At 37.5% G+C, this 72,089-nt stretch overlaps 1 protein-coding gene across 1 annotated transcript; it reads right to left on the bottom strand.

The window, feature by feature from the left end:
* Positions 1 to 15,518: 15,518 nt before the first annotated feature.
* On the bottom strand, positions 15,519 to 68,879 carry cdh7a (cadherin 7a). Its single transcript, XM_043223600.1, has 12 exons — positions 68,084 to 68,879; positions 61,122 to 61,583; positions 48,208 to 48,502; positions 44,195 to 44,314; positions 43,045 to 43,212; positions 42,368 to 42,555; positions 39,669 to 39,922; positions 38,538 to 38,674; positions 34,427 to 34,548; positions 28,274 to 28,391; positions 27,883 to 28,134; positions 15,519 to 17,341 (listed from the first exon to the last, which is right to left on the bottom strand). Exons 2-12 carry the CDS (start codon positions 61,362 to 61,364, stop codon positions 16,833 to 16,835), a joined length of 2,406 nt encoding a protein of 801 aa, XP_043079535.1. The 5' UTR covers positions 61,365 to 61,583; positions 68,084 to 68,879; the 3' UTR covers positions 15,519 to 16,832.
* Positions 68,880 to 72,089: the final 3,210 nt, after the last annotated feature.

Below are 72,089 nucleotides of genomic sequence, written 5' to 3'. Positions count from 1 at the left end.
CTAAAATGTAAGTTGTTCAAAAACGATATTAATTTAGTGAAGTAAATGCTTCTTGAAGCTACATAAAAAAATATATATATATATATATATATATATATATATATATATATATATATATATATATATATATATATATAAAAAAGTGACAAAATAATGTGATGCTCAATACAATGCTGGAGGAGTTCAAACCACAGGGCAAAATGTGGCATTTGTGTATTTCCTCAGAGTTCTTCTTTTTTGCTCTGTGAGTATTTCAACCTCTTGTCCTTGAACAAGAAACTCATCTGCCTCACAGGAACGGAGCGGTTATTGTGAATTCTTCCTTCATGCTAGCTGTTTAAGGCCACGCATCTTCACTGTTGTGCAGCATGTTTCGCTTTTGTTTTCTCTTCTAACCTTGAAGGTCCTTTCTTTGTGATCAAGCTCCAGCATCAACATGTCACTCATCTTTTAGCAACCATGTGCTGCTGTAGCGCTTAAGGGGAACATGTGAATATCAACTATTTTTGGATAGATGCAAAGAGAAGTCATCCTTTGAAGTGATAGCAAATATTTGGATTTTAAAGAGGTTAAGATGATGCCAGCACATGGTTCTTAATTTAAGATAAATACCGATCCTCAAACTAGCTATTTATCTTCAGAGTTCTCGTAAAGGTAATTAATTTCGAAACAATAACAGTTGTCATTGAAATATTCCTTGTTTTAATTAATCAAACCACAAAATGAAACATTTTAAATCTGTGTCGTTCTATTCAAGTATTTGTCAGCTTTCGCTTTAACCCAGCAATCTCTACAAACTCGTGACGGCTCTCCAAGACAGCGTTCCAAAAATATCAAAGTTATGATGGCAATGTGTGATAGATACAACTCAGCTAATGCAAACACTGCTCTATATCAGTCAGAATAAGCATATGCTGATGGTATGCAGTCAGTAGTGCCTGTCAATCATTTCCTATTCACAGAGCTCAAAAATCCTTCAGATGTCACAGGCTGAGACTTCAGCACAGAACCATGCAAATACAATATGTATAATTTAATGGCAGTGACTTAAATCAGTATAAACAGGCTTCTTGATGTTTGGACCGGGTCAAAGAATCTCCCCCACTCTCAGTCAACCAGTGATGGTGTTCAAGAGAGACACCAAAGTCGTTTGATTTTTTTTGTAGAGATTTGTGTGTCTCTGTGTGTGTGTGTGTGTGTAAACAACACTACAGACTTTGATTTCACCTCAAAGCTGCTGTAAACACACACTCCTTTTACCCGCACAAACAGATGAAGACCATAACGTTTCTCCTCTTCAGCTCCCATGATGCTTTCCGGGTGGCATATTGACAGTTCAATTTGATGTTTCTCCGCTATAGTTAGTGCTGACACTTCCCACACCCCTCGCTGTCCTAAAACTGATAACAGACCACCTTTGCAAGCGGTTTGCCTTCAACAGACAGCCTTAAATAGAAACAGCAGAACAATGGCGTATGACATGATTCACTTAAACTAAAACAGTTATTGGATTTCATAAACTGCATTTTTGTTCCAACTTTATTTCCAATTGCTGCCACTGATGATGGCCAAACTAGTCGACAGGGCAGTCTGAAGAGTATTTAAACACTGGCGAGTTGTAATAAAGTCAGTCAATAAGAAATGCAGTATATCAACACCCTCCTAAGCTGACAGTAGAAGCATATGAAAATATATCAAAGATATACTGGACAAAAAAAGAACTTCCGCATTAATGAATATTAAATTGAGGAATTAACGGGTTGTCAAATTTGCTGAGTTTTTTAACATTCACACAAGTTACATCTAAACTTAAATGTAACACTACCCATACTAGTCCTCCCAAAAATATGTTTTTATTCATTTCTAAATATAATATGTTTCTATTTATTTTTTATTTGGAATAAAAAAGATATTGCAGCCCTTAAAAAAAAGAAAATACATTTATTTTGTGCTAAGTTTACTATAAATACCCTGCAACAACAATGCATCTGTACTTCTGGTATGCTGAACTGGTATAGCCTACATAAAGCCTGCCAAATTGAAACAACTAATTTTATGCTTAACAGTTTAATTGTGCAGAAGTAGTGCAACTAAAGATATATTTAAGTATATTTGATTGTTCTAAAGTGGAACTATTGCAAGTATACTTCAGGTACACTTTAAATATGTTGTATTTAAAGACATACAGACATATTTTGTGTTATAGAGAGATCATACCGTCCTTATATATCCTAATGATATTAAAATACATTTTAGGCTACATATTAATATTAAACATTGCATGATAAAGATTTACTCCAAATAAAGCTTAATTATAATTTTATATCAGTAAGTCTTAAGTAATATGTCAAAAAAAATGTTATACTAATTTTTAAATATAAATATTTATATTAAGTAATATTTATGTAGTTTTTATAACTGTTTTTTAAAATAGTTTTAATTTTATTATATTTAAAATTAAATATTACCTCCATAATTTTATTTATATTTGTTTATTCATTTTATTTATTATTAAATATAGTGTATGTAACACTAAAAGTGTTACAAAATATACAAAATATGTTCAGAAGCATCAGTTTTTAATTATTCCAGCATATTAATGTTGTTTTGAGGTCACAACATGATATTCTTCAAAGTAATTGTGTGACAGTTGGTCTTTATTAATCAAAACTATGTGAAAAGTGATAAAAGGTGTCTGTGTTTTACTGCCTCTATTGTTCCTTTCTTTTAGAAACTGCAGTAATATGAACTTTCTGGTGCACATTTCGTGTCTTGCTAAAAAGTGCACCAAGGTGTGTTTATGCCATGAGACCAGGTAGGTAAAACCATAAAACACTGATTTAGAATACTAATAACGAAACACAACAGAGATAAGAAGTTTCAATAATTTTCCACAGCACAACTGAATAATAGGCAAGGATCTGGTGAGAGCCATACTCTTTCCATACAGAAACACCGCCTCTGGTTACAACTCCTGGTAGTGGGACTGATTGTGGCATAAACAGTCTGTTTATGCACAGTTATTGAAACATTATATCAAAGACACATAGCACACACCCAAAAAAAGTTACAGATTTCAAAATGCGTTACAAAACTGTTTGAATAATGCAACAATATCAAACCCATTCTCCCTCATGCGGCTGCAAAACTAACCTTTCCCTCACCCCACAGAGTCTCAGTGTTTAACCATACTTACCTCAGCCCACTTAGAGCTAACTGTGTGGTGCGCCCCAGGATGCAGAGATCCAGCCTTAGGCACCCCAACCCCCTCACCGCCTGCCACAGGGAAAGATGTACCTGCATGAATGCTTCCCGGGGTAGAGCGGCTGGCATGGTCCACTGCAGCCCCAGCCTGTCAATCTCAATTGGGACAGGATACTCTGCACAGATCATCTGCATGTTTGCTGGCTCCCGACGGCAAGCCTGGAACACCACAGGATGTGACTCAACTGCCAGGAGGCAGAGAGGAGTAGGTAAACAAGTCAGACACAGAGAGAAGCAGCTAATGAGAGGTGATGTACTGTATGCACTTGCACTGTAGCTGCTATGCATGTGACAGAGAGATTGCACTGAATAATGTGAGGCTTTGGAGTTTGACAAACTGTTAAAAGCTGGTTTGAAAAAAGAACTACAATGGCGGGAGGAAATCTCGCAACTGTTGTTTAAATATTCATGGCTTCAAAGTAAATACTTTTTTTCCCTCGCATTTTCTGATGTATTTAAATATCCCTACAATTCAGACCATTTCAGACTATTCAGGGAATATTCTGGGTTCACTATGAAGTGTGACGCATTTATCCCTAACAAAAGTAAAAAAGCTGGCTTAGGCACTTACAATGGAAGTGAATAGGGCCAATCAGTAAATTATAAAATTAATAGCAGCCACAGGATGTGAACAATAAGCATACTAGCATTATTTTAGTGTGATTTTTAAAAAATCTTTTTCTGTGTACATTTGTATCCCAATGTCAAAACTATGTCATTTTTTTGGTACTCAGCATGACTCCGCGTACGCAGTTAATTGATCTTAACTACAAACGGGCCAATAATATTCTTTTAATGCGAGGTGGCTTCCATTAAGTTCCATAATAAAGTACCCTGACAAGGCTTCAGTCTTTATAACTCATGTATAGTGAAGCTTTCTTGGTGAGAGCGACATAATTTAAGACATCTCATATCAGCTTCCTACATAGGTAATATATTTAGACTGCTCTAAATGGAGCACAAAATGTCAGTGTGCGTATCTATGTAAATTGTGAAGTAATTCCTCACTCTGAGACCCACCTGGCAAAATTTAAATAACTTCCCGCTGTTGAATATAACCTCAAGCTTCAAAAAAAAAAAAAAAAAAAAAAAAAAAGTGAAATTCTGCCATGGCTTTGTGTGACGCAAGAGGATCGCAGAAGGGATACAATATCACACCATATAGTGACTGGCCACTGTATAAATATTAATCCAGCTGTTTTTCTCAAGTCCAGTAGAGCCCGAACACGATCTGAATGCTTCTATTCACACCTGCACAAGGTGAGGGTGATGGGATCAGCTTGTGAGAGCCGGTTAGGTGTGAGATGTGTGAAGCCACAGGTACAGAGCAGGATGGCACTGAGATTGCAGCAGACGTTTCTCCAGAGAGCTCTCTGGCTGCGTATAAGCCTGAGCACTAAAGAGATTAAAATGCCAAGAGTCATGTGTTGTGACGGTCAGAGCCGCTATATATTTACTGACGTACGAAATGACCAATATCATGACTCAACTCACTGTGTCAGGTGTAACTACACAGGTTAAAAAACTATAATTCCCTGTCCACACCTTTAAAGCATGAATCTTTCAGCTCGCTGGTTTAAGCAAGCTCTCTGCCCCTAAAATTCCTTCTGTCAGCTTGCTTTGGATCCATTTGATAAAAGGAAAGATGCAACCTCAGTGTGATTTTGGACTCTGCCCAAGGAAAATCCACAGAGTACAGTGGAATTCACTTCCAAGGTTTACTTTTTATGTTTAGGTGCTCAGCCTTAGCTGATGCTCTCCTCTTATAAGCCCACAAGATCTATGAGGGATACATTGAAGTTTATTATGTAACAGCTCTGAAACTTCAGAGGGGTTTAAGCAGAAACTGTACGCTGACCCAACTCAGTCCCTCCTACTGTATGAGCAATTGCATTCATTGTTCTAATCGCCTTATTTTGTGTTTCATCTCCCCGAATGGTGTTTCACACAGGAAATGTCTGTTTGATTCAAGTTGAAATTCAGTTTATTCTATCAGATTTCTCCCTCCATTAGGACATACAAGTTTTTGTCTGATATTTAGAGTCGCCCAATAATTTTAGTTACTTCTAAGATTGGTCTCACCAGAAGCATACCTGATGTGTAATTTGTCAGTTTATTGTGTGTTAGTATCTTGAAGAGTTTAAAATGGACATAACTTCTCTCCCGTTGGGAAACAGCAGCATATATAGTAGTTAGATATCAACAGCAAAACAGCAATTACAATATCAGATTAAATAAATATAAAAAATAAATACAGTGTATACAACTGAAATAAAAAATATTTATATAGGGATAAAAAAATAACATGCAGCTTTATGTGTTCATTAAGGTCCATGGAACACTTATTGTATATCTAATGAAATCTTATATTTTATGATTAATACTGTTACTGATATTTTTCTTTTCTTTGATGGTAAAAAAAAGTAATATTTTGAAATATAACATTTTTTAGGAAAAACTGCATTTTGAGCATTTATTGCCCCAGGCTAAGAAACATTTCTTATTATCATCAATGTTGAAATCAGTTATGCTGCTTCATATTTTTGTGGAAACCATGGCAAATTCTGATGATTCTATTCAAATAGAAAGTTAGAATAGAAACTGAAATACAACACTTTTTCTTGTCCTCAGTCCCTATAATAATCATACACATACACACGATTGTTTGTTTGAATTGTGAGGACTTCTATTACTTTCATACTGACCAAACAATATTTTCTATCCGCTAACCCTAAACCTACTGGCAAAAAACTTAGGACAAAGCGGGCCATTTTTTTTGTAATTGAGCAAGTTCCATTGACTTATTTCTGATTTTTTTTGATAACTTCTCTTTACTGGTGAAATGATGGGGTTTTGTGATGTTGTTTCAGAGAGGCGTGTAGGGGATGTGTTTTAGTGAAGCACTGTCCAGCCCATTTAAAGCACTGCAAGCATTAGACCGACAGTGGAAAAGCAGCTAATTTAGCAAAATCAAGTACACACAAACACATACAGACTGAGTTGCTTTAAAGGAACTCAGATAATTAGATCCTTCAGGACCTCCACCAAACACACTCTGCACCTTTTGTTCATACCACTGAAACTGATATAGGATTCATTCACCATGTCAGCAAGATCTCCTTGTCCTACATCTAACGGCAACAATGTTCCATATGAATATCGATTGTGGCGCTGATGGCTCATTGAGTACACTGATGTGATGCAACGCTCCATACAGAGGACGGCTAATGTGGCAGAACTTATGTGGCTTGTGTCTGAACATGTTACCGCAGCTGTATTTCACCATGCACTGTCACACGCTCCTTAAGACCAGCTCCCCATGCGCAGATTAACCTGATTATGGCTATTCTACGTTCGTGATAATCCTGTATGGTGGGTTAGGAGGATATAACCGCTCTGGGATGATAAACAGAGCTGCAGTCGTTCTACAGCAGGAGCCCATTCGCAGACAATAGGGTGGTGATTGGTGCTACTCAGCATTAGCAGTGAGAAAGCCCTTGAGTATGACAGGCACTAAGAAGAGCTGAAAAAAACTGACAGTGTATATTAAAGTCAATATTCATTCTCACCGAGGGCTAATGAAGGGCCGTTTGCCTTTTTTTCAATAGCGATCCAATCAAAGTGACTTTGCGGAGGGTCTTTTTCTCTACAATGTCATTCGCACTGCAGATAGATGGTAAGATTTAGAAGGAGGCATAAATGGCATCACAGTCCAGAGGCTTCGATATTCTCACTTATGCATTTTATCCAACAAAAATAAGTAATAGTAACATCATGTTGTTATGCATCCAGTCTGCTGCCGCCTGCCTATTCTTAAATATTGTCATCCACCAGCTTTGCGGGTGATTAAACTCTGAGGGTTTTTGAATTCCTGTAGGAGGCTTCAGTCTGGCCGGCTAATCCATCAGACCAGCCTAGATGAGTTGTGTGGATCTGTGCCCTAATCAGAATGAATGATGCCGCAGTGATCAAGGATGCAGGTCAATCTCCTTCCAAACTTCATTTACATGAAATGTTCCAGCCTCCGGTACAGCATTCTAACACCTAGCTACAAGCACAGTTTACCAAATATCTTGCGCCCTTGAGATGTTGTCCCTGTAGATGAAGATGCAGAAGTCAGCAGAACGCCCCCTGGATCATTAAAATTTGGCATTTGATTATTGTACTACTCATTTGCTCATGGTTTCTAAATAGTAGAAACCACCCTATGGGCAAATTCAACCATATATTTGACACAAAACACAAATATATATATAGTGCAAACTTTAATATTTTTGATATTAATGATATTCTAGGGAATTGTTTGCTTCTAATTCTATAGCAACAGTTTGGAAAGGACCCTTTTTTATTCTAACATGACAATGCCTGTGTATAAGGCAAGGTTTTAAAAAGAAATGATTGATCCAGTCAGTGTGGAACAATTTGACTTGTCCGCAAATAGCAAAAAGTCATAATCCCATCTGAACACCTTTAGTGTTTAGACGTTAAATGCAGTACTTGTGCCAAAAACTCATCACCAAACACTAATGAACACCCCCTTCTGTATAACAGAAAAAAACATTTATAAAGCTAGATAGAAACATAATTCAAATGTTTACTAATTGTATTTCCATCTCTGTTGCAACATTTTTGGAAGTGTCTAAAATGACTCCTGGAATTAGGAGTTGACTTTATGCAGACTATTTAACACTAACTCAATCAATCATTTATTTTTAAACCTTGCCTTATACATAGAGGCATTGTCATGTTAGAAAAGAAAAAGGTCCTGTCCAAACTGTTGCTATAAAATTAGAAGCACACAATTCCCTAGAATATCATTACATGTGTCACGTTCGTGGTTTCTACGCAAGGAGCACAAGGCAAGTAATATAAACTTAAACAGATTTAATCTTCTTACGGGCAAAATAATAATAAATACAAAGGCAGGCAGAACATAAACCACGTAGGAACATCGGGTAAGGACATTGACGATCGGACAACGTGAACTCAAAACACAGAACTTAAATACACAACGTAATTGACTAAATTAACGAGACACGGCTGAAAGACAATTAACTAGAACTGAAAGTAGGGCACACTGAGCACATGACAACAACAAAGGGGTCCAAAGACGTGACAACATGTATAAATATTGGAAATTACTAAAGTAGTCAGATCTACTCCCTGGGCATGTGTGTGCGTGTGTGTGTGTGTGTGTCTTCAATCAATCAATCAATCAATCAATCAATCAATCATTTTTATTTATATAGCGCTTTTAACAACACAGGTTGCATCAAAGCACTCAATGATGTATGTGTGCACACTGGATGGGTTAAATGCAGAGAACAAATTCCAAGCATGGGTCACCATATCTGGCCAAAAGTCACTTCACTTCATTTCTATATTTACATCTGGAAAGAACATGACATGCACAAAACACTTGCGGTAATACAACAGATTTGCACATTCTAAATGACAGAAATCCAGAAAGAGATTAATTAAATGTATTCATTTACCATATATCAGTTATATTATAATCAATTATATTTAACATTTGGTTAATTATAATTGTTTAGTAAGAACCCATTAAGGATTTCTATTTCAAATAAATGCTGTTCTTTTGGACTTTTGTAAAATGGTTTCCATGAAAATACTGAATATTGTAAGCAGTTTTTAACAGTGAATAATGATAAAAATGTTTCTTCAAGACCAAATCAGCAAATTAGAATAATTTTTAAAGGATCATGTAACACTAAATACTGGAATAATGGCTGCTGAAAATTCAGGTTTGTATATAAATGAAATTGGAAAAATAAATGTTTATATCAGTGAGCCTCAGCTAAGCAATCACAGGATCACGGATAAAAGTCTCTTCACCAGCTGTGGATCAGTATGTGTTTTAATTGCAGGCGAAAGAATCAATAATAAGTCTACATAGGACTGAAGTGGCATATAACAATGTTCACATTCTCTTGTGAATTTACCGACAATATTCTTCACAAAAGAATGGTCCATTTTGTGGTACGGCACTTCACTTTTTTAACATCTCTTCTGAAGATGCAAGAAGATGTATCGTATAATGACATGCTTTTGATATGAAGTGGCAGCATTTAACAGAAGGAAAGCGAAGAGATCTGGCTGAAGAACGATGACAGAGTATCAAAGCAGATAGAGCACTTAAGACTCAACTCTAACTGAGAGCCTCTTACAGCTCTCATCAGATGAGCCATGATCTAGATATGACATTCCCGCCTGCTGCCCCTCATAAAAGTTTTCTGCCAGCCAACACAAAACTCTGCAACTGTGACACACAGCTTGGCGGCCTATCTCCAAAGATAATTGAAAGAGTTTACGAGATTCGAAAACTAGTCTTGCTCTGGCGGTGTAGGGAACTCATTTTCTGAGTGGCAATTTACAGTTGATTTGCGGACACTTAAGAAAGGCATAGAGGGTCTGTCTTATCCTAAAGTTGTGCAGCCTGAGGCCTGCCTGTCCTAATCTGCAGATTGAGGTTCTGATAGCTCTATGTGTGTCTGATTGCTCTCAGTTTCCCTGAGGGAAGCTGCCCTCCCCCAAGCTATGGCCCCCTGCTCCTGATTGGCTAGTTCTTTCCTCCATCGCCGTTCAAGCACCCTATTTTGATCATAACAATTTGTCGCCTTCGAATTATAAGGTTCTATCTGCATTCTGAGCTGTTTTGAGATATTGAGTTTTCCATAGACTCGCATAGGCAGAATCTTTTTTGTTTTCTAAAAATATGTACGCAGCTTACAAAAGAAACATCACATAATGTAAATAAAATGTCACATAATAAGAATATATGAATAACTCCATTTTGACAAAAATGTCAGATATAACCTTCTAATTCCAAGGCGACGATATTGACTGTGAGAAAAAAAAGTAAAAGGCAACCTTGTGCAAAAACCTGTAGCAGTTCCCTTTTTTCCTCAAGTAAACCTGTGAAATTTAGATGTGTGTGTTAATGATCTGCTATTTTTAAAGCAAACACAAGAACTTCTCCCATCTCTGCGCTGTACTAAGTTCTTATGAGATGTGAAATGTGCAAATGTAGCTGTAGCCTTAATAACAGGCGCTGAGAGCAGCTCTGGGACTGTTTTGGTTAGGTTCACACTATCAAATATATTTAATGTGAAAATAAATAAATAAAAACAGTCAATAACTTTAAAACATTTCCAGAGATGTATGATATCTTATTTATTCATCAAAAGCACGCAAATGTATGCAGCTGCACATTGAAAAACTGATAATTCTGCCAATAACAGCATATTGTCTCAGCTTTAGAGTGATGAAAAAATGTGACTATATATATACATACATATATAAAACGCTACTGAATATGATAAAGATCTACTTTTCAGGAGCAAATACTCCAGTCTTCACTGCCATAATATCCTTCAGAAATCATTTCAATATGCAGTATTGTTTTATGTTAGAAAACATGAAAAGGCCAACCACTGTGAATGATCTACCGAGTATGGAAGCTCTGAATAGAGTCAAGGTGCACCAGTCAATCATATAATGAGTTTTGCAGAACCCTGACCTGCATATAGGAAAGTGGCACAAAAGGCACCATTACAGGCACGTCTGAAGATTGTCAAAAAGCATAATAGAGACTCCACTGCAAAGTGTAAAAAAGATTTCATGGTTACATCACACCAAGATAGAGCTTTCCAGCCAAAATTCAAAGCCATGCATGTGGTGCTAATATAACACTGCCCACACCTCCAAAATCACCATACCTTCAGAGAAGTGTGCTGGTGGGGGTGCATCACGCTGTGAGACTGATTTTTATCAGCGGGACCGGGCATCTTGTTAAACTAAAGAGAACAATGGATGGTGCAAAATGCAGAAAAAACAGATACGTATTTCAGCCTGCTAAAATTCATGAAAGCATTTTTTCAACAGGACAAAAAAAAGGCTAAATTAACATTGGAGTGGCTAAAGAACAAAAAAATCCAATGTTGAAATGGACCAGTCAAAGCCCTGATCTCACTCCAATTGAGAATCTGTCACGCTACTTGAAAATTGCAGAGCACAAGCATCATCCAACCAATTTGAACAAGCAAATCTGGCTGTAAGAAAGGCTGAAATAGCACTTGAACTGTGCACACAGCTGCCAACTGCTGCAAAAGTATTTTTTAAATGTGCTTTTTATAAAATATTAAACAGCAAAGTTTCTTCAAAGTTGTAGTTTTTTTTCTTTTTTTTTTTTTTTTACAATAAACACTGTTGTAATTTATACTGTATATGCTGAAGACAAAGCACTGTATATACACAGAAAGAGAGCAAGAGAAATAGCAACACAAAGGAAAGGGTTTTTTTATGTATATGTGAAGGTTTTGACAGAATCAACACTTCAAAGCGGAGCATCACAGTCATCCCAAGGTCAGTTCAAAGCAAATAAAAGGCGCACTCAGCAGAGGAAGATATGTGCATGGGACTACAGCATACTACATTAAACATACACAAGCCACAGAGTCAACACTCAACCCAGGGCTCAGCTTTAGAGGACAAACCCCCGCGAATGTCAATAGAAGACTTGAAAACAGCAGTCCGCAACAGACAGCCCTGCATTTGGCTGGCGCTGGATGTGCCTGATTGTGAATACAGATCTAAGACGTGCTCTTTAAAATTATCGATCAGAACGCCATTAGAAGAGCCCTAAAAGGCTTCGCTTTGCATGTCTCTCTTATTATTTTGTTATTATAACCTCGATTTAAAACTAATATTACGTGGTATTCAATCTCATCCCGAATCCCGGATGTTTCCATAACATTTGTGAATTCTTCGTTAGCCTTTTGCTTGGTTTAAAACAGCCATTGCTTGCATAATTATCCTGGCTGTTTTAATGAGTTTTCCACTGGCTTGAAGCGGTAATTGGATTTTTCTTGGAGCAATCTTGTTAAATGCATAAAATCGTATATTTAATTTAGAGAGGAAATCGATGGAGAAGTGAGTGTCGTTGGCAGCGCTCGTGCCGTTGTGGACATACAACGAGCGCCGCTGAGGAGAAGGAGGCAATATATTAACACACACACTAACATCTCGTTACTGTAATGAAAGCTGTAAATCCAAAGCGTGAGCTTTATAAGTGTTTCATGGGAACTGTATAAGCAAGAATCGGGCATTCTGTTGTGTTAGGGAGCCTTTATTAATGTTGTTAATTTTCTAAATGGACCGCAATTTTTCACAGAAAGCCTGAAGCCGTCATATTTTAGTCAAACAACAGCGGACATTTCTAATCAATATTGCTGAGCTCTGTCTCTGACATTTGTGTCTGTCAAACTGATTTAAAATCTGTGAGGGCATTGAGTTGGAAAGCTGAGGTGGTTTGACTCACAGCTGCAAACACCTCGCAAGAGCTGCTTGAAGATGACTGCTGGCTGTGCTCTTTCAGATCCAAGTTCAACTGAGTGCAGGCGATTTTTAAAAGACCTCGAGAATTCAGGACGTGTGATACATTTTGAGTAAATGATGACAAACTTATAAAAGCTAGAATCTGTGCAATTTGCAGCTTTATTGGTATTAATGAGATTAGCATAGGCTTTTATGGCTGTACCTTGAGGGGCCTCTGATACCTGTACTTGACTTTCTTGCAAAAAATGTAAAAATGTTGGAGGCTGCATATCCTGACAGCATGCAGACGCTTCTACGGATCATGGCTGACATAGCCCATAGAGTGCAGCAGTCAGGTTCTAGAAGCAAAAATACCATTCATTTTAACAAAAGGAGAATTGATTTTGAAAGTTAATTGAAATGATTAAAAACAGACCTAGTGTGAGGTTAATCGATGAAATATTCTTTTGTTAAAGACATCAGTCCACATTACTTAGTCATATTCAACAGAGGAATTCCTGGTCAAATACTACATTACCCAAAAAATCTCAATTAATCAGACAACTGCAAAAAAAGAAAATCACACCATAAGAACACTTTAGCACCCACAAGCACTGCAAATTATGACGTTTTTTCCCAACACTCTCAAAATACATGATTATTTTACAATAAACATAAAATATATTGTTTCTATATGTAGGCTAATGAGGATTCCTATATGATGGTAGTGTTTTTAGCATTTTAATTTGGTTCTTTCCATCATAAAAAAACACAATCATAAGGGCAGACTTGTTCAGTACTTTTTTGTTTTAAATCAAAGTTTGCAATGCTGTGATTAACCTTGTAGCTGTTTTTAGTTCATGTCCTGTGACTCTTAAACACAAAATGGATGTCTGTTAACATCCCTCACTCAAACTTCAGTTTTATATGAAAAACGTCACTGTGCCAAGACATTTCAAAAATTGTCAAGACATTTAATGGTATAAGTGCTGTTTCAAAACTACTTGTTAAATCACGCTAATCAACTGAGAAAGTAAGGACTACTTCTGTGGTGTTAAACTCTTTTTATAAGTCATATTAATTCCAAGTAATCAGCCATTGGACCGGAGTTATCATTATCACACTTTTAAATCACTCAGCAACTGAGCAGCTGAAATGACCTCGCTCTGTACTCTCTTTGAAACAATATGAATTATTTTATTAAAAATTATACATACAAATTGAAGAGGTTTCCTTTACAAACATGAACATGTCCCTCTGTGCACCGTCTTTGAGAAGAGGCTATTGAATACCAGGGCATTGATTGTCTGCCACAATAAAGATAAGCCTTCTCCTCTGTTCCGACAGGACAGACCACTTAGACATCCAGGCATTCGCTCTCAGCCTGACACGGAGTTCACATTACTTAATGAAAAAAATATATGACGCCATTAAGAAAAGACATAACTCAATGTGGAGTAAATAAAAAAGAAACAGAAGACAGGATGAGCAGGCATTCTATTCAGAGTTGTTCTTATAATTATGCTGAATAAATTATGAATGTCTACTTGAGATGGAGAAACATTGAATGGATGATTTTTCTTTTCAGTATTAAGCTCCATCGCCTTCGTCAGGCACTTGTAGCAAGCCCAGCATTCCTCTCATGTGCCTTATGAGATCATTTCTAAATAATGACCGTAATCCTAAATCAAACAGCGCCCGGTTCAGAAAAGTAAACAGAATCAAACTTATGAAAAGAAAAAGGCGACATTGATTTTCAGTCTCTTTGATATATGTGTTATAGAGTCTCATGTCTGTAAAAAGAACAATGATGGGGTGACCCTATCCTCCTTTGTTTGCATTATCTGCTCGCTGCAGTGACTTGCTTAATTAAAACTGTATTTATTATTACTTAGTGCCAAGTCAAACGAGATTTCAATTGCCCTTTTAGTTTTCATTTAGCGAGCCAGTTAACAAATAATTACATTTGCTTTCTGATAGCAGCTTCCCTCTAATGATCACAGACAGTATTCTCAGTCTTTATTACCCTTAGTCAGATAAACAAACAAAATGACAAGTTATCGCTTGCCTTGAAAGCCAAATCCATTATCGACGGCATTAAAATGATCACTTTATAATCATCCGGACTGGACAAAAGACAATATATCCCATTGAATGCAAATCAGATTAATATCTCCGGCTTTGACAGGCACAACAACAGTTAATAGTGAGCGTGTGAACAAAGTGACAAATTGAAAGCGTGTATTGTTTGGACACTGAGATTCAATCTCCAAATGCTTATGCCATCTGAAAAACAGTTTACAGCATCCATCCGGATGCCAGAATTTGTTGGGGAAGAAACCAAAATGGAACATGTTTCATGACTCAGACAAGATCACAGCTATCTCACACTGCGATAGCAGAGGCCAGGCTGCAACAGGCATCCGTGGAAAAACTGCCATCTTAACACGTCAAGCTGTGTTCGAGTCCGACAGCGAGACTAGGCTCAGTTTGAACGCATTCATTGGAGGGATCTAACTAGCCTGGGTGAGACAATTTATAGGCTTAGCTTTGTGTCTGACCGTGTCGTCGCACACCCAGTCTTCCCGCTCTCAGACGCGTGATCGTATTTCTGGATGTATGCTTGCGTTCACTAACTGAATCATCAATCTCCTCTCTCTGAGGCTAATTTAGTCGAGGCCTTTTAAATGCTCTGACAAGCCTTGTGTCATTCATCAAACTCAAGGCTCCGTTGGCTCTGTCGTCTAGCCTTGATTACACATCATGTCTGTGAGCAAACCACCCTGTTCCACAAACAAAAGCAGCCAATTTAGCAGCGAGATCTCCGCATCAAAATATGCACCACCGTTCGGCTGTCCGAATGAATGAATTAACGAATAAATGAATTAACATAGTCGTGAGGAAATGGCCACACCGTGTGCTGCAATTTGTGTGCTTTATTACAAAAATCTGTACAAAATTTCTTCCCAGCTTTAGCACTGAGAATGTGTTACTGTCATTTCATACCGTTACAATTTGAAATCTTGATAATAACCTGTCGGACAACAGCTAAACATTGAATATACTGTAGTAGTAGTAAGGTCTGTGTTGTCCGTATGTTATACACCATTTCACATGTCGCCAGATATTGTTTAGGATAATGTCTTTACATTCTTTTTTCCCTTACAATTTGCCACTCATATCGACAACAGGCCTGCTTTAAAACAAACAGCTCTCACAAGATATTCAGCAAGAACCACTGCGGAAAAAAAAAAAAAAAAAAAAAACTGTACACGGGACAGCATAGAGCACTACAAAAACATTTCGCCGCTTTGAGTTTCTCCACTGAGACTGAGGTTTTCGAGAAAGGAATAGGCTTAATACAAAAGACTCCACTTCAAACGCTCGCTGTCATAAGGGTTCTCTCTACAAACTTACAAAATAACATCTCAAAATAACTCAGGTTGACAGCCTCAACTGAAAGGCAAGTACTATACATTTTCAATGATTAAATCCACTCTGGCCTGTCCTGCTCGATACATCAAAGTCTATTCACTACGAGTTTGACTTGTATTTTGGTCGGCGTAACTGCAGGATACTTCAGAGGTTGTGATAGCAATGTGCCTCGACCCAAATTTTGGCGTTGAACTAAGGCCTGTTAACAGACGTGAAGCTATGCGTAAAGGATATATTACAAAGCATAAGTTGCGGTTCCTTGCTAGCCAATGCGTTCGGAAAAGATAGCGGCTGCTGAATTCATATTGATTTTTTTTCAAAGAACCTATGAGTCATAGAAACATCTGATAGAACAGAAACATTGATCTTTCGAGCATCGCTGCTGTATGGCTAGCTGGATGGCACTGTTCTCATTTATAACCATGGGGAGAGCACTTCAAATGTCTCTTCGAAACAATTGGTATTCCTGGACCAGCTCACATGGCCCTGCGGTCCACTGTCCATTATTCTCTTGGGCCTGAAGATCACTCTTTGGGAGCTTGCAACCACACCCCGAGTCCTGTCTTGGCATCTAACTGCAATTTAAATAGAAGTGCTTCCGACTCGAATCCCCACCATCTATTGGTTATCAAAACCGCTGCTCTCTGCAGATATAACTCCCCCCTGCATACTGAATGTTCCCCTTTTTTGCTCCCCTCTTCTGTCAAGCATCAATGAGTCAGTGGTATTCTCTTGATCATTGTTCATTTCCATTATGCCCTTGATTGAGCAGACCTTGGCAGGAATCTTAATCCCGGCTAGGAGGAGAATATATTGCTGCTGTCGCCATGGCCGTACAGGTCGGCAAGCTTCCTGAAGCGAGGTCCCCAGTCGCTCAGATAGTCATAGTTCTGCTCCGAGTCTGTGCTCAGGGAGTCTAGGGAGCTGAGGGATTCGGCCACCGAGCCGCTGCCCTCGAAAGCGTATGTCTGCAGGGAGTCATAGGGAGGCGCGGAAGGATCGACGTCGGCGTCCTTTAGGCGATCCCATATAAACTCCCGAAAGATCCCGTTGTCTGGGGTGATTTTGTAGGGGGGAGGGCGGGGGCAATAAAGGGTGGGCACCTCTGGGGTGACGTCTCGGCGGGCTTTGCTGTCTCTCACTACGTTGAGGTTTCGCAACGCCACCATGTCGAACGCCTCTGTGTCTTCCTCGCCTCCACCTTCGTCGTCGTAGCGCACGATGTTCTCCCGCACGTCCCGGTCTTCGTCTAAGATCAGAGGCTCCTTCTTCCTCCTCCTCATTGTCACAATCAGCAGCACCAGCACTGCAAAGACAATAGAATCACATGCTGTTAGTAAGCATCAGTGACACCACATATTAGCACTACTGTTCAAAAGGTTTTTTTGCTTAAAGAAATTAATAATTTTATTAAGCAAGGATGCATTAAATTCATCAAAACTAAGAGTAAAGACATTCATAAAAAACTGCTGTTCCTTCACTCTCAGAAACAAAGGTATGAAAGCTGTTACTTGTTTGAACCTAAAAGGTCCCTTTTGGTACCTAAAAGGTACCAAATATTAGTAATTAAAGTGTACCTTTTAAAAAGGTACCATCCCAGTGACAGCTTTTGCACCTTTATTTCTGAAAGTGTATGAACTTTCTATTCATCAAAGCATCCTTGAAATGAATAACATGATTTCTTCAAGAAAATCAGTTTTCCACCCTGATAATAATAATAATTGTTTTTTTCAACACTAAAGCAGCATATTATAATGATTTCTACTGAAAATCAATTACATGCAATAAATTACATATATTAATATACACATATTTTATATCATAAATATGTTTTATTGCGGTTATTTTTAATATATACAGCTTTTCTTACGGTAATCTACTATTACATTACACTACATACTATCTAATTTATACTCCTTTTTATAATAGTATATGTAGATTTACTAATAGCATAAGTTTTATTAATTTATATACACACACTGTGACTTTAACTGATATGTTTAAGTTGTAAATAAAACAAACATTGTTTTATTGGTGTTTCCAAATAATATTTTACAAGAAAATACTATTTCGGTTTTGAATTTCATGTTTAGTTCAGTGTTACTTGTCTATATACTTGACTGTTTATTTATTTATTTTTCTTTTTAATAATAGAGATAGTACGAGCAGATACTGGATAGATAAGTGGGTATGCGGAATTACAAATCAGATTGCAACATGCGTTAATGAGAAAAAAAAAAAATAAAAATTCAAGGCCACTTCTCTGACAGTGCATTTATTCCTAGTTCTGTTGGTTTCCACCAGAGTATTGGGGTGCAAATAGCGGCATAGTGCTGTTTACACTGTGTGCAAATAGTCATTACGATTAAACAATTTGCTAACAATACAAACAAAAACCCCTTTTATATGGGAGTAGAGTGTTTAATAAATTGCTTCATTACAGATTCATGCCCTTGCCACCGTAAACAACAATTCCATGAAATATCAGGCACCAGGTAAGATTTAGAGGCACCAAAGCTTTAAAACACACACAAAGAGACAAGCAACCTCACACCTCTCAAGCAGTCCATTTACCCTCCATTCAAGATAAGCAAAGGCATAAAAGGTGTAGAATCAGATAGCACTCGACCATGACTGTATCTCAACAATATTTATGACACCGGACCAAAATATTACTTTCTCATTGTTCTACACTCTATAGAACGATTGTGTCTCAAGGCCTGACACTTTAAGCTACAACATGAGAGATAAGCTGAATTATCTCTACAGTTCAATTAGGGCAGATCTGGTACATTAGTTTTATCAATAAGTTCATCAGATTGGGTTGTAGCGATTTTAATAACGCTGCTGACAAATCCCGAGCAGGAGGTATTTCATCATGGGAGGTGCTCCTGGGAGCGGGAGGTGTTAAAGGAGTTACAGTCTGATCTAATCTCATCCTGCATGTTTGTTTACAACGGTTATTAACTGTACAGACCCTTATCCACACACAAAAACACATGCACGGCTGAGAATTAAACGCACGCTAGCACTTTTGTCTCCTCACTTTTAGCTCTGTCATGTGTGAACATAAGCAAACAGACAGAGATGAACACATAGATGCACGAAGAGCGAGATTTAGAGAGGGATGTGCGCTGTAAATATGGGGCTTTAACGGCCACTTGCCTCCTTCCCGCTCATACACAAGCTGCTTATTCGGAAAAGGCCAGCATTAAATCCTTTTAATGAGTGCAGCATATGCCTACTGTACGTGTAAAATAAGACTGGATTATATGTCAGTCAGAAAATATCACCCTGCCCTGAAAGCACAGACCCCGTATACAAGCACATCAAAACTATCAACGAGAGGCAAGGCTGCACCGCCGCACAAAAGACGTGTGTCTCGGCGATTCAAACCGGGGATCAAATAATGCACAGAAAAAGATGGCGTGAAAGAGACGGAGAAATTCTGTCAATACAGAAAAAAGAAAAGGGGAAGCGCATAGCGAGAAATAACTAACATAACAAGACACATGCACAAAAAAAGTGAAATAAATCCATTTTTTGTGGTGTGTGGAATGCAAAACCCAATCCTCCGTGTTGCCGCTCTCAGACCCATGAATGCGAGGGATCTTACAGTACAGCCACAACACAGTCCTCCCACGGGAGTCTATATCTCTCTCTCTCAATGTAGATAGCGCATATGTGTATTTGGCTGCCAATACTGAGCTCGGGGGGGAGGGAAGGGAGCAGATAAAGTAGGGAGAGAGAAAGAGGAGGTGTAAGTGGGAGCAGGCTGAAGTGAGAGAGAGAAAGATAGAGTGGAGGGAAAAGGGAGGCAAACGTCTAATGATCCATCCTTCAGGCCTGCCACAGCGAGTGTGAAATATGGTGCCAAAGTCTCATACTTCATCCTCAGGCCTAGTGTCGTTTTGCAGGGGCAGACAAGCTGGGCGAGTGGGCTGGCGAGGCAGTGGCTGCACGTGTGCAGTCATAATCACAGTACACACACACACACACACACACAGGGGATGAAATAAACAAAAGCAAAGCCAATATCAACCTTAAATTCAAGAGCAACGGTCTCACAAGGTGGAAACAAAGAAAACGCTATAAAAATGAAGATAAAGGAATAGAAAAATGAAAAATCTGTAATGTCTTTTTTTTGTTCTTCCGTGAAACACAAAAGGATATTTTATGCAGAATGTCCAAACTGATCATTGGCATACAATGAAAGTGAAGGGTGACCATGGCTTCAAGGAAAGATTTTAGTAAATAAAAAAACAAGTCGCTTGAAATATTTTTTATGGTGCTTTTTAGTCCTTTTTGAAGCTTGATAGCCTTCAACTGTGGTAGGTTCATGGATGTTAAAAGTTCTTCATAAAACCTTAAATGGTGTAAAGAACTTTCATATTTGAGAGTGTATGCTGTGTCCCAAATACAGACAATTCTGTATAATATGACAATAGTAGAGAACTCCTGAAAATATAAGTAAATTAGGCATGGAATCTGTGATTTTTCCAGATCTGGAAATTTTTATTTTTCATATTTTTGAGATGTCTTGAATGTGATTATTGCTTTGAATATGATTCTAGGGTGTAACAGAGCACATGTGCAGTAATGCAGAAAATGAAGTGCAGGAATGAATACACCTTTTATAACTGGGAAATCTGCTATAATCTACTGGGTACTGAGCTGGAAATTAGACTTTAGACATTTTTTTTTACATATATTTTGTCAGTATTGATGTTTATTTGTTTGCTTTGATGCATGTGAAAATCTTCAAACTAAATATTCAATCTTCCATATAGAAATATAACTGGAGAGTTATGCAAAAATATATTTTGCATTCCACAAATAAAAGGAAATCATATGAGTTCAGAACAATGTGATGGTGAGTAAATCATGACAATTGGCATTTTTGGGTGAACGATCCATTAATAATTCACACATGCATGTCCTATATTTATACAGTTGTGTTTTCAATATTTTCTAGGACAAAACAAATAAAAATCAAAGCAAGTTTATATAATTAATTATATTTTGCTGAAATCTAATTCTTTGTAAAGTCTTGTTTTACTTTAAGCAACCTTTACCCGTAGAAGGGTCATATGAGTACCTTTGAGTAGTAATACTGTAAGTACCTTTAAGGTACTACTACGATCCTTTTAGGGGTAAAGGCTCTTCAAGTACACTGCTCCAGTGACAAGCTGTTGTATCCCTAAAGGGAAACATTTTTTCTGATAGTGCAAGGTTTGATTTTTTAAGCCACTTCTTATGTGATTACAAGGAGTTATATAGATCTAATGCAGTCTTAAGTCTTAACTGTTACAAACTGCGCCCACTTTAAGGCTTGATTTACCCTCTCTGCAGTTTTGACACAAGATGGATGTTCATCGGGAGCAGCAGATCAATTTAACATTATCCTCAATTTGCAGTAATTGGATTGAGAAAACAATCCGTCATCCAGAATCAATTAAACAACAAGTGGGATATTTTGTGGGGGCCTCGTTCTCATCGACCTCTTAAAAATGAGGCAGCGACTACTAGATTATGCACTGCCCTTCATTCTCTCTTTCACTCCCTCCCTCTCCCTCTCTCGCTCTCATGCGTTACCTTCACATATCTCAACTACTGCCAATAGCCCAGGGCAGTGAAGACTAATCAAGATATACTGGCGATATGCGGATCTATCTGGCTGTTGACATTTATGCCGCTGCCCAACACAAGGTGTTTGTGCTTTATGACACCTGTCTGTCCCTGGGTTTTCACAGTGGCGACATTATCTGCGAAATAAAATATGATTTATTCTGGGTGATGCAAGAGCACACTACATCGCCTTAAGGGCCCTCATAAGTATTACTGACTGCCGTCCACTTGCCCTGTCGGAGGCCATAGGGGAAGCACGCCTGGAAGACAAGATGCCCTGCAATCGTTCAACTGAGATTGAAAAGGTGATGTCACCGTTGCAAGTGTGACCCACGGACATGAATGTATCAAAGTGCCTCGGGCTTACCTGACCTTTCTGTGTTCCTCCACCTAAGCCTGAAATAATGAGCACAAGGTTTCCCTCAGAACAACTAGAGCGACGCAACGGCTGTCATCATGTGAGATGCGCTCCTGAAATCCTTTAGATTACTTTATGCAAACGCTGATAAATAGCAATGTGTTTACTGCAGCAGTTTGTTCGGATCCCTTCTTTTGAACTCCGTTTTCTTCCTATCAAATATTTTATGAACCATTATCAATGTTGGGCTTGACAGCGCAACTGAGCTGTTGTAACGACACAAGGCAAGCATGCAATAGAGAGTTCGTCTGAAAATCTGTCATCATTTACTCGCCCCATGTTGTTCTAAACGTATACGAGTTTTCTGTGCAATTCTAGAAGAGTTATTTATAGCAGGACAAGAAAGTGAATGAAAGTGAATGGTGACCAACTGTCAAGGTAGGATTTTCAATGGATAATGACTATTTCCTTACACGAAGCTAGCATGTGGCTTCAGAAGCCTTGGAATATATATATAGCATGTACGTCATGGACTACGTTTATGTTTTTGATGTCCTCTAGTCATCATCTACTTTTATTTAAAAAAATAAAGGCTCTCAGGAGGATTTTTCACAGCGATGCCACAGAAAAACCATTTTGGGTTCCCTCTCGATGAACAGGTTTTTATTTTATTGTTAGTGTAAAGAACACTTTAATTCTAAAGAACTACTGAAGATCCTTAAGAACCTTTTTGGACGAAAATATACATCAACGTTTTTTCTACAAAACCACTGATGCCAACTAAGAATCTTTATTTTTAAAAGTGTATATGCAGCAGAGAAAAAACAAAAGAAAAGCAGCCATATGGGGTGAAATAACACAAAGCTGAGTAAATAATGACAGTATTTTTATTTCTGGGTGAACAATTCCTTTAATGGAGAAAGTCGTTTGTATGTTGTTAGATAAAAAAAGACAAAAGACTCAAAGCTGACATGTCCTTGTGTATCACTCATTCCCTGGCATGGTTTTAGTTGTGCGCTGCTTTGATAACTAAAGCAACAGCAGGCAAAAAGCTTGTTGATTCATTACTCCAAAAAAAGATAAAAGCAGAAAAAGAAGATTCTTTTTCCCTCAGCAGCTCTCCTCCTCTGAAGCCATCCTCCTCCGTCTCCTCCTCCCTTTAACCATGAGTGAGCAGTCTCTAGCCCCTGGGGCCGGACTCTCTTTGCCAAAAATAACTGCATTGCTCAGATCAGGCAGCGCAGTGGTCTAATCCAACTCATGTAGTTTGGGAAGAGATGAGGGGTGGGGTGGGTTCACTGGAGAACTCTACATTCACACGAGATGGCAAACCACAGGAATGACTATTTCACATCAGTTGCAGCCGTTAGTTGAGCTCACATTCAGATGATAAACGCTTAAAGACAACAATCAATCAACAGAAGGATGGAGTCTGTTACTATGGACCACAAGCTGTGCTCTCTTTAGTTTAGATGGCATTTCTCAGAGGCTCCTGTGAAAGAAAGGACCGCAATGCAAGAATCGATTCTAAAAAACACTTCTTAGTCAGTATTTTTAGTGTGGTTGAGTAAAAACATCCGATATTTCATTAAAAAAGATAAACGCAAAAGCTGTGCGAGATATTAACATCTTATAATCAGAAAATTTCTCTTGCAAGAGTGTTCAAAATTTTATGGTCAAAAAGATGCTTAAATATTTTTATTCAGCAAAGACACATTAATCGATCACAAAAGTGACAGTTAAGACTTTAATTTTGTGAAAGGATTTGGATTTTAAATAAATAGTGTTCTTTTGAACTTCATATTTATAAAAGAATCCAGAAAAAAAACAAATCACAGTTTACAAAAATAAGAAAAGGAATGAATAAATAAGAAGAATGACAAGAATTTGTGAGAGATCATGAAGGATGGAATGATAGCTGCTGCAACTTCAGCTTTGCCATCACAGGAATAAATTACATTTTAAATTAAATTAAATAAAAAAAAAAAAAACTATAATATTTCAAAACACTACTGTCACTATTACAATACTACTGTTACAAAATACTACTATGTTACTAATACTAATATTAATGTGTTTCTGCTCAAATAAATGCAGCCTTAGTGAATATCTTTCAGAATCTTGCGAATGCGATAATTTTAAACTGCAGTGTAAATGTATTTTTAACCCATTTATTAGGTTGTTTTTATTTGGTATGTTTATGCTAAAACCATGAAAAAAGTTGCTTTAAAGTAGGGTAAGAAAATAAACTCTAAAATCAAGTCTTATCTCTAAAAATTCCCATTTTGTATTTTTTTTACTGGAAAAGAAAATTATGTTTTTGAAGTGATGTTATATATGGAGCTCCAAGTCAAGTGTAAGAACAGCAGAGTTCTTAAGGAATGCGAAATTGAAACATATTGCACTTGGCTTCACTGCGGTGTATTATTTCAGATCTACCATTTAGTTGAAATGTCTCTATGGAGATAGAAATGAACTAGTTCATACTTAGATGTAATGGCACCAAGGAAGCAGAAAGAGCTTCCTTTGTTACTTATTCGTCATCTGTGCAGTCAGTAAAAAAAAAAATGAGAGCAATCAAACAATGGAAATTACTGAGGCTCGGTTCAAGATGTGTGTGTGCACACACAAGTTCCCATCTTGTCACAATAACAGCACTCTTTTTTTTAAGACAGAGACAACATCTGTCAGCAAATAGACTTGTGGCTGTGTCCGCGGACAGATCTCCACACCGCCAACACAGTCAGAGAGGCAACCTATCAATGGTATAATCAAGAAATCAATCAAACCATCAGGACTGCATTCACTCCCTCTGTGCAGTCTTCAGGTCAGCAAATCAACACAAAGACTCACCAGTCAACCAATCAGACCAACTGAACGGTACATATTGGGTAGCGGTCACTCATCAAACAATCAGCTAATAAGGCTCCAAATAATAAGTAATCATACAAACCAGCAGCCTCCCTGGAGAGGGTAAACAAGTCAATTGTGGCCAAGCAGACCTCTCTGCGCACGTCGCGTCCCAACTGTTGGAGCTGTCGTGCCAACGCTTCTAAAGTAACGGCAGCCCGGCTGTGTGTTAAATGTCATTACGGGGGAGGTGGAAATGCAATAAAGCTCTTAAAAATGCTTTGGAAAACAATAACAAAAATTGGACAAATATCCTTTGATTGCAAGCTGCATTCATAAAGCACAGTAGCTTTGTCTTAAAGTCAACTTGAAATCAAAATCAACCATATATATATATATATATATATATATATATATATATATATATAAAGTAAGTACTACTGTTCAAACCTTTAGGCCTTTTTGTGTTTGTTTTGAAAGAAATATCTGCATTAATTTAAAAACGCATTAATTAATTAAAAGGTAATAATGTTAAATATAACAATGCTAAAGATGACAAAGCTGTATTCGGTATCGTATGATCCTTCAGAAATCATCATGTTGATTTGAGGCTCAAGAAACATGATGTTATCTCTTTTTTTAAATAGAAATCTTCTTTTGCTTTATTGTTATTTTGGATCAATTTAATATGCACACTTCTTCAATGAAATTAAACCCTGATGAACACATCAAGTCCCACTGTACAAACCTCCCCAAGGATTTCCTAACGATTTTCCTGTTTTTTTAACTCCCTTACAAGAGTGCCTTGAGAATTTCAAGAATCTCAAAGAACATCAATTTACTATAAAGAAACTGAAAGTAAAAAAAACTGACGACTTACGTTGCATTAACAGTGCCTATTCTCTCTGAGACAATGGGAGACGAATATACTTTAACATATATGCTGATAACGATATATATTTGTCTTAAATTATTCCTGTAATATTTCTATTTTGGCTCATATAGCGAAAGACATGAGAACAAACGTATTTTGCCTTTAACAGGTTCTTTTCGAAGAAACAGTGCCTGAAGTAAAGCTGCTCTGAATTTTCATTTATAATTGCAGTGTTAATAATTTTAATTATAGGCCTATAATATAAGCATTGTATTAATTAATAGACCTGTTTCGCGCTCTGAAATTATTATGGGGCAATAATTTTATGTATTTGATTAATAAAGGTAAGATAATAACAGACCTAATAATACAAACAATGTAATGTCTACATTAATTAGAAATGCTAAATTCTCTTAAATTTGCCAATTTTCTGATGCTCGACACAAGATACCATGCACATCAGGACAGGGAGTTTATCACTTGCAGGCCAGTAGCCAGCTATGAATCATCGAGGTCCAGACCTAGGTAAATGTAGCATGTTCAAAAATAAAATTTGATCTCTGAATGACTAATTTGCTGTTAGACTCTGCATATGAGTTTCTGCATGACATGTATATTTCATTTTAGACAGTTTGCAAGAATTTTAGCATCCATGATATGTAAATGATCATTGCCAGACGCCGATGAAGTATACAAGTCTCTTTAGAGAGTTATTGAGTGAGGACACAGACGCAGCATCATTGCCAGATTCATCTATTTTAAGCCTTTAGACTTGTATTTTTTTTAATTAATTTGATATTTTAGCTATAAAGTAAGTACTTTAGAGTCAGATTATTTGCAACAGATTTGATATAATTAAGTTTTATCTTTTATTCATTTTTGTTTTTAATAACAATATCTGGCAACACTGCATCGCCGGCACTCAAACTGACAGGATAGCACATTCGGTAAGGAAAACACAAAAATATCATTATATTATCTGTCAGAAGCACTCTCAACGTTGTCAAAAAACAGTATTTAGTACACAAATCTGTACAGCAAGTAAGTTACATAATGAAATGAAAATAATATAAAATAAATAATGTAATTAATAATATAAAGACGTCTAGGCTATCAAATTTTCACCATTAATGTTTTAACACTCAGTTATCAGCTATATAGCAATGATTATTAATGGAAATTATAGCAGTAAATTATTCACCCCTAACTATAATACAGTATTAACAAATTTTGATGCAATAAATAGAGTATGGTTTAAAAAAGATCATCCTTCCTAAACAGAGAAAACATGTTTCTCAAATATCTACATGTCTGTCTCTTTTAAAGTGTTTATAATGTATATAATAAGTTGCTTTTGCATTTGTTTGTTTTTATAGAATACATATATTTCTTTAACACTTTCAACCCCCCAGAGAAAAAAATGAAAATGAAAAAATATATTTTCTATATTCATAATAAATTGTATTACTTTGCAAATGCCATATTTGGCAGTTGGCATTAGTATACTGCTAATAACAGTGGCATGTGCAAAAGTTAAATATGCCTTTTTTTGAAGCTGCTGTATATAAAAAATTGATAACTAAATTTTAGGCGTTCACTACTTTCTCTGAGTGTCGTTTTTAACACCCCCTCGGAACTGTTAAGTCCCCCCTTAGCACGCCCAGCAAACAAATCCTGGAGCCCTCACTGCATCTACTGCACACCAAGGAAATATTTGGCAGCAAACATTGGTGGCACTGAGGAAATGCTTTGACTGGAAAACGTTTGAACATTTTGAATGCTTCAGAGCACCTTCCACTGGTTTTGTACGGCCTTTAAGGAAGCATAGAACAAAAAAATTGATGAGGTTTTAGCCATGCCATTAACTGTGTGCTGATTTTAATTTTTGTTTTGGCAAGTGAACCAACAAATGCAGCACTTTGTCAAACTGTTCATTACACAGGATTATTAAAGGGATAGTTCTGTCAACAAAAACCGAGCGCTTTAAAGAATGTAAGTGACCAAACAGATGATGGTAGCCCATTGATTCCAAAGTATTTTTTGTTTTGTGTGTGTTCATCAGAAAAAAGAAACTCATACAGGTTTGGAACACTATCCCTTTACCCATTGCTTCAAAAGTCTTAAATGCATTTCCTACCAAGTAAAGTGATGATGCAGGCCAGGATGGCGACGAGAGCTCCTGTGCTGAGTCCAGCTGATAGAGTAAAGGCCTCTGTGCCACATGACTGGGGCGTCCCATCAGGGTCACAGTCACACACTCTGATAGACAGCGTGTTAGTGCTGCTGAGAGCAGGGGTCCCGCTGTCCACTATCAACACCGGCAGTCGATACATAGACTGCTCCCTCCTCTGAAAACCACCCCTCTTAGTTAGGATAGAAGCGGTATTGTCTGCAGAGAGAAAGATATAATGTGAAAAGTGAAAAAATGACTCATACGAATATATAAAATGAAGTCTTTTTAGTCTTTATTAGAAATAAGAACTGAGTTTCAAGGATCGGCTTTAAACTGTATTAATGAAATCACGTACCTTTATTGTCTCGGAGGGTGAAGTTCATGTTCCCAGCTGTCTCTGCAGTGAGGGAGAAGAAGAAGCGATGCCCGCTGGGTGGTTCATCTTTATCCACTGCACTTATGGTTTCAATGACCTAAGACAGTGTTGAAGAGGGAGTAGAGAACAGGAAGATGAATACTGCTGTTATTGTCTCTCTCCAGACAAAATAATCCAAAATTCGCTCACTCAAAACACTGCAGTGTTGCCATGATAATAAATGTTTCAGATTATAGTAAATCCTCAGTATTTCACGACTGGAATTAATCACTTGATATTTTTATTAATTAGTAAAAAAATGAATAGCACATATCAACATTTGCTCAGAAAATTCATAAAAGTAAGATTACTTAAGACTGAATTAGCCTATTGAGTATGATTATTGCATGAAGTCAGTATTAAAAAAAGGAATATTTAATATTTTATCTATGTAACTGAACATGCACTGCACAAAGATATTCACAGCTTTATATCTGATCTGACCATTACTGCTTTTTTACAGACACATCAATGTGATCAAACTGAATCAGTCAAAGAAAGAAATATTTTTTTACTTGCCGTAATAATTTAGAAGCTAATAAAAAGTTTATTTTTACTCTCTGCGACAGCCCGCTTTGCAAGTTTTTATTAATTGGTTTATGTACACATGCATCAGTATGTTGTGTTGTGTCTCGCTGACTTTTAGCTTCTTCCGCCACGAGAGTCACATTTTAAAGACAGTGATACAATTAAAAAACTATCTTTTAAAAATTGACTTCAAGGCACTATAGCAAATTCAATTTACACTCTTAAAATGAAAGAGTTTTGCAGGGATGCCATAGAAGAACTATTTTGTTTTCCCAACGAACCTTTCAGTGAACAGTTCCTAAAAGAACCATTTTGTGGAAAATTGTAGAATTGACTGTAAAGAATCTTTTCTGCTTCTGAAAGGTTTCATGGATGTTTAAGGTTCTTTCAGAAGAACTGATGCCAATGAAGAAACTTTTAAAGAGTGCAAAAATGAACTAATTTAACACGTTGAGTTGATGCTCACATTTTATGTTTTAAAACACACAAAAAAATTCAAGCATCAGCCAATTTCAAGGTGGTGAACTTGGAGGGAAAAAAAACACAATTCAGAAGTTTAAATCATGCTGAAAACATTAGAAGGATAAACCAAGCCAGGAAGCTATCAGTGTGAGACGACGCTCATACGGTATCCAGGGATTTAGCAAAGTAGAGGGCCATCCCGGTCTAAATCTAGACCGAAACCCCCAAAGCTGGGCAAAGTGCTGTGCTTTAGAGATGAATATCAGGGTGACCCATCAGGTGGTACACTAAGAAGATTCTCCTGACACACTGTTATGGCCTAATCTGTGGGCTTTGGCTGGGTTAAATACTGTGTGCACAGCTCTTCCCTTGCAGTCAGCACAAACTCAATCTGCTTGAAAAATCTCCTAAAACCTTACGCACAGGATAAATGCAGCGGAGCGGTGGCTATCGGACACTCCTGTATCATTTCCTCATTCGTCCGAGGAATATGACCTTGTACCCACCAAAAGCTTTTCAGCGCTTTAATTCTCCACTCAGTTATTTTTATTTAACACCACCCTCCATTTATGCTAAGTGAGTATTTGGCAATGGGAACTCTGACGGATTTATCATTTATCTGTAAATATTTTTGAAATCGTAAAACGTTACGCTATTAAAAACCTGCATAAATGACACAAGCAGAGCAGGATGTTCCCTCAGCACCGAGCGCTGATTACAGTAAACTGTGACAAAATTAATTACAGATAGTCCATTAAGGCGAATGCAAAGTGTATTGATAAAATCACTGAGGCAATGGGTTCATTTAAAATGAATAAGAGCATCTTGCCAAGGCAAAGCGTCTTAAACCAAACCTGTATGTGCATTTACCAACCTGGGAGACGTTTTAGAATAATAGTGTAAAAACACGAAATGGCTCTTGTGCAGCCAAGAAGCACATTACATGGAAAAATATGGGTGATTTAAGCCTTTTTGCAGTACATGTAAAAATGGCTGGAGGGCAAGGAATGTCTCCTGTGCCACCTGATTTTACAGAGGGGAAAAACTTCACCGTAGTGAGACCGCCCGTGGAGAGTTAGCAGTCAAGAGCGCTTTAAAACACTAGTCTCTCAGCCTGCCACTGCTGACCATGTCTCTGAGGCATAAAGAAACAAGACAGAATATAGACGACCTTAAAGAGATGAAAACCCCTGGGAAAACACTCACTCCTCATAATCTAATCTGCTAAATCACCTGTAACAAATCACTTGGCTCATTTAGAGACCGCAGCTTCAATTCATATTAAGCTTCTATTAAATTCAAAAAGTCATATTAGGAACAAAAGAGAATCCAAGGGCACAGAGGGAAGAGCTTTGCGCTGGGAAACGAAGGTGAAGACATACGTTTGGTGCCTGTGACCCCATTACAGGCACTTGTTGGATGGGGATCTAGGGACCTTTTTCAACAAGCCATCTGTTTTAGACTCAAATGCAATGATGGGGAATAGTCCCTCTCGTATCATGTACATTGGGGATGGGTGATTATGATCGCCTAGTCATCCAACAACTGACTTCATCCAGATATTTTTAGAGTTTTCAGATTTGTAGAGGCCACTGTTTAAATGCTAAGGAATTAAGTAAGTAATTAATTGCTCAAGTAAGTAATTAAATGAACTAATTAATCAGTACTGCTAATGAAAATAAGAGATTAACAATACACTAATAATGTTTTCAAATAAAAATTATTTGATTGTGTTTTAGGTGACTTTTTTAGTGTTTGGCATTTTTATGACATTGTAATGTCAAAAACGGTGAAAAATAGACTAAACAATTGCATATTGAGATATTGCATATTGGGTATTCCAGCATTACATTACACACATTACATTACATTACATTACATTGCTTTTTAATGCAAGATCACATGACTGATTGGAATCAAGTAAACACAAAACTATTTGATCGATTTGTCGACTAGTTATTGATGCAAGCCCTGCTTTGAAATGATGTAGTTTTTACTCTTTCTGTGTAGGAAAGAAGTGAAAAAAATTAATTTGCACTCAAAACCTGGTTTCATTTGCTCTGAAAACCTGGCAACAGGTTTTCCACGCAACTATATGCAACGATTCATTCTTCCTCCAGGCAATTCTGAGGAGTTCATTCAAATTCAAGAGCTCCATACAGTCTCTTTCAAAGCGTCTGGCTTCTTGATAGAGCAGGTGTGAAGCTCTAAATATACAAATGTGCAGATGAGCCGTATGAAAACAACGAAGTGGAGATACACCCGTAGATGTGTAACAACAGGCACGAAGGCTGGCTGAAAAAGAGCCTATTTTGCCTCAGACGCAAATAGGCAAACAGCATTTGCGACTATTTTGCAAAGCACTGAAGTGACAAAGAACGTAAAAGTGCCATCACTGTTTGTTGATGATATTGTGCCTCACGGCAAACATTCTGTCTGATCAAAATTCTTTGTCTAACAGCTCCAGAACGCCTCACTCAAAGGCTTTGACTTTCAGATTTGGTCTCCAAAAGCACTCCAGGATGTCTGAGAGCCTCTGTTTTGCAGGTACAGCGGTTTAAGGGCCGTTATAAGGACAGAATCATCGTGCTAAGAATCACAAGAGAGATTCACGGTATCGAGACAGCATTTGACTATCACTGCAGCATCGCTCAAGTGCTCCCATGGCTGAAGATATGGAAGTGAACATGAATCACAGGGGAAACTAAATCATTATGAAAACATACAGGCGCTTTCATCTCTATTCAGAGAAAGAGAGACCGTTCTACTGTTCCTCTGAGAGGCGGGAAAGTAATTTAGCCTCTAATATGAGAGAGAGCTCTGAAAGTTAGAAGTGATGGAAGTCTGGGGTGTCCAAAACACATAGAGAGTGTTCTTGAGGGACTATGGTAATGTGTTTCAAGGCTGAGATAGCATTTGTGAAAAGAGCCCACCAGCACCTTTCCACTTAGGCAAAACAAACACGGTTCCCTGTGACTCTGGGACGCAGGCAGGCCAGGACTAATTGTTATGGCCCAGACAATCATGCCACTACAGGGGATTGTATCTCATGCTCAGTAAACCCTGTAGCCTTGTTCTGTTCTCTCTTTGTTTTGAGAGCTCTTGTGGGAGGGATTATTTTTCTTAAGAAACAGAAAAACATCCTTCAGTATTCTTTCACTGCTCCCAAAAGAAATGATCAGATCAAGTCAATTTCTGATACACTAATAAAAACAACACTGTAATTGAGTGAGCAGGAATTTCAAACACCTCGGCAAATGCTTGACTCCTCTAAACAAACACCGTCTGTCAAAGACCTAATGAAACAATTACAATTACTAAGTAGAGTTTCTATGGCAGCTTGTTTTTTTTTTACTTTGTTTCTGATGATACAATTTAAAAGTAACTCATATTGTCACAAATACAATAAAATATCACAACTGCATACTAAAGCTGCAGTCTTGAGACAGTAGCTTTTATAAAAAAAAAATTAAAAAAAGATTAAATCAGAATTACAAAAAAGGGTGACGTTGTGGGATAGGAAGTCTTAATTGTGAGGTGAAATCAGAATTATGAGAGAGAGTCACAACTGTGAGATATTAAGTCACGATTGTGAGATTTATACTTGCAATTCTGAGATAAAGTCAGAATTATTGTATGAGAAATAGTCACAACTGTGAGATATTAAACTGCAATTGTGAGAAAGTTGGAACTTATATTCACATCTGTAAAACATGAAGTCGCAATTGTTAGTCAGAATTATGAAACAGTCACAACTGAGATATCAATTCACAACTAACATAAATCGGAATTACTATGAGAAATTTTGAAATGAAATTGTAAATGTGAAATACATTCACAATTATGAGAAATACTCACATTTGTGAAATATGAAGTCACAATTGTGAGTTAAAGTCATAATTATGACAAATAGTAACGACTGGGAGATACTGTGTGGCGTCACAATAGTGATAACGTCCGAAATATGTAAAATGGAAAGTGCAAATGGAAAGAAACAAAAGTACAGATAAGAGATGTGAAGACAGATATAAGATGTATGCGAGATAAACTGTAATTACAAGACAATAAAATCTGAATTTAAAAAAATGTAGTATTGGAACATAAAAAATGTACTTATTTCCAAGTAGCTTTTATAGAATAACAGTGGTAATGCAGCAGATACTCCCAAAAGGAAAGGCACCTCTAGTTGAGTAGAATCAGTCATGTTTTCACCACTGGTTTTGGTCCTCTGACATTACCCAGCGCGTTCAAGATCAATGGTGCATCACGTCACAGAATTTGTCAGAGGCTTTTATCATTCCCATTAGGACTGAACAAAGGTCCAGAATGTTTCCTCCATGCACTCATAGCGAGTGTTTAGTATGTGGCATTCGTAATGCCCTTTATACCACATTCATCTTAGTAATGACGTTCTGACAAACATTGGAATATGAATGCGACAGCGAATGTGTTTGAATCAGGGCATGTTGCTGACTCGAAAATGAGGAACCCATTGGTTTGCTTGTGTGTGTGTTCTGCAATTGCCTGCTGAAGGACTTCACATTTGGCTACTTGACACAATGCCATGCTCCCCAACAAACCAATTTCATGCCACAGTCACCTCTGTCTCATTTGCATCGGTGTAAAGCTTTTTCTGCATGAGCGCACAATGTTTTGATCCCCTGATTAGAGTGATCTGCAGCAGAAAGCCACCAGAATCCTGTTGTTATCATTTTGTCCATCTGCAGCTCTCGCTGCTCTTTACTTGCTACAGATCCAGCTCCAGAATCTATCTAGTTGAGCTCCTGATGAAGGACAGCGTAAGATACACATACCAACTAATGAAAAATAAATACATAAAAAAAAGTAATAAATATCTAAAATAAAAGACGCAGTATTACAACCTTGTTTCAAATCAACATGCTGCACACTGCAGTACATTATCTGAAAATGAGATCTATTCTCATTTATTAGGTGCTTCCTACAGTAATACTGCACAATTAATTTCATCAGGTATCGGAAATGTTGTGACTAGAATAACTATTTCTGTTTATTGGACTATACCGGTTTGAAAATATATTTGATATAAAAGTCATTCTGATGAACAATCAAGAGCCACAATACCTGTCCTGGTCCGACGCTTTCACACAGGAAGGTCTCGTACTCTATGGCAAAGACTGGCGCGTTGTCATTAATGTCCATCACTGTGATCAGAGCCACTCCTTTTCCAACCTGCGACGGATCCACTGAAATCAAAGACAACAAATATGCATGCATGAACAGACTAATAGATGAAAAAAAATGAGGGCTCCAACACATTTATTTCAATATGTTTTATTTATTTAAATGTGTTATATTATTTAATAGGTTGCATTTATTTAAATATGTGCCTTGCCATTGTTCCGGCCACTGTTGGTTTGGTTTCTCGCTGGGAGCATTAAATCATAATTTTCTGTAATTCCGAATTTAAATTACTTGTATTATTGTAAGATTTTACTTCACAAATAATAAATAAAACAAACCAAAAAAAAAAAGGTCGAAATATTTCACACGAACATTACAATGAAGTACATACATTATGTGGGGGGGGGTGTCATAAAAATTAGCTAAGTTGCCATTTTAGGTACACTTGTATCGAGACTGACAGGATTAGTTGAACATGCTCCTCCTGAACTTTAAAGCTCAACTTAAATATTCCCATTGATCTTCTTACAAGTGATTGCAAATGTGCTTCTTCTACTGCGGCTGCCTAAACTTGGTTTATTTTATCCAGAGAGATACATCAGAAATCATTTATATCTGACAATTGTTCAGAAGCTGGAGTTACATTAACAATTTGACCCTTCGTATGCATAAAAGGACAGAGCCACAGTGAGGAGTAAATCTTAGAAATGAAAGTCACGGCGATTGATGCAATACAGGAAACTAAAGTAGGAATTAGCTGCTGGGGTTTTTTGTGTTGCTCACTCTTCCCATGAGTGCCGAGGACCATAAAAAGACTCCAGGAAATTTACTGCTGCAATACACGCAATAGAGTTTTATGTGACTTTGAATCAAATTTGAGCTGTCAAAATAAACAGGCCGATCGCAGTATCATCCCATTTATCAGCAATCGGATCCAAAACAGCAGACGTAAAGGCCTTTCTGGTAAGACCCAAGTATAACATAAGCGTTTTAAACTCGCATCTGATTTGTGTTTTTGTTCTACTTTTAGCAAATAAGGTGATATTTTCAACCACCAAGCATGCTGCACTTGGCAATCAACAAATTAACAGACTGCACAAGGGCGTGAGGTTATTTTTGTTGTGTAACTATGCAATGTAGATATTTCAAATGGTATTGGAGCTTAAGCACAAGCCAACAGCAAACACCTGTTGAGGGCATACTGCCTCTAGTCAACCAGAACAGACACAGCTGCTAGTATTTTTGAGTAGAATGACTGCTGTTTGCTAGTATATTTGGTCCATGCTCACAATGCACTACAAAACCAATTTAGAGCATTTCAGTTGTGCGCTAATCTGCAAAATCTCTATGAATTTTTGCAAGCTGTCCTGTCATTATGAGCTTTCCATAATTTTGGCAGCTGTGATGATATCGAGGGCATTGAGGAGGACAAAAAGCGGTCATGGTCTTCAGCCAAATGAGTTGATGGAGAGCAAAAATAAATCTATTCTGCAGGTGTGAACATGCAGCGGCAGTGGGCTGGAAATATGCTGGCTCATTCGAAGTTGATTTCCATCGAAAACTCAGTGATTTATAGTACGTTCCACACTAGCTTGACTCTTTATGTGGCTAGCAGAATTCAGCTTAACTGTCTAATCCAAACGGTGCTCTGGTTTAGAGAAAACGCATATCCCAACAAAACCGCACTAGTAAATATATGACTCACGCCTCCCAGTATCTTCAGCCCAAGATATATAGAGCCCATCTGCCTCTATGCCATACACACCTGCAAGAAACCTGCTGAGTTGCAGGCGGGGAGAGAGAAACGGCATGCGCTTTGAGCTAATTCATCTATTAATTTGACTTTTTAGAGGATGAGGGATCTACCGTGAATTAAACCCAGGCAGACTGCCATCGCTGGATGAGTATCGTAACTTGCTTTACAATGCTCTAAACAATAAAACGGGTGATAAGTTACCTCAGCGTCGATGGCACGGACAGTGGCTGTTAAGCACATTGTCGTGGCGGTGACTATAATGTCACAACTGACGCCCCTGGGCACTGGCTCATAATTCGCCGTGTTAAGTGCAGTCACGAATGTAATAGCGCGGCACTTTTTTGACCAATGAATTTCCTTGACTTTTCCAAGACCTTGCCAGTCATTTGTGATTACTAGATAAAGACGGTTTGGAGAAATCATTTTAGAGATATGACTGGGCTCATTTCAGGTACTCAAATTTGTCAGGAAGCAATGGTTTTGACTAAAGGTAAATATTTCCTGATATTAAATGTCTGGTCAAGGTAATGCAAGTTGCTTTTATGAATACAGTACTATGCTAAATAAGACCAACCTTCAATAAAAAGTTAAAACAGGTAAGGCACGACATATATTTTATTTAAACAAATTAAAATAATAGCAATAGTATTATTACTATTGCAATATATATTTTGTTTAATAAATGTGTTAATAATGATTATTATTTATTTTGCATTATTATTTTAGTCATATAGAATGGGTCAGTACAGTGGGAATATTGTTCTATGTTCTAGCCATAGAATTTAGAATTTCAAGTTATCTATCCATCCATCCATCTATATATATATATATATATATATATATATATATATATATATATACACACACACACACAAACATACACCGTACATACACTTGCACATTTAATTACTAGCTGAAAACAAATTTCTAATGCTGTATGCATTAGAAAAACAAAACATCGCAATGTAAGTTTGTCCAATATTGTGCAGATCTAGGAAAAAATAATAAAGAGTGTAATATAGTAAATTCTCTGTGGAATGTAGGCTGTTTAAAGTAACTAATATAGCCAATTGCACATTAATATAGATTATGTGGGCACATTTATAGTATTTTCTCTTCAGCTTCTGAAGAGATTCTGGCACAAATAGCAACTTTATCCTGAATGTGCCTTTCAAATATGGCCCTTAAAATCTAAAATATCCATTTTCAGAAACTGAGATTTCCTCCTTTATGATTTTCAGGGCCATTAACACCTTACCTAACATCGCTTAAAGACAAATGACTTTGAGGCTACCTTTTGGTAGCTAGCAAGCCTCTGTCTTATTCTTACAGACAAATAGAAAAGGACATTTCAATCTTCTCTGCCAAAAGCCATTTTAGAGACTGTGGATGCCTCTGACAATGACTGATTGTCTATGAGGGCGAACCTGCAAACTTTGGTTAAGTGCGTCCACGTTTATGGATATGGGTAAAAAAATTTAACCACATGATGGATATTATTCCCCTCTATCACTCTAGTCAATATGGTTATGGCTGTCTGTGGAAAGACTGCAGGGGACGGAGAGAACAGATGCACTTGAGTGAAGGTCACGGTGAAAATCAGCATCGAAAGTTAGACGGGAGAGGATGCTGCAGTTCTGCCCATCGGCTACAATCAGGACAAGACTTGATCAAGCTACATGGATTCTGGAGATGTCAGTGGACAGCGGTCACCTCAGCGGTGCAGCATCTGTTCACAGCCTAGCCAGAGCACTTGCGCAGATTGGACGCTTATGCTGTATGTGCTATGCCGCAAAACAGACAGACGCGACATGCACAAGGGACACGGTTTGAAATATTGATCACCCAGAGCAGCGCTAACTATTAGCCCCAGCAGCCTTGGGATAATGATATTCATTGTGAAATTAAAGGCTCAAATTTTATAAAGATTTCATCCTAATAGAATCTGAGATTGCAAAAAAACGAAATACAGCTGCTCGAAACTTCCCCATTCAAACGGAAAGTAAAGGTATCTTTCAATAAAAGATCCCTCTGAATGGCTCACTCATGAAGGACAAATCAAGCAGCAGCAGTGTCTGTAATTGACAGACCTTGTTGGACAATAAAACAGAACACCACAGCACATCTACTGTACATAAATCAGACCTCTTTCAGATATCGTATTTCGTGTTTAATTCTTTGTTTCAGCCGAGAAGCATTATTACTGTCAGTGTAACCTTCACAAATTTTCAAAAGACCTTCAAACTATAACAGCAACCATATAAATAAGTTCAACACTAATTTGAGGTCACTTACAGCTTTCAATGGCGAGGATGGTGATGTTGTGTACAGCATTGGCTTCTCTGTCTAAAGGCTTAGCCGTGCTGATGACTCCTGTTGTTGCCTCGATGTTGAAAAATCGCTCCAAGTCTGTGTTCCTGTCTATTGAATACCTGTGGAAAAAAAAAAGTTTTAATGAATTTCAAGCTTTGACTTTTAAATGAATTCTATAGATATGACCTGAAGTCACAGCCCCAACAGCAATCATTATTTTAAGTGGCTCTTAGGCACAGAACAGCTTAATTATGAGCATTTGTCTTTCAGCACGAAACACCTGAGTCCCACAACTCATTTACAGTCAACATTTGCATCCACTCCCACGTAAACAAATAAAATAATTTAATTCAATAATAATAGCACTAATCACTTGCATATGTATTATCTCAGGCCTGTTTTTACATTAACATGCGTTTATGTGATTGGCTTGAAATCAGATAGCACTTGACCCTATTAAATGTGTAATGTAATGCGTAAATATACTCAAGACACACTGTGATGCATTATTTAATGCAGCTATATGTGAATAATATTATGTTCACTGCTATTCAAAAGTTTGTGATCGGTAGAGTTTTTGTTTTTTTCAGCACTGATTATAATAATCTTTTTTTTATAAACGGCAAATTAGCATTTCTGAAGGCTTCTGAAAATGTGTTCCTGTGCCATCACTGGAACAGGTTATAATTTTTTTTAAATTATAAATCAGAAAACATTTATTCGAAACTGCAACAATATTTCACAATACTCACAGTTTTACTGTATTTTTATCAAATAAATTCAGTGTTGGAGAGCATTAAAGTCAAAATTATAAAGTCTTACCAACCCCCAAACTTTTAAACATTAATAGGCTATATGTGAGTTTTTGCAAGCCATTTTGCACAGATAACTGTGATCAGATTTCTATCCGTAGACATATTAGACTGCAAGGGGAGAATGCAATTCAGTTAAAGTCTGACTAGATATTATCTCGATACCAGAATCAAGTATTATTTTTTAATAAGGTTTTCAAGCTTTAATTAAAAATGCTGTAGTCTTTCTCAAGATTTAATCTTTCCTTCATAAAACCAGTATCGTTTCAGTACAAAGTCATTCCATGAGGCCATGTCCTACCTAATGGGGCTATTGGTGGAGTCTGGGTCCAGAGCAGAGACGGTTCCTATCATGGTTCCCACTTTAGCAGCTTCAGACACAACCATTTTGCTGAGTGGAGAGGAGAAGATAGGAGGCTCATCTACATTCTCTACAGTCAGTCTCACCATCGCTGTATCACTAAATGGTCCTTGAGACAAGAACCGTGGGTCTATGTTCCTGTTGGATGCCTCGATTTTCAGAGTGTAGCTTGACTTTGTTTCAAAGTCAAGATTCTGAGGTAAAGAACACAAAAGGAGAGAGGGAGAGTGGGGGAAGTTTAGAAATAGTTCTGAAATTACAAACAAGGACAGAGAATATGTGGTAAGCATCCAGGCAAGTCATAAACAGAGTTCACATCTGAAATCTAGTTGTGATATGTGTACGTATATAATGCATCCAAGAACCCTTGATCCACTCCTTTTAGTTCTCATATTTCATTTAAGTATTGTTATCGATTGACAGGACAGAAAAGAACAGTGTCAAAGCAGTACATTGATTTTAAGACAGAGATACATGATGCCGAAAATGTCTTGTGGAATACTTTCTCATATAGTCATTTATCACTTCTGTCTGCTGTAATATGCAGCGCATTGAAAACTACCTTCCGAGTCTCCTTCATATCACTGACAAAACATAACTTCCCTGAGGGTGCAACAAAGCCAAATCCAGCACTTGTAAAGGTTTAGCTGTAGTTTTAAAATGAGAAGTCAGAGTCCGTTTATTGTCAATTCTATCCTACATAGTTTCCCTGGAAACCACAGTGCAAATATAAAACAATGTACTGTATGTACAACATACAGAGTTCAAAATGCAAGTTTTCAAACAGATTATCTTTGTATTCATGCTCATTGCATCTTTTTTTGTGGTTTTCTACAAATATTTCAATCTAATTTCTCAGTGTAAATGTCAAGCGATGTAACCAAGTAAAAATAATAAAATACTTTCCATATAGCTTGAATGCACAAATCTGGTTTCTACAAATTTTAAAAAGCTATTTTTTTCAAACTAAAAACTATGTTTTTCAAGATACATAAAAATATGTTTTTATTCATTATGTTTTCTTGGTATTTGGAGTTTATTCATATTTTACACTTCATATTTTTTTAGATTTTTTTTATTTGCATATGTTTAAAGAAACAACAATAAACAAATTTTCCAGATTCCACAGTTTTTTCCCCCAAGCATTACAGCCTTGAAGAGTTACACCGCCCACACTATTTTTACTTTAAAAAAACAAAACAAAACAAAAATCTCAAAATGCATTCTAATTTAGAAAACATAGTAATAATATAGACAGTTGCAGATCATTTAAAATAGATTTGAGCACAAAATAGTGTCACATCACGGACACATATAAAAACATATACATACGTATTTGCTAGAAAAGTAAAATGAAACATTATTCAGGGGATTGTTGGGAAATATCACAACAATTATTCAGGGGATTGTAGGGAAGGTGGCTTTAAGTTAAAACAGCACAATTAATAAAAAAGACCCCAAAATGTAAAATATGCCTGCAAGAAATTTCTCTGTATTAATTGTTATATCTAACATATGATACATAAGCATGGGGATAGGTGGGAGTAAGGCGGGTCAAAGCAGTTGAGGAGCATGATTGCCTGTGGGAAGAAACTGTTCTCGGGTCCAGTAGTTGAGGAGTGTATATGCTCCTGAGGCTTCTCCCAGAAGGAAGAAAGGCAGAAAAAGCTGAAGGCCAAAGTATTGTCCTTCATTCTTTTACTGACTTTCTTTAGACACTGCTTCGGGGAAAATAACATGCTGAGCAGTCTACACTGTAGGGGCTTCTAGTGAGAGGAAGAGCAGTTTCCAAACACTGTTGATTTCCTGAAGTCAACAATTATCTCTTTTGTCTTGTTGACATTAAGAGATGGTTGTTGACTCCTCAACATTTTTCTAGGTCTCTCATCTCCTCTCTGCATGTTATCTCATCATTGTTGTTGATGAACCCTAGCACTGCGATGTCATCTGTAAAGTTGATGATATGGTTGCCGGAGTGCCTGGCAACCAGACTGAGAGTCAACAGCCAGAACAATAAAGGGTTGAGGACATGGCCCTGAGGGACACTGGTAGTCAGGGTGACAATTTGGAAGGTCTGGTCATGAATTCTAGCTGCCAGAGGTCGGTATGTCAGGAAATCTGACAAACAACTATGATGTTCATATAAAAAAACTGCTATGAAATATCTGTTATTTAAACATTAAAAAGTCAATAAATAATAAAGTGTTAATTCATATTGGACATTTTTGCCTTTAAGCAAAATGTCAGGAGTCAAGTGTACGTGGGCTGTAGGTCTTGGGTCATGACCAGCCGCTAACAGCACATTACCATGTTTGTGAAAGCAATAGGATGCTAGCCATTAATGCTGTTACTGTTGAGTTCTTCAGCGATCTTTCGGGAGACAGGCACAGGGTAAATAACTCTGACAGGAATTCAAAGGGGTCTAATATTAGAAATGATCCCCCTGGTTGTAAGTGTCTTCTATATGCATAGCCTGAGATTAACCTCTGACAACATCTAAAGATACACACTTTTTACATCTAGCACATTTTCTTATCGCGCCCCCTTCGCAGGCATGAAAAATTTATCGCCTTCACTTATTTCCTGTCATAGCAATGAAGTCAAAGGTACATATAAGGTTTGGACTGTCTCTGGCCTACCTTCTGTAGAGTTATGACTCCTTCCTGGGTATCTTTGTCTGGCGCGACCCTGAACACCCCAAGGCCGTCGCCCTCTATAATTCTGTAGTCCATCTCAGCATTTGGTCCGATGTCAGAATCCAAGGCTTTTATCTTGGCCACCACCGACGCCACAGGCAGGGATTCAGGCACGGCAAACTGATAGGATTCTGCAAAAGAAGCCCGGCAAACACACACACCCACACGCAGAGGTTATTGATGATGCTATTTCTCTTTTTTCCTTCCTTATCACCCAGCTGTTAGGGCCAGGTCTGAACTAATAATGTATCTCTCTGCTCCGTAGCAGGTAAGACACTCTATAGATACAGCAAGCACAAGGACAGACTAAGCTCTACACACTCCCGAACACATACTGATGCGGGTGATGGTATCGTGCAGCTAAAAATAGAGAAGGAAATAACTATGACAATGATCTAAAAAATCCTCCATTATAAAATAGGATTGTTCATTTCTATTCACAAGATCATCTACCTGATAATTACACAGCATCTACAGCGAGCGCTTGATCTCTATAATACAAGATCAGCCTGAGCCATTAAAAATCTCAGATTGCTCGCATGCAAATTAAATGGGAAGGCAGCATGCATTAATGATGGATCTCGATAACGTTGATTTTATAGCTGGTGGAAGAATCATACTCCGTGAAAAACGGGGAGGGTTGTCGTTGACGTCCGTCAGCATGACCGTCACCGATGTTGTCCCTGAGAGTCCTCCCATCTGACCAACCATGTCTTTGGCCTGGATTACCAGCAGATATTGGTCTCGTGCTTCTCGATCCATGTTGGGCAGAGCCGTCCTCACAATGCCTGCAAAAAAAATGTAGAACTGTTTTCCTAAACGTCCTGTTGACTAGTGTTGATTAAAATGTAAGAAACATGGGGGTTGTTGATGCATGAGATGTACTGTGTAATGATAACATCCTCCTGGCCTGTAAGAGCTGTGAAAAAACATCTAGATTACAATATGGATCACTACCCCTCTGCATTATAGGGAGATGGAGTGTGCATCAATTAAAATAGGATTACCATTTAGTAATCTAAATAGCAAGGACCTTATCCAGATTTGTTAGGCGATATCGTAATGGATCTCTCATCGATGAGTCAAATTCACTGAAGCCAGTGCAGGACTGTAAATCAATTTCCTCTCCAAATCATTGTTAGTTTAGAAATTATCATTGCTTGGTACATCCGAGAATGATTAAATAGTACCTACTTCCCTTTTGCGCACAGGAAGCTGCGATAAATCCTAATCAATAAGTGCTGCTATTTGCTATACCTGGCTTCATTTTTCTCCACATGTTGTGGTGGCGTCTCTAAAATTAGCTGCACACTTTAAAAGAAAAAGAAGAAAAAGTTTAATCAAGGTTTGTAATTTACCCTGCTGATTGAGTCCATATGTGGAAATGACCTCAGTTACAGCTAGAGTGCTGATTACATTAAGGATTTCATTCCCTGTAATCAGGTGGTAATGTGCGCCAGTAACTTCATCACAAGTCCCATCAACTTTTTCTGTCTTTAAGTGAGTCAATCAAAACAGCGGTCTCTTGGCGTTTGCATGTTTCCATTACAGGAATTTGTGGTTACCGCTTTGAAAAGGCTTGTCGCTCAAGTGACAATAGAAAGCGTGTGGTGCTTTTCTTTTTTCAGAAATGAATCTGAATTAGATATTGTACACTGTTTACCTAAAGAGCTTGATTGGCGCGAATGACTCAAAATCTAGCTGCTGGATAAGATTTTAGTTCTTAAATACTTTGCTGCAATGGAATAAACATTTGTAATTTGTGCGTACCTGTCTTTGGTTCAACTGAGAAGTAGGGTTGTCCTTCAAGGATGCTGTACACAACTCTGGCACTATTTCCATATGTGGGGTCATCTGCGTCAGTCGCCTTAACCTCAACTACAGATGTGCCTGGAACAAATTATCCACGCAATTTGGTCAAATGGTACCAGACATGCATTGGCATTGAGCCTCACTTGATTACAGAACTGAAATCTGATGTAGCCTATCACGGAAACATGAACAGGCTCAAGTAAACCAATAAAGAAACGTCAGAATGCACATAAGTAGATGTATATTGTTCTATTCCGGCATATTTTTCTGGAATATAAGTCTCTACAAGGCTGTATTTATGCAATCAAAAAGCAATAACATGGAAATACTATTACAACTTTAGATAAACGCTTTCCATTTTTAAAAGAGTATATAAAATGTAATTTATTGCTGTGATATGCATTAAAATTGGCTTCTCCTGCCTCCCTGAACAATCTGACATGCTGTCAGTCACAGAAACGAGGCATCTGCCGCTGATCGCTAGCATACATGAAGTTCATTAGAGCGTTTTGTAAGTAATTACATTTAATAAAAGACCCACAGTGGCTTCCCTAGTGACAACAACTTTCATTTCCATTGTGTGTCAATTTCCCCAGAAATTACGATTATGTTCTCTTGAACACATGGGATGGAAATGCTGCTTTATCTGTAAATTATTTTCACGATTGCTTTTCACATTTTTTGCATAAATTACCACAGTAACTCCGATAGAAACATATCTTGTGCTGTCTTCTGCAGTATTTTGTATTCTTGTGCCTGTCTTGATTACAGAGTACAGAGCTGGTGTTGCCTCAGTTCTCATTAAGCCATGCATCCTTGCAAAAAGCCCAGAAGGACAAAACAAATCTAATCGTAAGCCAAACACACACGTTAAACACAATTCTGTATGTGGCCTGCACTTGCTTTTCCTTATCTTATTGTCAGTGTTGGGAAGTTTACTTTGGAAATGTAATAGGTTACAGATTACTTGTTACCCTATTTAAAGTAATGTAATTATTTCAATTACTATTTAAAATTGTTACATTTGACTACTTTTCTAAATTTCAAAAAAAAAAATTCAGGGTAAACCGTACAGTAGTTAAGGTTAAACACTGATTTCTGTCAGACTTTCAAACGTCTTCTTTGCTTAAAATAAGATTATAATAATTTAATTTTAAAGCACAGCCACCATAAAATCAGAATTATAAAAGGTATAGTTAAGGTCCTTAGCTGTTATAAATTCACTGTAAATCATAGCTTCACAGGGCTTATTGCTTTATTTAATATCTATTTAAGTTGTTCATTTAATTTATTTCATTGAGATTTTTCTGATTTTAAATCATAACAATAAGCTAAAAAAAAATCCCCAAAAAAGCATGCACATTAACACAGATAATAAACAGTTGTTAAATAAGCATGTATCATATCCTGTGTTCTGAACATTGGTGTTTCATATTTTAAAGCAGTCATTTGGGAAACAAATCCATTATACCTGTATGTGTTTGTAAAAATCTTATAGTGACTTTTTTTTCCACAGTACAGATACCAGACATCTGCAGCACTTTTATTATTAGTGTTCAAAAGACTGGGGACAGTTTTTTTTAAAAAGCTTTTATTGTTTTTCAAAGACTTCCATGCATTTATTTGATACTTGACCAAAACACTTTAAAACCGTGATATTCTAAAATATAATTAAAATTTTAATTTACAGTTTTATTTTTGAATATATTTTAAAATATAATGTGAAAACAAAGCAGAATATTCAACAGCCATTACCGAGTCACACGTTCCTCCAGAGATCATTGTAATATGCTGATTTAGTGTTAATAAAATTCTTATCACAGTTAAAAATATGTTGTGATGCTTGACATTTTTGTGCAAAGTGACACATTAAAGATTCTTTGATGAACAGAAATAACTGAATTTATTCATTTATTTTGGTAAAAATAACAAAAGGTTTTATAAATGTCTGAACCATAGCTAAAAATAAGTAAAAAAAATTCTTGAAAAGGTAGCGTAGATTCTATACTTCGTCATTTAATCTGTAGAACTGGAGCACAAAGGAAAGTTTAGCTCTGCTTTACTGGCTTACTGATATTTCCCCCAGATTTGATTGAAACTGTAAAACTGCTAATGGAAAGTGCCAGGCCTTCATTTGAGTGCAATTTACAGACCGCTCCAGACTGCGGTGTTCCTCAGAAACGCAGATTATCCTTAAATGCGTTTGCTTGTAAAAAAGTAAAGGAGACATTTGGGGACAGGCCCAGATGTTGTCATATTGGTAACCTAAGCATCTGGAGGCACAGCTGAGTGTACAAAAACGCAGTACCATGGCAACACCTCACCACAGGGACCGAGGCCAAATGAGTGTTACTCTTTATCTGATGGCGCAATGTGATTTCATCTCTTATAGGTAACCTTGTACCTCTGCAGAATCATTTCAGACTCTTTAGATTCAACAGGCGGGTACATTTATAGCCACTTAAGGACACCGGCATATGGTCAGCCCTTAAATACACATCATAGCGAACCGCAATGTGTGAAAATGATTGGGTGGGAGTATGAGGCATATGTTGTGAATTTCCATTCGGCCTCATGCTGACGTCTGACTTGAGGGAGAGGTGTCTGGGTTAGGTTGTGGTCCTCACACTTGCAAACAATCTCCTGTTTCTTAATTACCAAATTAAATTAATCATTTTCTCGTTAATCAAATCCATTCATCACCGGTTGACTGCTAATGAATTTAAATGGATCTATAAAGCAGTCATTGAGGACAAGGGTCGCTTGCATTCACAGAGGCTAATGGCTTTGTTCACGCCGTCGGACAGACAGTGGCAGCCAGCATGTTAATTGCTCTTATAAAAAAGCATGTCAATGCTTGCGTGATTGTCAGCTACTACGCTCCGCGTGGTCGAGCTGACAAACAAGTGTCTCGTACCGAGGGCATTCATTATGAATATCACTGTTCTTAGGTGATCTGCAGCAAACCCTCAATATCTAAACAAATACGTGACACAGTTACCAATAATCATCAACGAACTGAATGTCAAAATATCTGTTATGGATGCAGCAACATTTATACCCTGCCTGATAGGATTAACTGATATTTGTTGAATTTTTTTAACTGATCACTGATAAATGTTACTATTTTTTCCATACTATTTTGTCCAACTACAGTCGTTTAAAAATAAAAGAGTAAAATATAAGGTTATTAATTTTGACATTTGCTAAAGATAAAATTGTTATTAAGGCAAGACATCCCGGGTGGATATGGTAATTTTTTTTACTAATAGGTATCACCTTCTTCTGCTGCTTGATCACATTCAAAAACTGCAAAGAATCATTGTGTTGCAATTTTTCTGAAATGGAATGTTTAAAAATGCAAATGAAGCACGATCTAATTAATTATGCTCTAATTTGAATGCACTTCCAAAATCTCAACACTTGATAAAGGCAAAACTCATGCTTTTATTTTGTTGACATATTGGAGTCAAAGGATTTTGAATCTGTTTTTATCACTCCACTGTCAACAGCCAGAAAAAAAGGAATAATGGAATAAAATGTTGTATAAAACCAGGCAAACGTTATATGAACAAACCTCTTAGTCAAAACCTTCAGAATACAGATAAAGTCTGGCAAGTGCAACTAAAGGGAAATATTTCTGGATCAGTGCATGAGGAAAAAAATCATTTCAATACGTATTGTAATTTAAATCTGAAGGCATAAATAGACAAACAAATAAAAAAATAAAGCGTGCATATAGAATGTGAAATAACATATTATGAGAAGCCAAAATGACCAGTGAATGAAAAAAAAAATTGCCTTAAGTTTATTGTTTTTAACACTCACTTGAAGAAAATAAGCAAGCACAATTGAATGTCCAAAGTCCACCAATACTAACAAATTATATTTATAAATCTGCAGATATATTATGTATTCCTAACATCCCTCTTTGATGGCGTGTTTCATGTGAGTAAATCAAAGTCACTTACCAACAGGAGACATTTCAGGTACTTGAGCATTGTAAGGTCCATCCAGGAACTTGGGCTCATTGTCATTGATATCCTGCACTTTGATAACGAATTCTGACTCTGGCTCTACTGGCAGGTTGGTGGCCCGGTCTCTGGCCTGAGCTCGCAGTGTGTAGTAGGCCTGTTCCTCCCGGTCCAGGCGTTTCGTGGCATGTATGTCGCCTGTGTTCTCATCGATGGTGAAAATAGATGTTGCACCTTCGCCGTTAAGCACGTATTTCACTTTCCCCTCTCCTTTGTCCACATCGGAATGAAGCTACAGAGAAAGAAGAATGAGAAAACAGTCATATCTATTATCATTGTAACAGTTGTCTAGTTAGCATAGTAATGAATAATGCCTGTAATTGTGTTTACTCAAGAGAAAGTACTTCTGCAGTGTTTTAAATAATAAATGGGGATAAACCATCTCCAGCAGATTTGTGCAAGTCAACAAAAGAGAACGGACTGAATAAATGTCAAAACTCCTGAGTTATTCTTTCTCACACATCTCAGAACACACGAATGGATTAAAAGAAAAAAATCTTTCATTTTTTACACAGAGCGTGGCTTGAGGAGCTGTTGCTGTGAGTTACCTTTCCAACTAAAGAAAAAAAAAAACCAAAACAAACAAAACTGAATGAACAGCAGTGGGAAAATCTCAGAAATCTCATGGTCAGCCGTTCTTTCCTGAATGTTTAGACAGATTTGCGAGTATACCATTGTTTTGTAAAAGACCGACCATTATGCATGGTATGCTGTTTTATATTAACCATTGTGTTTAAATAGTGCCAAAAATGCACATTTGTGACAAACCATAAAAACTGGCCAATTTAATTCCCAGTCCAGAAATCCTCATCGTGAGCCCTTTTCTCATGCCGTTACCATTTTATGGCAACTGACTTGGTATTTCCGTCACTAGCAGTGAGTGATTTTATTTACTTGTTTATTTCTTGAAAGACTTTATTTCTCTCTCTGGGGGATTATAAGCCAAGTCCTTAGCTCTCTTTCCTCCCTTTGCTTTTCTTTCCTTTATATAAATCTAACATTTTTTTGTCTTCAAATCCACATTACTCAAGAGACTGTCTTTCACTGTGGAACACTACTTTCATGTACAGGATCTAGCCGGTATGAAAAGACAACTTGTTTGCTTCATTTAAGTAGTCTTGTCGTATCATAAGTCTTGATGATGCTGTTTTTCATAGACAGATTCACAATGACTGGCTGCTGCGTCATGGCTGTATTGCTTTCATAGGACAAAGTGAACCCAAGACTGAATTTGGGAAGATGGCAAGCAGTGTCCTGTGGTGTGACATGCTATAATTCATCTAAAACCATTTTAAACAGCATTATTCTAATGATTTTATATTACGCATGCAGTTTATGACCACATTCTCTATATGGAATTGTATTTTTAATTCATTTGTCACACCACAGGACTGCAAAAAGCAAAAAAGCTCCCATCTAGTCACATCTGGTTTAGGTTGCCGTTTACTTGCCAATAAAACAGCGCTGCTCCACATATGATGTCAGTTAATCAAAAATTACAATGGTTTCAGTGCAGGAACCGAGTGTGCTAATGACATTTGAGGCTAATTAATCAAAGTAAATGTGTGTTTGGATGTCAGTGCTGGCAATTCTCCAAGGCCAACTCCGGTCTGATGACTGTTGTGTGGCTCGGCTCTGCGTTTATTTTTTCGAATGTTTATTCTGACCATAATTCACCGTGATGATGACTGCAGATCATTAGATTCTGTGTGCTCAGCTATACCGCTCCGGCTCTCAAACTCATCTAAAATGATTACTATAAATGTACATATATCTTTTCATCTGAATAAAGCTGTCAAACCTATTACCATCTTATTACCATTCTCAAAAGTTCACAAAAGTTGTCATTCAAAAGATGTCATTTTAACCAATTGCAATTCGATTGAGTATTCTATTCATCAATGAATCCTGGAAAAAAAGTAGCACTGTTTCCTTCACGATATTAATAAGAAGATGAAATGTTTCTTGAGCACTGGAGTACTACTCAATGCTTAAACAATTACAAAATATAGAGAACAGTTATTTTAAATAGTAATAATAGTTCATAAAATTACTCTTTTAATACTGCGTTAATATTAAAAATAAAAACACAATTTTACGCATAAAAGCATAATCAGTGTATGTGCTAGTGTAGTTCTACAGGTTCCCAAAATTAACTTTCAAACACATATAGAAACTCATATAGAATCAACATATAGAAATTTGAAGAAATATAATAATAATTATTGACCCATTCTGCACTACATAGATTTTTGTCCAGTCAAATCTCTCAATTACAAAAATAAGTGTCATTTTAATGGTAACATCTTGTAAAAACCCTTCGTGAAAAAAGAATAAACAGGTTAACAGTAAGGTCCTGTACTATACACAGAGCAAACTTAAAATCTAACCAGACATTTCATGTAACTGTACAGTAAAAGTATGTTAAATGTACAGTTTTTAGAACAAATCAATGTATAATTTACAGTGAAAAACTGCAAAATGATATTTCCAGAATTTCCTGTGTGACACTCCACATTAGAATTTTTTTTGCTAATAATCGTGTTTTTAATAGTTTTGTCAGTTATGTACATTTGGGCTTTATGTTACATTTTCTGTTGTTTAATGAATGCATATTGTACTATTTAAGTGTCGTACTGTGATGGTGTTGTGTGTTTGCATGAATGACTCTGTGCACCTATATTAGTATATACTAGAATATATTTTCTTGTGGCAAAGCTACTTGTGATAAGCTTTGATTCTTCATGTGGCTTTCTCTTTCACTATTTGTCAGTATGTTAAAGGTACAAAACAGAAGATTTATACTGTAAAATGTACCGTAAATGTGTTTACAGTTTTTCTGTATTTCTAAACCACTAACTATTAACTCTAAATCCAACCAACTGCCAAGAAGCTAGTCATGTTTCTTTTCTATGACGTAACTAAAACCAATTGACTATTTAAAAAAAAATACTAAATCCCTTCAGCAATCATTCCAGCAAACACTACAACACAGGAAAGAAAACAAGATTATAACTCAAAATGACATTGCAATGTCTGTGTCAAGTATTTCAAATCAATATTATCCATGTTCTCAGAAAGCTCTCTCATTGTATATGTCCGTGAGGATGTGAATGTGGGGAAAACATGTGAATCACTTTCCTATGCAGAAATGCAACTCTGAAGCGGTCTCTATACTAAGTCGTCTATCTCTCGGCCTTTGGCTCTTCTCAGTTCACAGAAAGAGATAAAAAAGAAATAAGGAGCCGAGTGAAAGAGAGACGAAAAGGGGCATGTTAATGGGCTGCTGAGAACAAGAACAACAGGCTAAAACAGGAGCTAAAGGATGGAGGAACCGAGCCCGAGGAGGAAACTACTGGAGGAAGCCAGTTAGGACCGTGAAGTCTTGGGATGAGCGCTCACCTTTTCTCTCTCAGCCTTTAGTTAGACCTGCCGGCAATCTTGCCGCCCCTAACGAACTGGCTGAGTCATGCTATGTCTGAGTGTGTAAATCAGCAATGTGGGTTGTTGTTGACGGGGATGATAGCACTATGCAACGTTTCCTTCATCCGGACCGGCACCAGTCTCACGCTGCCAACGCATTCCACCACAATAAAGAAGATAAATGAAGACTGTCATTACATCCCTGTCATCTGTCTCTGGCAAACCAGCGAGCCCAATTACGTTGTGAGATTACAAACGCTGCCTGTTTTACACACAGCTAATTTATGTTCATCTGTCTCCTTCTTGGATCCTGCAGGGGTGCCCTTAATATGATGCTTCGTCTCTTACCCGCTCTCACTCCCTCCAAATACGGAAAGATTATGGATGTGGCAAACGTGGAAGTGTCTTGCCTGCCAGCGCACATCAATTACTTTCCTCACAATCCCACCTAATGAGTGACTTTCAAACTGAAACGAACTTCGTAATAAATAACACAACTGATATGAGTGCCGTTGCTGGAGTGATCGGCACTGGTGAGGCGTTCTCTCTGATTTAGTGTAATTTCTCTATAGCGATTCAGAAGCTGTGACTAAAATTGCACAGCAAGATATATTACAGATGGTGCCTCCCTTAATTAACTACATCTACTCAATCAAAGCAATGAACATGCCTCTTGTCTGCGAATTAAGCACTGCAAAATAAGCTGCATTATATAGATCTACAAATACAAATCTAGACAAATAATAATGCAAAATATTCAGAGGCAACATTTCATCTTACACTGATAATACAAGTTTCTTTAGCACCAATTTCTTTATATTTTAGAATAATTTCTAAAGTTTCATGCGACATCAAAGACTGGAGTGTTGGCTGCTGAAACTGCATAATAGAATCAATAATATTTTGTAATACAATAACGTAGAAATATTGTTTATAATAAACAATACTATTTTAGTGTAGTACTTTTAATCGAATAAATGCAGCCTTGCTGAGCATGAGATTTATATCGTATATACAAGAACTAATGCACATTTACTATGTTGCCATGTTGTAGACTCAAAAAACAAGGATTAAGAAAATATACTGTATTTTGCAAACATAGCTTTTAACTGCATTTAGGCTACCAGCAGTCAGAAAACAGCAATGTTTACTTAGGCCCATCATAAGAAATAACATAGTATCAGACCATAGCTTTTTACTACATATAAATAATTTGTCTGCTTTCTACAGTCTTCATAAAAACAGCACAGTTAGATAGTATGCTGTGGTAAATTATCATAAAATAACTCTGAATGGCAACAGTAGGCCTACTTCATGTTCATGTTTCTAGTCATATTAGCTTCAAGTACTGGATCAAACAACCTTCATACTTTCTGTCATTTCCTGGAGGAGAGGGTAACCTATTTTTGCAGCGATAGCATGATTAGCATTGCTCTTTGAGGATGACTGCGCTCTGTTGCAGGCTGACGAACAGGGGAAACTCCCACCACATCAAGGTTAGCACAGTGACTCAGCATCTGGTTTGTTTAAGAATCGTCTGTGAGTTTTTCACATGGCCGCTGGTTAGCATCATTGCAATTAGCTTTTGTGCTTCATTAGCATCACCATTCTAAAGCTAAGGGATTTAGGCCTAACTGATTGGACACATTAAAATGCTATTATCTATTTTGTATCATAACATATTGTTGGGAACGATTAAGAAAACATTTTTAGTTTTTAATATCTGATATCAGCCTGACTTTATTTCTAGGTATTATATAAATGAAAAAGATAATATGGAAAATTGTCTTCAACACTGCAAAAATGCTTCAAAATTCAGTGAGATCAAGCAAATTATATTGCTTACCCCATTGGCAGATTATTTTGCTTATTTCAATTAAAAGCTTGTTAAAACAAGACAATAATTTTTACTTGACTAGAACATCATTCTTGATTTATAATTTTTTAGATATTTTGGCATGAAACAAGACAAGTAAAGCATTTTTTGAGTACCACTACGAGTGCTTTGCAAAGCTGTGGGTAGGTAATGTCTCAAGAAGGGAAGATGACACTATACTGTTTTATTCATATCTTTGTCACCTTGGATTTACCCCTAAAACTTTAAGTGCCAAAAACAGCACTTGCATTTGTCTGCCATAAATGCATTGCAAGACACACAAAGGATGTGAGCTGTTATCTCGAGATGGAGATGGGAGATGTTTTATACTATAATTAACATGAACAGGAATGTGCAAATTATACATTAATGGTGCCATAGTGTGTCTAAATGGTTGCATTTTGCAACTTTTTCTGCAAGATTTGTTAGAGCTTGGAAGTTGCCTGGCTTTCTTTGATTATGCACTGCTATTTTTGTAGCGTATGAGAAAAATCAAGTGGCACATGCTTGAAAAACATAAAGAAACAGCGTTACATTTCCGAACCATTTATCAGTTTGGGCCAACAGACTGTGCAGTGCAAGCTCAGAGGAAGTGTATTTATTTTCAGATCGACCTCACAACATCACTGTTAAACTGTGCTGCAGTTTATTAAAATGTCCAGTGAGAAGTGTTTGGATTTGGAGCAAAGGTCCTTGCTAAAAGCGTCAATGTCTTTGTGATTTAAACTGTGAGTCAAAAAAGTCTAGATGGAACCAGGCTTAAAAAAATTAACAAGTTGAAAGGCTTTTAAATAAATAAATCACCAATATTTGTCATGGATTTACTGTATTAACTATAACTATGGTATTTTGAAAATAATGGTATTTATTCATAATTAATGTTGTTATTTAATTAAGTAATGTATATTGTGCTTATTGTATAACAAAAATAAGACAGTATTTAGTTAGTATAATTGCAGTAATATATATACATACATGAGGAATTTTTAAGTATCTGCATTTCAAATTAAACAAAATGTTTATTTTTGACAAATTCTGCAATATCTGCAGCTTATGCTTGAAATAATATATATATATATATATATATATATATATATATATATATATATATATATATATATATATATATTTTTATATAAAAACTTAACATCAGGTGCAAATGATAGTCTGCAATGATCAATAATCAAACTGACTACCGACTAAACTAAACTTTGATTTGTGTTAACACAAATCTCTAGCATTAGCACGAAGGCCTGAAGCGAGGTATGGTACAAGTTTGTCAGCTGTCAACAACTGCCGCATTACCACATAAGCATATACCGCATGGTCTCATTAAAACAACAATTGCCTTAGAGATACCCTTGGCTGACCGTTTAAAGGTGAAAGAAATCCAGCTTGGCATTCCGGAGCCGTTCATACGTCAATGCTTTTTGTTTGTGACTTCTAACGGTTAATGACAGAGCTGGGATGCCCATTGTCTTCCTTGTTCCAGGCTCAAGCGATGTAGCTCTTTCCAATGTCATTTTCCTTTGCTTTTAAAACCATCTTACCACCCCGGGTAATCAAGAGCCATACTAAAATCCGCTCTATAATAAAGGCAAACGACTGAATCTTGAGGAAAGGCAGTCATTTGTACTTGATAGCTTTTTACATACTGGATCTATTTGCCAGTGCCTTTCAATACGCTCTCTTGGTGTGGGATTCTTCCCCCTGTTGTAATATTTCACCTGAATCAACACCTGCAGAGTGCTATATAAATGCAAATGGTATTTTATTGTGTTGCCGAGCTGCTCTTCGCCGAGGAAGTGCGAGCCACATCTCGGCCTTATTGTGGAAGATTCCTTATTCCCTGTCATTAGATTCAGTGGTGTCAGCTCATATCACTCTCCATATGAGAAAGACTCAGCCGGATTCTATTAAAAAAGCACTTCTGTGACTAGACACCCTCAATGCCCTTAGCCTTAATTATCTGAAAAGACACGATTCACTTTCTTCACCATCTCCATTTGTGGGCGTTCAGGTGCAAGCCCGCACTCAGCGAGCGTATATGTGAACACACGCACTCGCAAGGTTGGCACCGGAGCCCTGGCCGTGACTGCCAACCCAATGACTTTCATCTGCACTGATGACAAATGGCCATGGCATGGACCAGTAAGGACTGGAAGCAGATGAAAAGCGGCCCATCTTCTCCAGCGCTGCATTTAATTACCCAGCATATGTTAGAAATCACTCCAAAGAGGATTTGGGGAACGCTTGTTGATCCGCAACATGAAAAGAGCTCTTTCTCTTCTGTTTCATTTTGTTTAATTCAGTTTGCGCAAATCATTGATGTGGTGGGAGGGCGGGCGCGACGGAGGCCGCGTTTAATCTGCTCGGCCTGGCTGACGAAAAGCTTCCCGGTGGCCAGAAGGGGAGAGAAGTGTGGATCTCTCATCCTCGCCGCGGGGTTACGGCGGCACTACTGGTCTGCTTCTCATTAAGTGCGCGTTTAGAAGGTGAGCTATGAGTTGTTTTTGGCAGGCTAGGAAAAAGGAAATGCAAATGGGCTGCGACGGAAGTCGGCCTGGGAATGCTCCCCCCCCAGTGCTATTACACAGACTGCACCATCAAAGGATCCCCCCCAATTAAGGCTGAATTCAAAGCCTCTATCTCTGGCGCACTCAGTGAATATAGGCAGAATCTGATCGGACATTCAACGCCCAGCTGAGGGATTCAAACCGACGGGCCCTGCACATCTTATGAAGCTCAAATACAGGAATGGGAGGACAGCAAGCAGCTGAGAGGCCTTGATACAGTATGGCGGATAATCAGAGATGCATTCCGAACCAAAGGCAAGATTTTTAATTGCATTGCGGGATACGAGTCTAGGTAACTTAGTGCGACGGAACTATTAACAGCATCGGACACTTGTTTATGCTTATTCCGAAGTGAACTTGCATGGAAGTGCTGTAATGAATGTGTACTTTCAGTGGAGACACTGGGGTCATTTCTAATAATTGTTGATATTACTGAACTCACCCCGGAGACACGGATATGCATTATTCATCGCGCTCTCTTTGACATCCCTCTCGTTTGAGCATTTTATTCAAGCTGGACCTATCATATCCATATTCATCAGGCTGCAAAGAGGTCACCATGGGCAATAATCCCAGTCGCTGATGGTACGATATCAAGATGGCAAAGACATATTCATTATATTCATTCTGGTATAATTTTGCAGATAATAACGGGTGAGCAGATTGGTCTTTGGTATGTTCTACCGCATGTTTGGTCGAGAATAAGCCTCTCTGTTCGCTTCTGTGCATGCTTGTTGCTCAGAGTAACAAAAAAAATCTTCTTTTCCAGCATGAATTGTGAGGGACAATCGATAAAGCATAAAACCAAGAGCAGAAAATGTTATTTCAAGTGTTGATTAGAGATGGAAATTAAAGATTACTTATGTTTCCAGCAAAGACTGTTTGATGGCAAAAAAACAATGATGTAAACGACAAGATTGAGTATGATGGAGATTGGTGAAAATTGCTTCAAAAGATTCTTCTCTTTTACTCTCTGGAAGCATCAAAGTTCATTTAGTCTGGTGTCTCAAATTTTCGCCTGAAAAAATGTATATGAGCACACAGCAACTTTTGGCTTGAACGTAAAGGTGAGGTTGATAAAAGTTTTGGGCATCATCGAGGCAACTGTTCCTGACAGGGCAGGGTCAAAAGGTCAGAATAATTCACACACGCCTACTCACGCCTACCAGTGTGCACATCTACCTTGTATGAAACGTTTTCATATGTCTTTGCAATATGCATAAAGCATTGTATTGAACATAGACAACAGGTTTAGGTTCCAAACTTCATATCTTGCTCTTACTTGCCTCAAAACTTGACCTTGGCTAGCAAACACTAGCATCCATAAACTACTGTTTAAATGTTTGGGCTCTGTAAAATGTATTATGTTTTTGAAAGGATTTAGTTATGCTTATGCTGAAGATTTAAGTTATAATAAAATAGTTTAAAATTTAATTCTGTACATTATGCAGCCTTCATCAACTTTGGGTATATCTCATAATTAAATTATAAATAAATCAACATATCTGCCCCCGGGATATCAGCATCAGTCATGAAAAAAAAAAACCCCATCTCAGTCAACCACTACTCATGTCTTTATTGTTTTGCTGTTGATATCATGAAAAGGGGAATAGGCATAAAAAGAAAGAGAATATGAAAATAGTCTATAAGATCTCATGGTAAGTTATTTGTGAGGACCCTGTCTTTTATGTCTGTATTATGCTACCATTATCCTGATGAATAAGGCCATCTTTCAAGCTCACTAGTGATCAAAGGATGGATGTCTACATAAAAGCCAAGAAAGGAGAACAAGCAGTCAGCCAATGACCATCATACAGAATACATTCAGCACTTGAGACGCAGAAGATAAAAAAATTTAAAAGAGAAACTAAGAGGAAAATGTTATTGCTCTGAGGTTGCTCTTAATGGAGTTCTCAGTTTTGCCTAATGAACTTTGTCTCAGATGTTTCTCCTAGAATGCCTTAAAATAAAAGAGGAATTAAAGGAAGTGACAAATCTGTTAGATGTTGACATATAACAAGAGTTTAAAACTATAAAAAAAATAAGGCTTTTCCTCTCTGAAATTTACCTAAGAAATAATAATCTCTTCACAGTCCAGTAGAAACACCTGGTAGCTTTGAGTGATTTGATTTGCAGGTTCTCTTTCCTATGGGAAGATAGAGAGATAGGCCACCCCATACTGTACATTACTCCACTGATCATCATTCAGTGCGGGGGAAACATTTGTGTTCAGTCACTTCTCTTTTGCCCGGATCCCTCCGGCTAGAGTGAATTGGAGATGAGCCAAAATCTAATAAGGTTCAACCTGGCTGTCAGGGTTTGAGTGTGTGATGGTAGAGAGGTGTGTGTGTGTGTGTGTGTGTGTGTGTGTGCATGTGATGTAGTGGCTGAGAGATAATGTATTGTAAAAGCCAAGGATAGTAGAGCAGGTGGCTTGCTGGAGTATCTGACTCATTATCTTTAAAACGGGAAAGTGTTTGGCTGTCTTTGCATTTAGCATCGAGCTAACCGCTTATGAGCCTGTGCTAGCAGACTGGAGCCAATGCATAAAAGAAAAGATGTTTTCCACTGTGACAATGCTTTTTCCCCTCTTTGTGTGGCTCATTTACTTTAGCTTAAAGTATGACTATTAAATCTACATTGTATCAAAGAGGTCAGATCAAACACTACATGTGACATTCATTAAACACATGATCATCCACATGCCGAACAGTTTTGATCAAACAATGCATCAAGCTATGCATGTTCATCTAAACGCCGGCATTAATGAGAGGAGAATTGATGGCTAAAACACTTTAAAAGCCCTGACTGATTGGACAGTATACGTCAACCTCCATTCTCCAGTGCTTTCATTTAAAGTGTCTGAAAATGAATGTCACACAAAGCTTTTAAAATAGACTGAGAGTAATGTTATATTACTGACTCAAATATTCACATGTAGGAAATATGCAGGCAGAGTCTCTGTTCTGTGCATGTACAGAACAGAGAAAAACTTGATTGACACATTTAAGGTGTAAAAGGTGGCAATTTCACTTGCCATTAATGAAAAGGAACAGTTTCTAATTAGTTGATACAACACTGCTATTTCAAAACATCAGTTCAGCAAATGTGACAATCAAAAGTGTTTAAACTTTATATTCATAACATCATATTTTAGCTTTTAATGGGAAGTTTTCTAGTTCACTTTGATGTACAGATGCATTCAACATGCTGCCTTTTCAGTTTTTTTACTCTTCCAATTTCAGTGAATGGTTTTTTTAGATTGAAGAGAAGCGTTTTTTTGTTAGAGCTTCATAGCACATATATAAGAAGATCAAGGATAATTGGGTTCCTTATGATATGACTTCTTTAAAATGAAAATTATTAGCAAGGTCCCTGTATGGCAATTCTACACACAATAGCTAGTCATGTTTAATCACCATCACATGTTTAACAGAAATGGCAATCATGTGCGGCTGAGGCACAAGACTTTGCCAGACACTCCAGAGAAATAAGTCTGAGCGACTGGACAGCTCTAGTGGCTTCTGAGCGCCACAAGTACATTATCTAAATAAACATGTCAGCTCAGTTAACAGGCAGCCACTGGATGAGATCTAAGACCCCAGTTACACCTGGTATTAAGATTCATTTCAGGTAATTTGTTTGAAACGGGACAGCGCTAAATGCAAGTGAAAACATATTAGCATTCTGCCTCTTCAACTACATTCAGAGGCGATAGAAAATGTGACCACACTATATGTGACCCAGAGTGGTCAAATGAGATGGACACCACCATTCAAAAGTGTAAGGATAGTAAGGTTTTTTTCTGAAATAAATTAATACTTTTATTCAGAGAGGATTTAATAAGATTTCCATTTAAAAAAATGTTTCTGAATTGGTTGTATGGCCACAAAAATAGTAGGCAGCATAAATGTTTTCAGGATTGACAATAATAAGAAATTCATTTGAGCAGCAAATCAGGATATTAAAATGATTTCTGAAGGATGAAGACTAAAGAAATGTCTGCTGAAATAATTTAATAAAAACTTATAATAAATAAATTCTATCTAAATATATATAAAATATAATAAATGAAAAATATATATATATAATTTTTATATATATATATATATATATATATATATATATATATATATATATATATAAAATTATATATATATATATTTATATATATATATATATATATATATTTTTATATATATATATATATATATATATATATATATATATATATATATATATATATATATATATTTATATATATATATATATATTTATATATATATTCAAAAGTGTCCCTATTATAGATAAGTTCATATTTTGGTTTTGGTAGTGCCCAACAACAGGTTGACATGACGCAAGGTCAAAAAACGATTTCATTGTCTTATAATATACATTAATTTTTGCTTTACTTGCTTAATGACTCCCAAACAATTAATTTTTCCAAAGCCCTTCTTTGTGCGGTGCTTATCTGCTGTGATTTTCATTTTATCATGCCTGTAATGCCTGATAAAGCAGAGCTGCTTTGTGTACAGCCTCACCGTGGAAACAACTATAAAAAGTCATTTTTTAAAATTCCATAATTTCCATCCATGATAACATTTCACAATGCCGCTGTTTTTAGTGTATTTTGTGTCAGATGCATGCAGCCTAAGAGGCTTCTTTCAAAAACATTAAACAATCTTTCTTTTAGGATCAACTGCAGCGCATCATAAACAGGATCTAACACCACATCATGACCACAAGGACAGCAAGTCAAGGTTTTAGTACAGAAAAGATGATATGTATATCAACAAACATCATCAAAAGGATGAAAAATATGACCGTATTATAATATTTAGTAGCACTCAGCTATGTGGATTCGTATATTTCCCACACTTTTGATAATTCCTACATTTGTTTCGCTTTATGTGTTCCTCAATGACCTCAATGCACTTGATACATATAAAAAAAAAATCAGAGCAATTTCGCTTTACCTTGCCAACATAAAGAGGGTCATCTCCCGTGTACTCCTCCAGGACGAAGAATTGGTTCCACACCCAGTTGCGCTTGTGTCTTTGAAGGGATGCACCCACACTAGCTCTGAAGGGCCTGAGGGATGCCGGGCGGAGCGGTATAGAGTTCAGAGTCATCCCCCAGCAGCCCACGTCCCACTGGGCTAACAGCAACATAGTCATTACAGTTAGTCCAGTCCACGCTGCAGAGCCTATGTGCATCATTTGGATTAAAGGATGAACGTAAAAAAAGAAGAAAATAAAAAAATACACTCCTCCGTACTGAACAGGCACCAAAGATCTTGAGGCTAAGAGGTGGCTCCTGGGAAACTGTGCACCACCCTCAGCACTGGCGTGGGTAGCTGGATAGAGCAGACCGTCTGACCGGTGATTGATGGGAAGGACCACAGGAATGAACGATGATTGTAGCTGAAGCTCTCAAACCTGTGGTGAGAACAGACATCAGGGGGAGAGGTTGAGGAAAATCAGAGAGAGCGAAAGGGGTAAAAGAAACAAACAAAAAGAGTGTCTGTCAGCACAGATGCAGGCTTGATTTACTGTCGTTTTTATAATACCACTTCACATTTGAACCCCAGATTAAGACAACATGACTTTTGGCATTTCAGAGGTTGCTGTCTGAGATGCAGGTGCAGGCAGAGAGCTACAGGTGAGCAAAACGGACATGCGGCTCTTTCCTTTGGATGGGTATTTGACAGCGCTGCTGAAAGTGGAGCACATTAATCTTTAGGGCTGAAGGGAAGCGGGGAGGGAGGGGGAAACAGACAGAGGGAGAAGGGTAGAGCTCCAATGCAAAGGTTTGGAGAAATAAAGCAAATATGTACCATCTCAAGTTCCAACAAAGGAAAGAGTAGCTTCATTATAATACTTGGCTTATGCAAGACAGCATATGGGTCAATGTCAAATAAAAGTGTCCAGAAATACAGTTTCTGAACTGTACATTTTGGTTTTATATGATCTTGAAAAATGTCTAGACCAAAGCTCCAATGAAATTGTGATAAAAAATAAAGTTAATCTGACCACCAAGTAAAAGAATGCGAGTGTACACATCTAAATACAAAAGAATACAAAATAAATCAATCAATAAATAAAAGATTTCAATATATAATACATATATTAGACTGATCTTTAGCAAGCAATAAATAAACACCTTATTTTATAGCTTAAACTATCCATGCCTTGTCATAAAATTGTTAATAAATATTAATAAGCAGATAAGACTTTTTTTCATTTTTAAAGAAATATCAAAAGCTTGTGCCATTCTCACTGTTTATAATGAGACTTTTTCTTCATTATGTTGGGAGGGCAGCCACGCACACACACACACACACACACACACACACACACACACACAGGCACATATATAAAAAATTCCTATCGGTGTTGTGTGTCATATATGTATATGTATGAACTGTATTTCTGCAATTTGTAATTGTATTTTGTATTTTTTATTGTAATTTCATAGTTACAGACCAAAAAAAAAACTGCATACTGTCACTGGCCCTCAGCTTATCATCATCACCTCACAACTATGGCATTAAATTATTCTTTAGTAGTAGCAGTAGTCATTTAGTAACTTTGTAATCCAATGTCACTTACAGTATTTTTGTACTGTCTGAATCTCACACCGGTGTTGGTTAAGCACTTCGCTCAAGAGCACAACGGCAGTGGCTCGTGAATGGTCCCATCTGGGGTTTGAACCTTCAACCTCTAGCTTAAGAGCTGCTACTAAGGACTACAAAGCCTCGCCACACCGTAAAAGTGTCTTATGTAAGTGACACTGGATTTTTTTTTTAATAGTGTATAAAAAAACCCTCATGCTCCAAATTGCAATGGAGAACTACAATTTAAAAGTGTGCACTCTAAGTTGAAGTGACAAAATTCCAGGCACAAATTTCTCCTAAGGGGTCCCTGGAGCTTCTCGGTCCGAGAGAGCCTTTTAGGTGTTTCTAACATCCTTTTAAAGTCAAACACTTACAAGTCTGGAAAAAATAGTTCAAAAGGGATTTGGATAGAGCACATATACGTTCTCTGGAGAAATCTGTCCTTCCAGCAGTTCTAACCCACAGCAGCAGGATTCACGCCCCAACAGCTTATTTTGATGTTGAAGAGGATGTCGAAATCTCCACGGAAATCCCTCGTTGTCCGAGAAAAGATGAGATCTGACCTACGCTTTAGAGAAAGAACAACTCCTATATTGGGTTTAGAGTCCGTGGCAATTCGAAACCTCGCAATTATCACAGCATGTTCATAAGATCTATTACAATATTTTATGCAGGTTCAGAAGGGCTTCAAACAGTGACGCTTTATGAAAGTGTTAAATCATTAGCATTATTAAAAAATGTTGACAGTAATATAAGGTTTAAATAAAAGGTGTTAAACGCATCTGAGACATAAAAGCTATGACAGATGCTGTAGCTGTGGTAAATAAGAGCATACGTGAAGCTAAGGCTCTGAAGGTGAACAGAAGAGTAAATCACAAAGCATCCCTCAGGGAATCCATTCCCTCCTTGTATTCCCTCCAAGCTCAAAAGCGGCAGCGCTGCTGGAGGAGAACAGAACGTCTTGCGCTTTGCTTCAGAAGACCACAGTGCCAGGACCCCTCAGTGGGGAAAAGTCTCATCTAAAGCCTGTAATCTCTATCGTAAGCTTCACTTTATAGGGGAATTACAAGTGCTTAGCGACTGATTAGATCTCTATGCGTTTGACTGAGTAGATTCAACAAAAGTTTTCAAAAATGGCTGACAGGTTTCAAAAAAACACAGTTATGGCAAAATAATCCGCTACACGTCTCAATTATCTCCGACCTCGAATAGTTTCATTGAAGTGCTACATGACACTACTGCTAAATAAAAAGAGCTTTGAGTGTGGAATGCTTATAGCGTAGCGAAGGCTAATAAAGAGAGCTGGAAGGTGATATGGATCATTTATCAAGCTTGCATTAAAACTCGGTAAAAAAGGACATAGGAAACGAGCCCTGGGATTTTTTTAATGCGGTGTGTCTCAAGCAATATCTCAGGACATGTTTACATGACATAGCATTTTTCAAATGTGCCCAAATCGCTTAGGTTCCAGCCTATGAGGAAATAATATATAGGAAGTTACAACAGGACACACACACACACACACACACACACACACAAAAAAAACATCTGATTTAATTTTTCTGAAATGAATGTGAGGGCAGCATGTCACAGTCTCAGATCCTTTCCAACATCGACACAATTAGTGAACTGAATTGAATCAACTGACTTAAGCTGTATAATGACTATTGCCTTCTGTAGAGTTGGTAGCTGAATGTAACTCAATTTATAACTGATGAACTGATGCGGTATAGATTGCATTACTCCCTGCCGACTTTTCAGCAGCATTTGTTCTGTTTGTATTTTTCCCATAGAGTCTTTTAACCAAGCCAACCAGCTACAAGGTGAATCACATTACAGACTTTTATCTGACACAAAAAAGCATTTGAAAACCATATAAATACAATATAAATACAAAGGCACACCGCTGTGTACTTGACAGTTTTAGTGAGGGAATAACTACCATTCTATGAAGCACTGTGAAAGACAATCAAATCAAAAAGATAACTATTCATTAATGGTTCATTCATTAACAATAAATTTAAAGATTATTACAAAATATGCATACACACCAATGTATTTTGGCAAATCAATTAGGTCGTTTATTATTATTTGGTACAATTTCCTTCACATCTCTCCGATTTTCTGTACAGTATAGGTTAATATAGTTTTTCACCATAATTTTGTTTTCACAAAAGCATATACCATTGATTAAATCTGCAGTCCGTATGTTTTTCCTCTCTGTCGTTATCTCTGTTTGAATCTTGCATCTGCTGTAATTTGCAGAATTTTCTTCTTTACATGTGTTGTCCATCGACACAGCTCCTCAGTGCGGATGAATCGATTGTTCTGAGGTGTACGTGTCAGTCACACAAGTGTGTCTATTCACTGTACTCGAGAAGACACTACGTCTTGGCATTATGTGCAGTAAGAAGTTTTACTAGAAAACGCCACCTGAGCAAGTAAATAACATGTCTGCCTGTTTTGTTCTTACCAACTGAAGAAATTATTTTTTTATTTATTCCTTTATTTTTACAATAAACCGACAGTGATTAAATTGCATGGTTAGCTCAGATCGTGTCAAATCATGCAAATTATTATTACGGTTATACTTTTCTTCTCAGATTGTTTTTGTTAACAACATCAGCATTGCATGACTATGTATTACTAGGTTATCTTTAGATTTCAATTTCTATACGGTCTAATATTCAATTGTCGTATCATTCTAATGTCTTTAAAAGTAATTCTTTTTACCTCAAAAACATAATTATTTCAGGTATAATTATTCCTAAGGAGTCCTTCTTAATGTAAACAGAGTAACTAGCTTTGAACACTGAATAATACACTGATCAATAATTGATTTTAGATCATTTTTAGCCAAAAAAGTCATGGAATGCAGCTTTAACCACCTTGGAGCTCACAAAAGGTCTGTCTTCAAAGGTTATGATTCAAAATCTTTTTTTCCCAATGGAGAACATGAATGGAGTCTTTACTTCTGAAATATGACAGTTGCACTCTATCATCTTCTGTAGAGCTGATTTACAGCTAAAATTAAATTTGTTGCATAATTGATAAAGTTTGCAACATTAATACTGTTGTTGTCCTGTTTATTAATGTGAAGCTGCTTTGAAACAATCTGTACTGGCACCATATAAAAAAAATGTGCCTTGATTGCTAAACATCCAAATCTGTGCGTTTTTTGGAATTGGGATCCTTAAAAAAAAACCTTTTTGGTTTCAAACAAATTGGTATTTTAGAGTAGACAAACAATGGATTGTGTCTAAAAAAACGATTTACTGTACAGTACATGGTAACTAAATGCCATGCTATCAGTGTACTATATTTGTTCCTCTTCTCTTTCCCACCCCCCACTAACATTATTCCCCGCCCGAATCTGCTCGCTGTCGGGCTTGGCTGAGGCCCCGGACTTTGTGTTCAGCACAGATCGCCCAAATGGTCTGGGACAGGATGATGAAGTCTCATTAGCCCCCCATGCCATCTGACGAGAGGAGCTGAGGCTTCAGCGCAGACCGCCCTGTGAGAGAGCGCCCACAGCCACAGCCAGAGATTCAGCTCCAAAAACCCATCTCAACACACTCTTTAGTCATAGCCCCCCTGCGGTGCAAGAGCGATTGTGGCACTCACCAGGGACAGTATGCTCCAACACAGAGCAAAGCAAGGCTCCTGGCATCTGGACATCAAACACAGCACAGTGCGGACTGGTAGCATATGGCCTTCTTATTATGGCTGCCCTTCGCTGTGCCGACTCTTGAGGGTGACTACGACAAGATTACGAAAGGATCTGGGCTGGATATGACTGCTTATGGCCATGCAAGATGAAAAATTGTAATAGAGAACACATTTATAATATATTAAAAAAGTATTATTCATTACACACTTCACCAAAATGTTAATATACAATTTTTGTAATAAGTTCTTTGTTTATGCACGAAGCTGTCACTTAATAATCTGAAAGGCCTGGAACCAAATGTTTATAAAAAGTTATAGATTTATACAAATTTGCATATTTTACATTTCTGGCACAGGCATATTACACTTAAGTTGAAAATAAAACAAGTTCATTTTTTTAAGAAATACAGCTTTAGAATTGATTGTATAACTTAATGTTTTACTTGTATCCGTATAATTAATTTTACTAGCAATTTCCAAACGTCATCAATCTAATATCTAGAATGACTATTCTTACAACGGTGGGTTCTATTTTCACATCTTTCCTCGGGATCCCCCCAACCACATCTAAAATCTTACCGGGACCCCCATATTACAGGATAGCATTCTTGGTCATCCCTCCCTGACAACAGCCCCGTTTATGCATGGGCAGAAGTGCAAATAGTGTCCAAACCAGATGTTAAATCAGGAAATAAGCTATTACGAAGCAACACAATAACAACTACATATTCTACAAATAATACTGAAAGTAAAAAAACACACACACACCTAAAACCACAATTAATTTTTGGATTTAAGCCACATCAAGTTGGCCCTCACAGTTCACTCAAAGCGCCACCTAGCGACCGCTGGCTTCACATTGCAAGCGAAGTTTCTACTACTAGCCTCGGTGCTGTTGTTGGCATTGCAGTGGCGTCCTGACGGGGAGATATTTGATATCGATACGGAGGTGTGAGGAAAATCTGCACCTCGGTGCTTGCGATGTCCGCACTTGTTTTGGTACAACACTAACCAAACCAAAAAAATAAACAAATATACAAACAAAAGCCTCTAACTCTCACCGAGGTATTTTCACATCAAAAAGTCTTTCACAGGCACACTACAGACGACGGTATTTGCATCACAAATGCGAGTCCCTGGCAAGGTCCCAAGTATTGCTCTTAGGACTGAGAATTTGTACTTCGTAGCGACTCGATTAATATGCTGACTGCCAGACCTTAACTTTTGAACATCACAGATGCTCCTGAGGGAAAAGCGCTGAATATTAAAACATCACAGGCAGTGAGAAAAACTTTCAGAGCGGCTGCTAAAAATCTTAATGCTGACCACACGGTTCGACGATATCTAAAAGTGCATAGCGCGTGAATATATTTATAATGTTACATTACACATTACTGTTCTTCTTTTATTTCACGTTTCTCTTTCCGTTGTGTCATACATGCCGTACTTTAACGCAAGTGCGTTATATTGAACTAACAATTAAAAAAATTAAATACGCAAAAATAATGTTTCGGCAGTATTGCGATTCCTCAACTTTTCGATTGCCGTGATATGATTTTGTAGCTTCCTGATGTGTAAACGTGCACTGCAACCTACATTCGGTCCGTACGGTATTGCGCCTCAGTCAGCAAACACTGCATAAATCAGACTCACCTTTTCCTCCTGGTCCTTCGCGTGTTTGTAAATTGTGAACGTTCGCGTGAAAATGCAGAAGGATTCCGTCACGTCGCAGCGGCTCTAGACGCGCTCTTCCCGAGTGAGTGAAGGAAACATATTCAGGAGCATCCCTGCACTACAGGCGTCTTTCCCTCCGTTCCGCTCAATCACTGCGCTGCTCGCTCACACTCCGCGCGTCTACAATAAGCCCTATTGAGAAGCCACAGCTGCAGCGAACCTCAGCCAGGGGAGAGCACTGTGGAGAGACTCACAAAGGGACCACAACACTGTCGGCCATCCGTGAAGCATGCCTCGGGAGCCTCAGTCCCCACAAACTCTGGGAAAACAGTGGTTACGCGCAACTTATTGTCTCCAGTGAAAGTGGCAGACGAAATGGACAAGTCTCTGTTAGTGTGCTACAGGAGCATCGTTCATCAGGGAAACGTTGCACTGAGGGGAGGTGCCGATGTCAGTCAGCGTATCCAAGGTGCCGCGGCGATTGTAGGATTCTAGGGGGGCCACCGAGGGGCCAAAGGGAGCAGAGAGGGACCAAATTAAAACCTCGTCAAGACGATGCTGTGTTCTTGAGATGTGGGCTCAAGATCTCGCATTTTTAAAGATATTTAAGAAAAAGAAGTTGACACACCTAAACTTTATCTATGATCGATGAAAAACACATATATATATAATTGAATTCTTGTCACATGTTGGACGACAGAGGTTTAAAATAATGCTTTATCAACATAAAATTTAATTACTGAACTATTTAATTACTGAACTGAAGTATTGTTACCATAAAATTAATGTTGAATCATTTTACTGGTTATAAGACTCTAGGTGTGTGTGTGTGTGTGTGTGTGTGTGTGTGTGTGTGTGTGTGTATGGAGTGTAGGCTATATTACCTGTAATATTAGTGACAGCTTTTGTACCTTCATTGCTGAGAGTGTACTGATGTGTTATGTGCCTTTGTATGTTTACATCTAAATCTATACTTGCCATACACCTAGAAAAAGTCCTGTACCTACTTAATGTAACCTTGGGTTTCTCTACAGCTCACTTGTTTTTGACTATTACGAGGTGCTTTGGAAGCCTGTCTTAAACCATTTTCCGTAAGCGATGCCTTTATACACAAAACACTGCCTGGGAAGTGAATGACTGGACAGCCAGGCAACTGCCTTCAGTTTCAGATGCAGCACTGGGATGTTTCACTGCTTTATCAGTCTGCTTGTCACTGTTCAATGTGTGCGGTGCTGAGAGGAAGCGGATTTGCCTGGAGTAAGGAGCCTTTTTTTTTTTTTTTTGTAAAGTTGGAGCGCTGGCATTTTCTCTCTTGCAATGGAAACAGAGATGATTTTCCTATCGCAAGGAAGTCGCTTGGACCAGGGTTTCTTATGGAGAGTAATTGAAAAAAGTGGAGTGGATCGAGGGCACAGGGCGCTTTGGGCGGAAAGGGGAAAATCCGCCCTGCCACTTCGCTCACATAAAACACTCCAGACCTGATTTCTGTGTGTATGCTTTAGCATATTTTCATTGACCTTTAAGAAATAAACAAACTAACTTTTTCTCAGAAACATTTAACAATACGGTTAAAATATCAATAATACTGCAAAATAATTTGCACGTACAAAAGGCAAGTACAAGATGAAATACATGGCCTGGAAAAATATTATAATATGCGCTCTCTAAGACAAACATTTGGACATGTGCAGTGTGTATCATAAGAAATATATGCAAATATTTTGTTTGTGGCCTGTGCTTCTGGGCCTTCACCACGAGCCAGGGTGTATTTGCATGCTCTGCTCCCTCATGGATCTAATAACTTCAAGCATGATTTTTGTCCTATTATTTCAACATACCGGTTATTACAGACATTTATTATTATTTGACATTTAATGTTACATTAAGTACGGATATGGCTTACTGGCATGGTTGAATGAAAAGTTACATTAAAGCTTAAGTCTACTGTATCTCGTCCTTTCCACCTTCTCATCAAAGCGAGAGAAGTATTCACTCTACCTATTGTAATAATTTAAATTTCAACCTTCCGTCAAATGTAATAGCCTGCTTTTTTTCTGACATTGAGAAAGAAAAGAATCAAGTTTGTTTAATGGAATTACAACATGTCCAAAAAAGCTTCCAATGAGAAAGTGTACTCGTGTCTATCATCCACTCCAGTTAGATTTAAGTCACATAGCTGCAAGGCTCCTCGGGCTCAATCCCTCTGTGACCTAAAACAAATAAGAGAAACTTTATATTGAAGAGAGTCCTCTAATCCAGCTGCGAGCATTACTTTATGAAAAAGTTAATTAACTGTTGCTGGCTTATGTCACCGTCAATAGACCTATGCTTTCAACAGCAGTGCTGAGCCAGTCAAAACTACACAAATGCAACAACTCCTCAATTACAGTGGGACACTCTGCGGTGTCACATTGCCCTGGATTAACCAACATGGGCGACAGCTAGAGCCCTGAGCTTCACTGAGCTACTCTGAGTCCAATGTTCTTGCATTTAATCCCACAGTTGAGAAGCGCTGAGGCAGGGGAAGAGTATTTGTTTGAAGTAGTGCATAGTAGACCAGATCTCCAGTTCATAAGTAAGGGTGCAGCAGAGCGAGTTTAAAACCTAGAGAGGCAGAATCTTTAGACAAGGTTTCATTTTTTTTTCGCTGCTGTACAGTTGTGTCAGTGTGTCACATTCACAGAAAGAACCACAGTTTGCCCTTCATACTAAAGGACACTGTCAATGCGTGGGGAAGTTTGCGATCCAAGTAAGTGTCGGCCTTGTGATATTGCATTTGCTTTAAGTGCACAATTTAACGAGTAGAGCCAGCGAGTGCACAGAGCACTGTAAGACTGCACAGAAGATAAGAAAACATTTTTAGGGGTTGCCTCAAAGGTGAAGTGGTGTTCTGGAGAACGCGATTCATACTCCAAAGGCACACACTTGTCTTCTGTCTTCTTGAGCAACCCATAAAAGACCCAAATAAAGCATCCACGGAGACTGACATACATTTTTAGAAGACGATAACTGTTTGTAGTTCAATTCATCAAGGCCAGTACTTATAGAAAAAAAGAAAGTGAAACAAACTCTCGAAATCACTCTAGTCGCTTCGTTGTGAAGCGAAACGGCATGGTCATTCACATGCTTTAATCCAAGCTTTCACTCACAACAGAAATCATTTGGGGTATAACCAAGCAACAATTATAGAAATGTATTAATTGTACAGCTAGGTGTCTTATAAGAATGGTAATATAAATATATGTTGTAATTGTTTTTCCATATCATTGTATGGCTTTTATTCGTTCTTTTTGTCTTGTCACTGACCAACAATCTACCTGGTCTCATGGCATAAAAGTACCTAGGTGCATTTTTTTATGAGACACGAAATATGTCCAACAAGTACATTTTACTGGTTTCCAAAAGAAATCAACACATGAATTTTGATTAATAAATATTACTTTAAAAATATCATATAATAACATCAAAAATATATAAATATGCTGGGAGATTTGAAAACTTGTTCTTGAGAGGGAAGGAGCTTGGATCCCATGTAACTACAGTTTAACAAAACAGTCAAATCTGTGTAAAAGGAATTTAAAGTGTCAAGTTTCCACCAACAAATGCATTTTTATATCAGTTTTACATTTGTCTACTATCAGGTAGGTTTTGGGTTGGATTTGGAGTAGGGCAAATTTTCAACACAAAAGAGCATTAACTTTTAGCAACAGTTCAAGGATATTTCAATTCTGCACTGCCGCAGTACATACCTACGTATCAAGGGTTTATGCATTGAACATGTGTTATAGGGCCATTCAATGGACCTAAAAACTGCTGCGAAAACAGTGTTGCACAAAAAGTGCACAGAGGTATATTTTTTGTAAGACCAAGTTGCTACCAACAATAAAACAGCTGGCATATCTTGAATAGTTCTGGACAGATTACAAAGCAAAAGCTCCATTCCAGCCACCCCATCAGTCCATGACATCTGGATTTTACAATACCT

This window comes from Puntigrus tetrazona, chromosome 2, assembly GCF_018831695.1.
Source record: "Puntigrus tetrazona isolate hp1 chromosome 2, ASM1883169v1, whole genome shotgun sequence".
Lineage (NCBI taxonomy): Eukaryota > Metazoa > Chordata > Actinopteri > Cypriniformes > Cyprinidae > Puntigrus > Puntigrus tetrazona.
The sequence above is the reverse complement of the archived record's forward strand: the minus strand, read 5'-3'. Positions and strand labels throughout refer to the sequence as shown.

Excerpts from the sequence above, each read along its gene's own strand:
- cdh7a (XM_043223600.1), bottom strand. The coding sequence starts at position 61,364 with ATGATGCACATAGGCTCTGCAGCGTGGACTGGACTAACTGTAATGACT. Across the intron at positions 48,503-61,121 it reads ACCCTCTTTATGTTGGCAAG|CTTCATTCCGATGTGGACAA; the intron begins GTAAAGCGAAAT and ends CTTTCTCTGTAG. Across the intron at positions 17,342-27,882 it reads CTGCATCATCACTTTACTTG|TGCTGGTGCTGCTGATTGTG; the intron begins GTAGGAAATGCA and ends TTGTCTTTGCAG.